General features: G+C 35.9%; 2 protein-coding genes across 3 annotated transcripts; one reads left to right on the top strand and one right to left on the bottom strand.

Moving 5' to 3' along the window:
• Positions 1–29487: 29487 nt before the first annotated feature.
• Positions 29488–37319, top strand: LOC131066824 (uncharacterized). The gene is made up of 3 exons (XM_058001683.2): positions 29488–29694; positions 33603–34668; positions 36991–37319. Exons 2-3 carry the CDS (start codon positions 33670–33672, stop codon positions 36994–36996), a joined length of 1005 nt encoding a protein of 334 aa, XP_057857666.1. The 5' UTR covers positions 29488–29694; positions 33603–33669; the 3' UTR covers positions 36997–37319.
• A 9268-nt stretch (positions 37320–46587) lies between these two features.
• Positions 46588–66311, bottom strand: LOC131066823 (protein CURVATURE THYLAKOID 1A, chloroplastic). Of its 2 annotated transcripts, none has more exons than XM_058001682.2 (6): positions 65854–66311; positions 47610–47713; positions 47405–47482; positions 47107–47178; positions 46900–47006; positions 46588–46813 (listed from the first exon to the last, which is right to left on the bottom strand). In XM_058001682.2, exons 1-5 carry the CDS (start codon positions 65990–65992, stop codon positions 46935–46937), a joined length of 465 nt encoding a protein of 154 aa, XP_057857665.1. In that variant the 5' UTR covers positions 65993–66311; the 3' UTR covers positions 46588–46813; positions 46900–46934. The 2 variants fall into 2 exon arrangements, with proteins under 2 accessions (XP_057857665.1, XP_057857663.1); XM_058001680.2 differs by having other exon boundaries at positions 47375–47482; positions 65854–66299.
• Between the last annotated feature and the right edge of the window lie 5778 nt (positions 66312–72089).

The following is a 72089-nucleotide window of genomic DNA, read 5'->3' as shown; positions in this document are numbered from 1 at the left end:
ACTTTGCTCATTCCCTAGACAATCGAACAAACGTGCCAAAACAATCTAAACTTATCTTCATACAATGACCACACATGTCACCATCATTACCACTCAAATCATAAACCAACATAACCATTTCAACAAACTTAATCGGTTAGGGTTTAACAAAAACAACTGGTAGGGTTTACCGGTTACATAACATAGAAAGGGTTTAACCTTATACACCGGTTACCGGTTCAACTCACATACATACATAAAGGTTTACAACATCTTCCACAAAGCTCCTTCCTACCGGTTACAAGACAATATCAATAACAACAATATCAGCAATATCATAAATACCATTACCGGTTCAATTGACATCAATGACAACATAACATATCATTAATGCAATCTTTATGCAAATGCTAACAAAAATATTTATAGTTCCTCTTATTATCATGCATTCTTATCTTATGGGTCCACTCATGAACTGGATGTGGAATACCATCAGTCTTATGGAATGTAATCTTGAGTTTGTTGCCCATTTCCATAATTTTTTGATTATATTTCTACAGAAATAAATAGCACAAGTAGGTTGTGAACTTGAATGTCTTAGTGGAACCTCCTTTTGTCATTGCAAATTGTTTCTGCATGGTTTTTGCAACATGCTCAATAAATCTATATTTAATAGGTGGACTAGTAAAATGGATATTATATAACATTTCAAGGAGGCTTGCACCTACTCCCTGTTACTATCCAATCCAAGGCAAAATGCTACCATCAAGAAAGCATCATGAGCCCATATTTTAAAAAAATTAATATCATAAGGAGGCCTATGATCCTATTGGAGTTTGACACCTTCTTGTTTTATTTTCTTAAGAAATACTTTCTTTTGATGCTAAGTGATTCCTTCAACTTGACTAGCCAGACTTTCAAGGTCAATGGGGATCACTCCAAAAATTGTGTGGTGCTAGTAAACGCTAACAGTTGACCAAGTCCTTCTATGGTAACGTGTAACACTACTTCCTGGCTATCTTTCCTAACAATTTCTTTTGCATTGTCATCATAATTTTGTATGCAAGCCATTATAAATTTTGGGGAAGGGAAGACCTCAGGCAACATCATGCAACCCAATCCACTAATCCCTGATGCCCCCCAATTAGGGTATTTTGGAGGTCCAGGTTGTACGTTGACATTGCCCTTACTCTCAAATGAATATCTAAATATTGATGTTAAATGACCATAGATTATAGGATCATAAATATCATGGTACTCATCAGTTAAACTTGGGTTTTTAATGAGTTTGACATAGTCTATTTTTTTGCCTTTCATATTCTTCCTAGGGTTACTGCTACCCTTGGTGGTAGACATTCTTGTCAACAAATAACCGCGAACCTTAATTAATTATAATTATAAACTATCTGGAAAGCCTGCACCTTACCCAAAATTTGAATAGGAGAAGAAGAAATTTGAAAACATGACTGTTAAGAAGAAATAGAAAACCTTGCTCCTGAGTGTTGAGTCCCCACTCTCTTGATTCAAGAAATGAACGTGTTTGTGATCAAACAATGGTCACTGACACTAGGATATATTATAATTTTTATTTAGTTTTACACATGTCAGACATTTATTTTAATGCAATGACACCCATGTTACACGTACTATGTAGTGACTAACACTTGTCTTTTTCCTTTTTAGTATTGTAATTTAAATATTGAATAGCATAGTAAAAAATATTATATTTAGTTATGGCATTAAATTAAAATAATAATTATATTTACACATTTGAGGCAATTATTTTAATGTAATGATACCCACGTAGTGACAAATATTTGCCTTTTTAATTTTTTTGTATTACTATTGAAATTTAGATATTGAATATCATAGTAAAAAAAATCTATTATATTAATTTTTGGCATAAATAATAAATGTATTTACACATTTTAGGAAATTAATCTCTTCTTCAAAAAGAACCCATAAACGATATTACACATTCACAAGAATAAAATTGTGTGCCAAGACCTTTCATAAGTCACCGCAATGAAGAATAAAAACTACTAGAAGTCTAACCACTTGAGTTGTGTCACCATCGCATTACTGGCCGAACTTGAAGATGCAAAACTAACTAGAAGAGGATATCCAAAAAGTTAGAGGAGCTCCACAACCACAAGGCTTGTAAAGCTAGAGGATGACCTCATCAAGCAATGTTGTAATGAGAACAAATATTCCAACTCAGACAAACAATTTGAATTTAACAGGATCTATGCTAGAACCGACTATCCCCTACCCTCATTGTTCTCCTTTCCTCTCCCATTTCCTCTTAGTCATCAGGTAAATAAGGGATGATGATTGGTATCTTTTGAAAGGTGTTTTGCAACTATAGTTGTCTTTTAATATCCCTTTAACTATCTTCTAAACTTTCAATATCCCTTTAACTACAAGGCAGTTCATTATAGCATCCTCCAGTTCCACCTGGTGTCATAGAATTTACATCTTGTGCATACACAGTCCATACCTGCATATGAGCACTCCATTTTTGAAATAAAAATTGAACAAGAACATAGAGAGATATTCGAAATAGCACCCAAACAATCTATTTATTATGAATTTTGGGAAAAGCATGAAATTCAAAAGCTCTAAAAATAGCCAAGCCGATTGTATTTCACATGTATAAGATTTTTTTGCCTCTATAATCACTTAATGGCCAGTTCAATTTTCTTCAATGACAATCCATTATTCGTACCTATGCAACTTTTAATGTCGTCGTTTTGATTTCATTGCATCTACCACACAGATTTTTCTAATTGTCCTATCTGGAGGTGATCTTGTGTGAACGATTTGTCGTGGTCTGCCTTCCTAATTTCCAGTCATAAAACTCACACAAAAGAAAAATGTGTCATGTTCTTGAATCTCAATGCATTTAGCATTCATATTGATGAGATGTTGATTGTACTTGACTGATCTTATCAATAATTTTTTGAGTGTGATTTCTGACATTTTAGATCTTCAAGGATTTGAAGACATCACATCTGATATTTTTCCAATACAAAACAACAGCCTTCATTTAATGATCAATGTTTTTTCAAGTGTGATTTCTGACATTTCAGATCTTCAAGGATTTGAACTTGAAGACATCACATCAGATATATTTTTTTATACAAAATCACCACCTTCATTTAGTTAACAATAACCATTGAAACTTTCTATAAACAAGGGGTGTGGAGTTAGATTGGAATCAACCACATAATGGTTTTCAATGCAGTATTGAGTGATTTTAGTTCTAATATGAGATTTTTGAGGTCAGTTAGGATGGACAAAATTGGAAAGAATTCAATGGGTAGAATAAGGAAAGAGAGAGGCAAAAAAATGGGTGATGCAATAGTAAGGCCACATTGCTCTCTTTAGAAGTATTGGTACATGTAGAAGCTAATGGTACCACATGTGGTATCACTAGAGCTACTTGTACTCCTGACAAATATATCCACAATAGAAGCCACTCTTATTGAAATAGGAACTATGGGGCTTATATGTTGCAGCACCCTATTTCATATCATTAGTCGAGGTCTTTGTGGCCTTATTCTATTGTTTTCAGAGGTGATTCAAAAGTAGAATACTTGTTTATACCAAAACCTTTGTGGTGCTGGTATTCGAAGCAAGTGAAGCTGAAGGTGAAGGTGTCAATTGAGGAGGTCCACTATGGGGCCTTTTATGCAATTTAGGAAGCTAAAGCTCTGTATTGAGCATCTTCTAAGGTCTGCTTAGGGTTATTGATATACACAATAAGAAAGGAGTTGTTTTGTTCTTATTTTCTTGGTAAGGGTAACTATTATTAGTGATGTGATTTTCATTGTAAACAACTTATCATGATAGTTGACTGTATTTTTTGAGGTGATTTTGATTTTTATTGTACATGACTGATCCTGAGTTTTTCTTTTCAAGTTGATTGTCGTCATTTCTAAGGATGGGTGGAATTGGAAAGTTTGGGATGGGTGGAATAAGGCATCAGAGGGGACCTCAAATAGGAACTTTGGAATTACAATCCACTTTCCAATGTTTCCTTTATCTTCTTCTTCCACTATAATTCCATTCTTTTCTATCATGATTGCTTGATTCTAATCGAAGATTGTGGAAGCAGTTAGCATGTTCCTTTATCTTCTTCGTCCACTATAATTCTATCCTTTTCTATCATGATTGCTTGATTCAAATCAAAGATGGTGGAAGCAGTTAGCAGATTTGTTATTAAAATGGGTTTCAATCTTCTATGAACTGGATCAAATCTGCTTCCAATATAACATTTGTAGTATATTGGTATCAATTGTGTCAATTTTTAATTCATCTATAACTTTAGGGATGTATTGCGTTAATTTACCATTTAACATTGCAATTTTAATCCATTATTAATACAAATACGATTATTTTTGTGCTATTGATGTCCTATGTTATTCATTTGCAGTAAATAGTTATGTTATGTTTATTTGTTGTAATTGTCAAGTGCTTACTTGGATCATTTATTTAATTATTTCATAGGACTTCAATCTTTGCATAACAATGAGTTGACAAGTCATACTTGTTATCTAGCATGGAATCCTTAATATTTGCATCTACTTTAAGCATTTTAATCAATAATCATCTACTTTACAAGAAGCAAAAATTAGACATGCATCACTCATCACTCATCAGCAATATAGTGCAAAGACATTGTAAAAAATACTTTATTATTGATTTCCTAAGATTTTGGAATACAACACTCGAGACTACTTGATAAGTTTTGTAATTTATTAAAAGTAAAAATTGAAAATAAGAGAGGAGAAAACAAATAAATTGGTTACAGGTAATAGTACTATCTCTCAGAACCTATGGTTACAGTACTATCTTGCTCCTTATAGATTCTACTTCAAAAATTTCAGAATTCTTTTTTACTGGCCCTGATTTCCCTTTTTATAAGACAATGGAGCAAAACAAGCTTCAGGCTGAGTAAGACACTTGTCGAAAAATGATTTCTATTTACAATAGAATATGTCACAAGCATCTTTTTTAGGTACATTCCAAAAAAATTCTTCGCGTTGGAGGCTGCATTGGGCTGGCTTGGGTACATGTTGAAAGTATGATCAAAATATAGTTCCAAAAATGAGAACCTGCAAAAAGATTATAGGAAACACAAAAAAGGCAAAAATAACGACTATTCCTCCTCCTTTGGTTGCTCCTCTTCAAGAGAGCAATACAACTTATGCCAATTGTCCAATTCATCCGCAGTAGGCTAGGTGAAGGCTTTTAGATCCTGCAACCTACTCATAGCTTCCTTCATTTTATTTGCAGGTACAGTGGTAGTCTCTACAATAAATGTATGGTGCAATGAGTCAATTTCAAGAATTTTGTTAAGGAATAAATGATATATGTCCTTTTGATTAGGGCCCCCCTTTACTAATGAACTCATAACTCCATTGACTAATTCTTCAAAATTCTGCTTTCCATCTGTCCAAATATTTAATTTGGTTATCATCAATCAGAATATTGGGGGTGTCTCACTTTTGTACACCACTGAAGGACTCCATCTTTTCCCTTATCTTTTTGTCCTCATCATCAACATGGGGTAGTTCCTTTATCAATGTATTATAGTTTTTCCACGTCACCCCTACAATTTTGGGTGTAGAAGGTACATTCTTAACTTCCAAAAGAATCTCCTTTAACATACTGGATTTTGGGAGTCACGTGACCCTCAATGGTTGAAAAAATGAAAGAATGTCACCCAATTGGGTGCACACTTGGAACATAATAGAATAACAGGTGTGCAACTATGTCAGCTTATTCAATATTTTACTACTAATTTGTAAAATTGTGGACCTCCTGATTTTTGAAAACATGTTTTCAGCGTCCTCTTTCATTTTTTGTACCTTTGCCCTCATCCTTTGCAGATTTTAAAAATCCCCTTTTGATATGCTAGTGGAGTCCCTTGCTGCTAGCCCCTTTTTCAATCTGACATTTTTAATATATAATACATTGTGGCTAGAATTAAGAGCAACATGCTTTTGTTTAATCTCTTCATGTTTCTTCTCTTCTCTTCTTCTTCTTCAGCAACTACCTTTGCAAAATGAACAGCATGGAATGACAATGTGGTCGCTTCTAAGGCAATGGTGTCAACAGGGGTTCTAACAATAGCATCCCCAATTTTGTGCTCTATACCATGCAATAAAATAGGCTTATTTGTATTGGGGGCCTTTGCCAATATTTTAAATGCCTTGATTCTTGGGTTGAATCCTGATCCTTGCTTCCCAAACTCCTGAGCATAAATGGGCTCCCTCTACCTCATTACCTGGTCCAATACAAAAAAATTCTCCATATCCCAACCAGAGATTAACATCATGTCGCTATTTTTGATCATTTCTCTTGCCTCCTGAGGAGTGCACTCAATATTGTCTTTATCAAAATTTTCAATCTCCTCATCTGATAAATTTTTTAATTTCTCCTTTAGCCAAAAAGCCTTGACTCTGGAGTTTTGACAAAATTGTTATTTGACAAAAATTGGATAGCAGCAATAATCCCTTCATCCTGAGCTTGCTCCTCTGGAATAAAACTAGGAATGATTGCCCTATCTTCATCATTTGGGACACATACAGATGTTTTTTCATCATCTCTAAATGTCTCCCTTGGAGGAGAAGGTGGTGGAACATTTTCATCAACTTCATCATCTATGAATGAAACAAAATCTAAAAGTTTTGCTTTCCCCTTCTCAACTTTTCAGAATACCCCTATTGTTGGTTGGCCTACTTGGGGAGCTTGCTATGAGTGGGCAGATTGGGAAGATTCCTCTACCAAAATTTCCTTCCCTTTCACCTTAGATACAACAAGGGAAGCATCTATGGGCCTTTCTTCAAACTTTATTGTTCATTGCTCTGCATCAGCCCATGCTAATTCATTGGTGACGATGACCTCAAAATTTCTTATTTTGTTTAGAATTATTGAAAAATCACTCTTAATGACTCAACAAAATCCCTAAAAACTAGGGTCCTTTTCTCTCCTTTCCCTCTCCAATTTGTTAAGGTATTCCCACTTCTTTCTTCTTTGGATAGCTTCTTTAGGGTCACAATTTCTAATTAGATCTTCATACTCATCATGCTGATGGGATATGCCCTTTACCTTCATCTTTTGAGTTCTCAGCTCATTAATGTACCCTTCTGGATCAAAGTCACGAGCTTTTCCTACTTGGAGTCGATAGGTACTCACCATGAAGTCTTGCACCTTCTCAAATGTTTCACTTCCCACACTGAAACCTCCATATATTGTGAGTCAGGGAAGGTGATTTCCTTTCTTTTCAATTCGCATCAAATCCTTCTCCATCCACATGAATTGCCACATGAATTCAATGAAGGAAAGACTCAGGGAGATAGTGATTGGCAAAATGTGAGGTGATTGGGGACACCCATATACCCTGATTAATATACAATCTGAGTAGTAGAATAAATCACCAAAATTATGAGCAAATGTACCCTTTGGAAATTCAACAGGTTTGGGCCTAGCATTCTTCACTCTCAGAACCTTTACCATATCAATTGGGAGTCTTGGAAGGTGGACTCCACACATTCCTAGGACCTTAACAACAAAATGATCAAAGAATTCCCTATAATTTGAGTACAGAGACCCCTTATCCCATAGTTGAGTCCATCTGTGGACTGGCCACCTATTTCCTGTTTGTGGGTCATACTTTGTCACCTTTAGTGCCTCATCCCAATCTATCATGTTTTGAAATAGAATGAGATGTCACAATAAGGAATAGCATTTAAATTCCAATTTGACTTTCTCATCCTATGCCTTTATCAACCCCTCATGCATCTTGTCCTAAATGTACGTGGCAAAGTCATATAATTCATTGGTTTGGGGGTGTTGAATCTTTATTGCCATCATCATATAATCTACATGCATCTTTGTTCTCCCATAATCCTCTCCCAATATTTGGAAAATGGCATAATAGGTCTTTACAAAATAATGTTCAAAAGCTATGAAATAGAAAGGTTCCATCTCTGAACTCAAAATGTAATTTTGTCCCCCTTTTTACATCTTTTTCCTATATTGAGGAATCACTTGCTCTCTATAGGTTTCTTTCCTCAAGGCATACTCTGTCCCCAACCTTTTCATGTCAATGGTCTTGAAGGTGCTTCTCTCCAAATCAAAACACTTAACTATGGCCTATTTTTCTATATTAACCAAAATATGACCACTTGCCATCCTTATTGTCATGCTCTTGAGGTGGTAATGTTTGCCAAGTTCTCTAATCAATAGTGGTTCTACAAACACATTAGGGACAACTAGCTTGGCCAAATTAAGATTTTAGGGGTTTGAAATTGGTGCTTCCTTATCCCTATTTTCATAAAAGTAATAAAAGATATCCCACCCCCTGTCTATGGTGATGCCATCTATGCAATTGGAGCTCCTATCATTGAAGGCATTTTTGAATCTTTCCTGCATGGTAGACCCCTTGAATAATTCTACAAGATCTTGGTGCAAACCCCTTGTGTCTCTCCTTTTCTTTTTCTCCATCTCTTATAGTTTTATCTCTACTTCCTTTGCTACTTCATCAACACTTTTAGCTAGAATTGATGAAGTAGGGGTTTGTGATGGTTGCTCTTGTTGGGTAGGTGGGGGGGTTTTGGCAACATTAAGGTTTTCCTCTACAATTGGGGTCTGCTCAGTAGATCAGGATGTAACTTTTTTAATAGGGGCCCCTCTTCTTTTAGGCTTTTTGGATTCCTCTTGCGAGTCCAATTCATCAATTTGAGGGCCCTCTTTAGTAGGCAAGGCTTGTGTAGAGAATGTGGCTGCTATTTTCTTAGTGGGAGCCGTTATTTTCTTTAGTTATGGGGCTTCAGATCGAGGGGATGGATTGGGTTCATCAGTGGATGGCTCTTCATCAGAAATTGTGGTGGCGACCCCTTTTTGTGCCCTACCCCTTTTCCTCTTTGGTTTAGATGGTTCCTCCTGGGATGGTTGACTAGACTCGACACTAGGAGGGATTTGCATGACAACAGGAGGATTTGATTCTATAGTTGGCTCATTTGAAATTGCAGGAGTCGGGTGAATAATAGCAAGTGGGGTGGCATGGGTTATCTCAGGCATAGCAAAGCTTTGTCCTTTCTTGGGAGTTTTCTCAGCAGCAGGGAAGGTGCTACCTTTTACTAGGGAAGTCATTCTTACAATCTAGGGTAACACATTTCTACTCTACCATGTGAGAATTAAACCTATTCAACTTCCAATTCCTTCACAAAAGCACAAAGATACGGGCTCTAACACCACTTGATTTCAGACGCAATTTGTAGCTTTGATGATCGATTAGAATCGCCTTGGCTTTCTCCTCAATCACTTCTTGGATTCTCTTTGAATGCAGGGTGTGTGACTATGCTTCAGAAATTGCCTTTACCATTCATAGACAAGATGCCATTAATTCATACGTGAAGGCTCGGCTTGGTGGCTTTGAGATTAACAATTTATCCTTCCATTAACTTCAATTTTCATTAAAGTCTAAAATTCTACCTTTGACAAAAAATTTGCCACCTTCATGCATTATTTTACCCCTTGCGGGATATTGGGGCCCTATATTTTTACCATAGTGGCTAGAGCCTAGTGGCTACCCCGTGGGGTCATCTTTCCATCGTTCTTCATGTTGTAGGGTAGCGAAGAAAAAATCTATTTCGTTCTTTCCTATGTTCTTCTATTCTTCTACCCTGCGGGACAACTCTTCCCTTTTCTTCCTTGCTGCAAGGTAGCGGGGTTACATTTTTCTTGTTATCCCCTTTGTCTTGCTATCCCGTGAAACAATCTTCCTCTTTGCATATAGTTTGTGGGGTAGTGGGGCAGATAGATTAGGCCCACATCTCCAATATATCATATGGCCTTGAATGTGTCAAAAGCTTAATGGTCCATGTGAGCAGTGTTAGTCTTTATCGGGGTCCATGTGCCATGTGTGCAGGTGGAGTTGCGGAGTTAAGGTGAACAAGCACTTTGAACTAATAGAGGAATCGCACGGTGATCTGGACTATTGATCTCAGGGAAGGTGCACGGTAAGATAGAAAGGCTTGTAGTCAAAGTGACCAGACGGCTAACACATGTGGCCGATCATGAAAATGATAGAATAGGCTCAAGTTACAACTAAAGTGACCGGGGACAGACTACGCGAAGTCAATGATTGAATCACATCCATCGTTAGATCATCAAATATCAATGACGAAGGTTCAATTTTGGCATAAGCTATGACAGAACAAAATTTGAACAATGCATGACCACAATTAAAACAAGTGTCACTTTTCTATTGTATCACAAGTACAGAGTAATGAATTATTATTAGTTGATCAAGGATTTAATGTTAATAAACCAAGCGCTTATGGTGGTTTATGGAAGTAAATGAATTCATTGACAAAAAATATTCTTTTTTCCATGCAAATTATTTTAACAAAAGGTCAAAACTAAAACTATTATATTAATAGTATAAAGTTTTACATAATTTGTAGAATGGTCGACCCAGAGATCTAGACCATCTATCCATAGTAGTATATTGCAAATTCTTTGATACCAAAATTTCCCTTATGGCATAACGACTGCATCATTGCCAGTCTGCCCATACCCAAAAAAACTAGATAATTACACAAAAAAAATTTGATCCACCAGAAATAGAGGTGTGACGATATGGACATAATTGAAAAATTACAATAGGTAGGCGAGTCTCTATGGTGTTTCTAGTTGCCCAAAGACAATGCTTTTCCCTTTGACATCCAAATTAGGAGTGTGGCTTCTTCCATCTTGAGTGCTACTATTGGGACCTAGATCTCCTTCTTTCATTATGTCCTCCAAACCCTCCAAACTCATGGGTTCCGTATCCTCTTCATCACTGGTGTCAATTCCATCATCTCACATGTAACCATAGATCCATTCACCCCCTTTGTTTTGCATGATATGGAAAAGTTTCAAGAGGAAGAAAGCATTCTACATAATACCAAATTTTCTAGCTCAAAAAATATTTAGGTCCTCGATAACCAAAATTGGAAGTCGAGGCACCTATTTCCCAATCCTAATGATGATGTTGTAGTCTTTAGGGTATGGGATAGTGAGGTCCTCGTAAGTGTTTTCCATAACCTTTTCAAGTTCCCCCAAAAAAGCTTCCTTGAACAATTTTCGACACAATATCACAGTGTTGTCCTTGGGGACATCTACATGCACTAGGGTGGCCATAAAAACCATTGGTATCTTTGTATTCACTCTATATTTATGCTTTGTGAAGAGGAACTCCTCTTTGAGTATCCTTCTTACTACCCTAATGATCAAACAATGAGAATAATTTAGATCCTCTGAGAGCCTTTTGTCTGTAATTTCACCTAAGAATGTTGTCTGCCTCTTGTTGGCAATAAGGCACATTGGGGACTCCATACCAACCAACTTATGACTCCTATTCTTCTCAAATTCTAAAATTCGTTAAACAGTGAAATACTGATGATTTGTAAATCCCCTGGACCCCTATCTTCCTTTGTATATAAGTTAAATACTTGGAAATGGAGGCTACTAGTTTGCAACTATACATTTGGGTGCTCTTTCCAGGCTGAGGAATGAGTATTGCCAGTCTGCCATGGGCCGCTTGAGCCTCAACTACCTAGCAGCTTGCACTCACCATCCTATCATCCGTTCCAATTTAGAAATGTGTGATAATGTTCATTATTATCCTGGCATCCTTTCTATTAACCATCCCAATTTGGCAACATGTGATGATAAAAAATTGCATACATAATCAAATCCAGAAGCAATTATTGAACAAGATTATCCTTTGATCCTTGTTTCTAACTTTTTGATAATCGTTTTAATGCCCAATACTACCTTTGTTCATTTATTTCCATCTATACCTTTGTATGCGTTGGGAGTGAGTTAGTCCTATCACTTGTGCCACATTAATTGTACATATTAACTACTCACTTTAAATGTGTGAATAATCGATATGATATCGATTTTCCAAGACATGCCATTGTGATGAAATGATGGATTTTTATAGTGACTAGCAAATCTATATTCATATTTTTTACTAAAACTATTTTGCATCCCACAAATCATAATACACATCCACTATCATATCTTCAAATATCAATGACAAAGATTCAATTTCGGGCTAAGATTTGACAAAACAATATTTGTTCAAAGCATGACCGAAATTGAGACAAGTGGCATTTTTTTTATTGTATTGCAAGTGCAATAGCGATGCCTTATTATTACTTAATCTCATTAAAAAGAAATTTATGTATTAAACTATAAAAAAATAATCTTTTTCCTCCTCCTGCTTCACATTCCCTTAACTTTAAGCCCTTTGATCGGAATTGAGGCAAGTGTCATTTTTGTATTGTATTGCGAGAGCAATAGAGATGACTTATTATTAGTTATTTTCATTAAAAAGGAATTTATGTATTTAATTATAAAAAACATTCTATATTGCCAAATATTTTTTTAATGATATATTAATTGTTAGCTAGGTCTAGCACCCATTGTATTAAAATAAAAAAATCTTTTACATCGAGATAGGCTGCTTCATAGCTACCAAAATGAAGCAAGCCAAACCTACCAACAAATCTCCTACATACTAATTTATACCAAATTCATACATAATTACATCACTACGTATACATATCGATTGTTCATCGATTGATTATCTATATAAAAAACAAAAGGCCCCATATCAAGCGGCCATGAAATTGCAAAGAAACTAGAACCTAATTATCTGAACCTAGTACCCACACACCTACCTATCGCTTCCTCCCTTGCTTTTTCCATCTTCAACAACCTACCACATTTGTCTTGTTGCTTAGCCCAACAGTCTCATTTGTAGTTGGCATGAACATATGTTTTGGTCATGTTCTCTGCATCTCGATCATTATTTGGAATCCACTCCTTGCCTTGACCGAGCACCAATAGGCTTACCATCTCTGTAGTGTCCTCACGCACAAAGTCATCCTCATCTAGAAACAATTCAATGGTTAAGTAGTCCCTATGCCAATCATCATCAGGGGCTTTGATACCAACCATGCACAGTAGGAAATTGATACATCGGTCCACAACATTCTTGCAAGCCTACAACATCTCTGGTTGCAGTGTGGTTTCAACTAGGAATCTACGTTCCTGGATTAGGTAGTATTCATGTGCGAGTGTAATATGCAAATATTCATCCACATTATCTAATGTCGCAACAATATTACCCAAAAATGAGTGTCTAGACAACATTTGGGTGAGCTTCTTTGTCCATTGCTTGGACACACCCGAATACAACAACATAGCCAAGAAAAAAGTAGGGATATCAGAAGATATCATGTATTTGTGTTGTGACCACAAGAATTCTTTACCTAGAACCTCCTTCATAGCATGCAGGATGTAATCATGGTTGTTCACCAGTACCCTGCCTAGTCGCTTATCCATTATATCACCCATGAATGCCATCTGTGGCATTGTGGCCAAAACGACAATAGGTGTTTCCATTGCAACATGCTCAATCACAACAAGAAACTCAAGCACAATGAATAGAAGGTTGAAATTAGAATACGTCTTGACCTTTCATCATGATTTAAGGATGGTTATGGCACCTAAATCCTCTCCACGTTAATTGGCATTAATGCATCTCTTACCATCACGCATGTGAATATCCACTCAAGGAGTTATGTTGTTTATTAGAAATATTTCCAAATCTTCTCGGAGAGCTCGTGTTATTACCTCACGCGTACTGAAACACACGCAACTCCCGCTATTACCTCACACTAATAGTTATATCTAAACATACCCATTGACCATTTGTACACTAAAGATTATGTTGACTAAGAAGTAGGAATTACATCCACCGTCGGATAATGAAATATCAATGACAAAGGATCAATTATGGGCCTAACATCTAACAAAACAATATTTGTTCAAAGCACAACCGAAATTTAAATTTGAGACAAGTGGCATTTTTTTATTGTATCATGAGTGCAATAGAGATGAATTATTATAAGTTAATGTCATTAAAATAAAATTTACGTATTTAATTCGCTGAACAAAAGTTAAAACCAAAAGGAAAGATATCTTGTCGCAAGGTGGGAAAACCAAAAAAATTATTCCCAAAGCAGAGCCGAATCTGTATACTGAGATGTTGCTAAAATTATTTGAGAAATGCCAAGTTGGAGGGGCAATAAAGACATAGGGAAAACAAAAAAGCATTTAATTCACCCAAGTTGTAGTTAATGTCAAAAAAATTATATAGAAGAATCAACAAAAAATTTAAGATTTTATATATGTCTATAAATTTATAAAACAATAGCATATTTTCCATTGTATTTTGTTTATTGGGGATCGAGGATTTCGTAATCTCTCCATCGATTTTTTATGAAACTTTCCTTGGCGAAGTTGATGTCATGTTGGATTTTTGTTAACAGAGAATAGTATTAGCCATTAAGCTTCTATCATTCATAAAAATTTAAAATGTCAATTATTTTTTTAGTATATGGCCAATCACATTTTTAGAGAATTGTAAAGCGGAAGCTTAGCCAACTTAGCGGCGGATGGTTGCGATAGTACCACTTATGGGAAAAGCATTTATTCAAATTGATGTTATGAGCAACCTACATTAATATTTCACATTTGCATGACATTAATAATTTAAGACGGGGAGCTGGCTACTCGTGTTGTGAACTTGTGTCATATTCTCATTCCATCTCTTGATAAAGATTTTTGGCCTTGGTGTGGAGTTGGTTGTTTCCTATCATGGACAATCCTATTAGGTTGAGGTGAAAAAGACATCAAATAGCTTTCTTGGGCACGATTTCAACCTTTAGAATAAAATGCATTACAAAAGGTCATCACATTCCTTTCATTCGGGAATTGGACATTTCTTCCAGATTTTTGGGTTCGCTTCTAGATTTTGGGGGTAGAAAAGTTGAAATTCTCCTTCTATTACGAGAGGTATTTGATGGGGATTTTCTGGTGGATGATTTGGATAAGGCACTTTGGGTAGAAATTGGTGTAGGTATCCCTTGGGCAAATGACATCCACAAACTAGAGTAAGGAATAGAGTCGATCGCTCACCAACCATTTATTCTGGGTTTGAACAACAAAGCACTTGGCCTCCATCGTCATTGGGCCACAATGGGTTGTGATTTCCTACAAAAGATAATGGCCCTAGAGGTGATCGACAATTTTGATTGGTTGTTTCGCTTTGCACAGCTCGTGCAGGATGGGGTTTACTAGTTTGGAGAATGAATTCTCCTTCTAATTCTATTTTTTATCTTTTTGTATTTCTATATACTCAGAGAATATGGATATGTCACCATTTTATTCTATGACTCCTTTTGTCTTTTTCGTTGGGGAAGTCGAGGCTTCCATTTTTGTTAATGGGGATATCTACTATGTTCATTCTTTTTCAATATTAATATAATTATAGTGATGCAATTCACCAGTAAAATTATTTTATCTATTTTATTTGAAGCATGATTCGCCAAGATAAGCTTTATAGTTCTATATATTTCAAAAAACTTGCCCGTAAATATTAATTTTTGGTTTATATCAAATGTTTCTTTCACCAAAATAATTATTTTATATTGGAAAAGAAAGATAAACATTTGTCATCTTTTTCTGCTGATTTTTCCCGATTCCAAGAAATTTGCCAACCATTTTCATGAAAAATGAAAAAATTGCCAACAATTTTTTTTCGATCTTCGACTAATGAAAAATTTGCCAATATTTTTCACCAATTTTCGAGAGGGGGGGGGTGATTCTTAAAGTTTTCGCTGGTTGTCAGGGTCCCACTAGATGCTTCCACCTCCTGTGGCTGGCAATGGATAAGCTTCTCTAATTATCGCACCAATTCTCCCAGATCCCAGGCCCCTCGCCACCATTCTGGTGGGGGGGGGGGGTGGTTTTTTTCGGCAACACTCTATTTCTCCCGTGGGGGCTTTACTTCTGCTTGGCCTTCAAGTGGGGCAAGGCTAACCCTTGGAGATGGCAACAGTTGGCCTTTTGGTAGTGGCAGTGATGGTTTTTTATGAGTGGCTCCCATGGCTGGATTTGACCATTTCTCCAGAAAGGGAAAAAGATAAAGAGGAAGGAGAAGCGATTGTTGATGAGGGGTGGTTTCTGCTTGATGCCTTGTTGGGTATGCGATGGCCTCTTAGTTGTGATTTTTGTTGTTTTATGGGTTGAGCACTTTGTTAGTTTATTTTTTCTTTCTACTTTATAGGCTATGCCTTGTTAGACTTTAGTTTTCGGGCTCTACCCGTGTGATATTGAGGGATGACCTTGTGTCCCTCTACCCATTTTTTTGTGGATATGTGTATTATATTTTCTTATTAATATATTTTGATGCAAATATTCATCAAAAAAATTATTAAATTATCACTTTCACAAAAATTGAAACTAATAACACTTTTATATAAACAAATATTTGTAATCCTTTACATACTTGTGAAGAGGGGAAAAACATTGGGCCTAATGGTTTGTGGATAATCAAATAAAACACAAAAAAATGCATTCAAATACACAAATAAACCATTATACCTTCATTTCTCATTTCTACCTCTGATTGAGCTTGATGAAGTAAAGGCACCCTTGTTGCTCCACTTGATTTGCTCCTTGGATGAATGATTGTGGATTGCTCTCCACTACACAACAAGATTGGATTGTATTGGATGATTGAGTGATAGATAGATATGGCTTAGATGGGATATGAATTTGGTATTATGAGGATGTGATGGATGGATTTGGATTGCAAATGGACAGCAAGACAATGCATGAAAGGTGGATATTGGATCAAATAGACAACATAAGAATATGATGGAAGTGGATGATCTGTGAGGAGAAGAGACTCCAATTTATAGATTGGAGGAGGTCCAAATCAAGGGCCAAGATTGATTTGGAATGAAGGGTTAAGATTGAAAGAAATAGTGGGAAAGGATTGAGAGGACAAGGTGTGGGAACCAAGAGATATATCATACGAGGCATTTCTTGTCTCCATGCCTCGCAAGGTACATGTGGAAGAGTTCCCCAAGTACATTGGAAAGAGAAAAGGGATATAAAATTCCTTGGGGGAAGGGAGGAGGAATTAAAAATTCCAAAATAAGAGATGTGTGGGAAGACTAAATGAAAAAAGGAATTAAAAATTCCTTGGGAAGAGGATACATAGGGAGATTCAAAGAATCTGATTTTTTTTGAAAGGATCAAAGTGGGTGGCATTTAAGGTTGGAGGATGAGATGGGAAAGCCATTTATGGCAAAGGTGATTAGGGATGTACAAATAATTAAGGGGATTGATTAGGTGGCTTAATGAGTGATTAGAGTGCAAGTGAGAAAGTTACGAGTATGTGACATGAGAAAGGATAATGAGTGGAAGAATAAAAAATTGGGGGATAATGGTAAGCATGATTATAGAAGAATTAATTAGGCTAAGTGAAGATTAGAAGAAGTGATTTGTAGAAATCATATGACTTAAGTTGATTAATTAGAATTAATTAACTAAGAGGAATTTAGAAGAATTAATGATTGAGATGACTTTAGAAGAATGGGGAATAATTAATTTATTGGCAAATTAATTATCGGACTATAGTGATGAAATTAATTAAAATTTGATTTAATTAATTTTAAGAGGAATAAGGATAAACATAATTAAATAAATTAATTATGTATAAAGGCTTAAATTCATTAAATATTTAATTTAATTAATTTTAGATGTCTACATTTTGCCCCTCTTTGATATAGCATCATGAAGTGATGTTATATCAAAGAAGAATAAAATATAGTGGATGGAAAGGATAAGGACTAGTAGCATGAAGCCCTAGTCATAGGTGAGACGATGAAGGATGAAGAGGAGGTAGTGGTATGCCCCCTCAAGAGGACATGTGGGTTCTAAGAACATGGGTGTTCTCTTACAATGAATTAGAGGACTAGAGGATCGAGGATGAAAGGATGTAAAAAGGATAAGGATGATGAAGGGGGAATGAATGAATTATAGTCTCCAAAATAAATGGATGAAATGAGATGAATGAACAAAGTGAAGTGGATGAGATTTCTTATTGTGTAGATGGGGAGAGAAAACCTAGTTTTGATTTTACAATGGACTATCTACACCACTAACTATAGAAGTCAGGATGTTGTGAATGTCTGATGCATGGACTAGAGTCTCAGACAATAGGTATCTCAGTGCACATAGGTTCACAAACACCGATGATGGTGTAGATGCGAGATTGTAGGATCGTACAAGAGAAACCATCAAACACGTCATACCACAAAAACTAAGCCCCATTATACACCAACCAAGACATAGGATGATCAAGGCAACCCTGAATAGGTATAGTCCTGGGACACGATAAAAATCAAAGTGAACATCTCAATTATGCAAAAAACATGCACATGAGCAACTGATATCTCTTTCCAAGAGTAGGACATGGATTTGGATAGTTTGTCAAACATGGGAATGATACATCCCAATGGGCAGGTGATGGATTTGGATAAACTGTTAGACAGGGGAAGGGTGCATCTCGATGGGCATGGTATGGATAGATTGATGAGAGGTAACAGATAAGAGGGTTGTGCAGGGTCTGCAGATGAAAGGATTGCCACTTGGATTTGGTTAACATGTTGCAGATGGGTGTTTGGATTGCGTGCAAGTCAATATAAGCTTAGATAGATGGGAAAACTTTAGTGTGATGGGGAAAACTCAGTGTAAATGAGATAAAGCTCAGTGTGATCAGGATCGTAAATGGATTGGATAATATGGGAGGGGGATTAATGATTGAATAGGATTGGATGGGATGGAAATATGATTGGATTGGATGAGATGGGGAATATGATTGAATACAATAGGATTTGATTGTGGATATAGGATAAATGGATTGTAACCAATGACAAGGGAGAACCAAAGCTTGGTAAAAGGATGAAATGGAGGAATAGATTGCTTGAATAGGAAATGGAGGGATTAAGTAGCTGGATAGAGATAGGATATGGAGGAGTAAAACATGAAAGATAGGTGGAATGGGGATCCAAAAACTATTATGAAAAGGAGGAAAATGCCCCACTAAAAGTAGTGCAATTAAGGATTGACAGATGGTGGATACTGATGTATGAGATGAGAGAATAATATGGAATGGATATGGATGGAGGAAAAATGTAGGCTTGTGTGTTCCAAAGAATTCATGGATATTATTTTTCTTCTACCTTGGTCAAGATCAGAGGTAGGAATGAAGGATGAATTTGGATAGGATGAGGGATATGAGATGGAGAATATGGATAGGATAGTCAAGATCCAAGATATGAAAGGAGGATGGACATAGATACGTTGCGGATAGTGGATAAGGGATATGAAAGATGTGGATGACAAGATGGCATAGATAAAGCTTGCTCCCAAGTTTAGAGTACAAGAGGATAAGGGGATTACACATGACACTTGTTTACCAAGTTTTCATCATGGTACTTACCCAAGGTGCCACAAGAAGTGGTTTTCACCATTGGATGGATTTTATTTCTCTTTTTTTTTTTGCTTCCTTTTTCTTTTCTTTTCTTTTTTTCTCTTTTTTAATTGTTTTGGAAACAGTTTGGATGGATACGAATTAGGATAAGGATGGTGGATAAGGGGATGTAAAAGGTAGTGGATGCATGAAAGGGAGATGGAGGGAGGACTCAAGCATCTAGTTTCATGGATAGTATCCCTTAAAGATGTGCTTCATTGAACCAAGATAACTGAAGGTATGTTCATAAATGTTGGTAGAAATAGATGGGGAGACGAAATGGATGGAAGATGAAGGGGGATAAGGATGTATGCAAAAGATTGAATTAAAGAGATGGGGTTATGGAAAATGGATGTTGGATGATGGATGGGGTTTTTGAAGACTTGTGGATAAATGGATGGGGATGTTGGGAAGATCAACATTGGCACACACCTTGAAGGGTGGTGGAGTTGTGGAGGAGAGGATTTTAAAGTATATGGAGGATCAAATATGGATTTTGGGACATGAGGACCCAAAATAGATGAAGGGGATGATGGACTTAAGATAGAGGATTTTGAGACGTAAGGGCCCAAAATGTATTTTGAAGATGGAGGATTTTTAAATGGAGGACTGGAGGAATTATAAGTGGAGGGAGCTTGTGGATTAACAAATTTGGATGCCAATTTGGATTTTTGTTTGAGATACACTTCTTCTATGAGTAGCTTGGGAATCTACATAGTTTTTTATTTTTTCTTTTTGGGCCTTTGTGGCCTTTTGGATTTTTCTTTCTTTTGGATCATTTTTTTTTCTTGAGCATGCTTGTTTGAGAGGACATGTTGATCCTTGGATTTTTGTGGATTTCTGGCTTTATGCATTTTACATTTGGCATCCAAATTTCTTCCAATAGCAATGGTGTAGGTGCATGAGGATGGATGACTTAGAGATTTTATGGATGGGATGATGAAGGGGGAATGTTGGAAGGAACTCAAGGATGTGTGCCTTTGTTGATCTTACTTAGGGATCATTTGAGGTGATGGAGTGGTGGATGGAGGGATGTAAGGACCCAAGATGGATGGAAGGGATGAAGGGTTTAGCATTGGAACATGAGGACCCAAACTGGACGCTGATGAGGAAGGAATGGACTTTAGGACATAAGGACCCAAAAAAGATGGGCGATGGATATGTTTGGATTTAGATGGAGGGATTTAAGATTCAGAAGAGATGGAAGGTATACCAACATCTTGAGCATGAGATTTGTAGCCAAGACCATATGAACTTGTATTTTCTTTGACTTGAAGGGGTTCCAATATGCCTTGTCCATGGAGGCCTGACCCTTTGCTTTGATAATTAAATTTTTGACAATTTCTTTTTCCAGTGGGATACTTATTATTTTGGAAACAAGATGCGAGTCCATTTTGAGGGGGATGGGATGTAGAAGGGATTTTAAGCTCTTGGAGGAAACTGGAGTGGATGAAGGTGGAAGAGCCAAGTTGATAGGTATGGGATTCATGGATAGCTTGGCTACGGGTAATGGGATCTTGTGTAGGATTGGGATCATGTGGGGGATTAGGAGGAATATTAGGATCATGAGATGGATTGGTATCATGACATGGAGATGGCAGAATACTTTGATCTTGACTTGGGATGGGATCATGTGGTGGAGTGGAAGGGATGGTTGGATTTTGAGGTGGAAGGGGATCATTAGATGGATTGGAGGGCAGACTTGAATTTTGAGATGGAGTGGTATCGTGTGATGGAGGGATTCTTTGATATTGAGATGGAGAGGAATCTGTGTTAGCATGCTTTAGAACAGACTCTTGACATGTTGGGGGTTGTAAGGATGGTGTGATGTTGGAGGATATGGATTTTTCAACAAGGGTAGACAGGGGGATGGTGGTATCGTGAAGATTAGGGAATTGAGGGTTGTCTTGATTCGGAGGGGATGGAGTTGGATGGAGGACTTGGGAAGATTGGACAACTTTGTTTTGAGGTGGGGATTTTGTCTCCTTTGCTCTTAATTCTTGGGCCAGTTTTTGGAACATAGCCTTCAAGGATGGGGATACTATAGATTTTGGAGGAGTAGGATTATGTGAAGGTTTAGAATTATATGGAAGATTGGGATTATGGATTGGGGGATTAGGATTAAGGCTTGGATAAATATGGCAAATGATTTGGATGGTGAGTGGATGTGATGGAGGTGTTATGGAAAGATGGGGATTGGGATGTGGATGGGGGGAAAGATGGAGGTATACATATTGGACCAGAGGGGTATGTGGATGAGGGATAATATAAAGGCATGGATGGGGAATAAGATGGATTTCCCTTGTCAAAGGTAGTGGAAGGATAATGGATATGAGATGGACTGGGATTGGATATAATGTGTTGAGGTGGAAAATTTGAAGATATGGTAGATGGATGGGAGGTTATGGGATTAACTTGGTAAGCGAGTTGGGGTGGGGGACATGAATAGGTGGAAGTTGGATAGTATTGAGGCATGCATGAGCTAGATGGGTATGATTGCTAGGGTGCTACTTGAAGTTCCATGATCGTTTGATCATACCTAGCTCCGATGTTTGGATTTTGGATTTGGGTCGGAGGTCTTTGATGAGGATTTAGATTGAGAAGTTCATCTCTTTGGGAAACCATCTTTTGCTTTTGTGAGCATGAGTCAAGACCATACATAGGCATCCTCAAGATGGAAAGAATGGGGTGACAAGTTGGAATTGGATGAGTGTGACTTGGTCAAGAAAGGTTATGAGATGATGCCAGATGGGGACAAGGACTTAGTAAGTTCTGATTGGGTTGAGGATTGATTGGATCGGGTTTGATTTGATGGAATTGGATTGGTCCTTGGATTAGGAAAACATTGATTTGGATTTATATGACACCTTGATCCTTTGATTAGGACTTAGATGAGGTGTAGGGCTTAATGAGGTGGGCCACAAAGCAAGGTAACAACCAAGCTAGGCTAAATTCAAATCTTTGGATTAGGATTTGATTTGGATTAAGTCTTCCCCTACTTAGGATAAGCTAAGTTTGTAAGAAAGATTAGACAAGGATTAGGGTTTGGATCAACCCAAATGATTGAGATTAATTGAGAAAAGTACTTGAGGTAGATTCTTTCTCAAGCACAAGGCAACACATCTTAAAGATCTAAATCAGACTTTGCAAAGTGTTGACCTTGGATTTTGGACTGACAATTGATTGATTGGGATTTTGGATTGGAAATTTGATTAAGTTGATGTGTAAAGTCCTTCAGGATGGAATTAAAATGATTATGGGAGAATAGATTGATGATAGGCAAAAGAAGGGGAAGGTTACCCAAGACTAGATCGATGATTGACTAGAGATATTAGTTGGGAATTGATGATTGTTTGGATGGATGAAAATTGATTGGGAATTTAGCTCGAACAAAGATGGTGAATAGGGGTTTGATAATGACAAAGTGGAAATTGAAGGGTTTGGTTAAATGTTCGGTCAAATTTGGGATTTTTTGGACTTTTTTGACCTGGCAAGAGATATCAAGCAATGAATACATGTTGGCCAAGGCAATGCTTTATGACAAACATAAAAGTGAGGAGGGTCTAAATTAGCCCAATGTAATAAAATTTCACTAGTTTGCACAATTAAGACCCTTAAAGACATACAACTTAGGCTTAGAGAAATTGGAAACCATTCAATGGGGCCTCTCACACATAGTGATACCTCAAACAAGCAGACAAATAGAGATTTTGGTAGCACTGGATCCACTCCATGACACTCACTTCTCGGGCATACTAGATTCTCTTACCCCAAAGATCTTTTAATAGAGGGACTCTTGTCTAATCTTGAGTGGGTACATGATAGGTTACTTCAAGGTATGATTTGCACTCCTTGCACCGTGAAATGTAAGGTTTTTGGCTATTACAATAGGGTTCTTAGTTATTTTGCGATGAGTCTAGTCCAACAATGAATATGCGAAGCAAGTCACTTAAGACTCTAACTGAGCTTATCAGTGTAGAGAAGACCTCCACATACGTTGAACTCACTCAACACTCTAGTCGATTGACCAGGTTTTTATATAGCGGCTCGAAAATACATTGCTTGAGATCGTGTCAGGAGAGTCGATATCCCCAATGTGTCCCAAATTGAGATACCCTTGTGGGGTGATGAAATCCCCAATCAAGAATAGCCCTCAACTACATATAAAATGGGTCCACCCTACACAAGTGAAAATGCACAAAACATGATAGATAATAGTTCTTTTTAGTCCCACATATAAAATGTTTTCTAATCTAATGCATGAAATAAATCTACTTTAGTGGAAAACCAAAAGCCTTCGACAAACGTCTTGCAAAAGATGATTAGTAGTTTGAGTTTTTATCTTGGACCAACAAAAAGGCTACAAAGGCAAGATGCTCAACCCAAATATATAAATATGAGGTTTCCTTATGATTTTCTAATCACAAAATTGGATTCATTATGGTTTTCTAAGAAATTTCAAAGATAAGTTTAATGAAAAACGATTTTATATGCTAAAGTTGTGTGCATTTAAAGTTAAAAAAGAAGGGTTCAATTTGAACATGTTAAACTAATTTTTGAAGGATGATATACAAAATCTATTGACAACCCATTTTAGATATTTGAATCCTCTTTCCAATGCATTTTGAATTTCAAAAATCTGACACCCAAGCAAAATGTTATGCCGTTTTACTATAAAACTATTTTTTTACTAAGCGTAGATGCCAAACATCTACGCAGATGCTAATTCAGACCTACACAGACACCGATTCACAATTTTTCATGAAAAAATAAAAAAAATAGTTAGGTGGGAAAAAAAAATTAATGGAGACACTGATTTGGAGTTGCGGAGATGCCAAAACAGAGATGCGGAAACGTTGATCTGTAGGCAAAGATGTTGATCTGTAGTTTTTGCACAAAATATTAGGTGAGAAAAATATATTTGGACGAAGATGCCAATTTTAGGATGCAGAATTGTCAAAACAAAGATATAGAGACATCGAAGTGCAGTCTCAAATGCTGATTTGCTAAACCTTTGAGAAAATTGCTAAAAACCCACAAAAATGATTAGTAGAAAGGGACGTGGGTCCCACTAGACGTGCCAGAATGAAGAGGGAAAAAAATTGGGCCTAATGGCTAGTGTATAATCAAACAAAACACAAAAAAAATCATTCAAATACACAAACAAACCATTATACCTTCATTTCTCATTTCTTCCTCTAATTGAGCTTGATGAAGTAGAGGCGCCCTTGTTTCTCCACTTGATTTTCTCCTTGGATGAAAGATTGTGGATTGCTCTCCACTACACAACAAGATTGGATTGGATGATTGAGTGATAGATAGATACGACTTAGGTGGGATATGAATTTGCTATTATGAGGGTGTGATAGATGGATTTTGATTGCAAATGGACAACAAGACAATGCATGAAAGGTGGATATGGGATCAAATGGACGACATAAGAATATGATGGAAGTGGATGATTTGTGAGGAGAAGAGACTCCAATTTATAGATTGGAGGAGGTCCAAATGAAGGGCCAAGATTGATTTGGAATGAAGAGTTAAGATTGAAAGAAAGAGTGGGAGAGGATTGAGATGACAAGGTGTGGGAACCAAGAGCTATGTCATAAAGGCATTTCTTGTCTCCACACCTGACAAGTTACATGGGGAAGAGAAAAGGAATATAAAATTCCTTGGGGTAAGGGAGAAGGATTTAAAATTTTCAAAATAAGAGATGTGTGGGAAGGCTAAATGAGAAAATAAATTAAAAATTCTAGTGCAGCCATAATCGGGTAGGCCCTCAAAGAGAATAGACCAGATCATGCAGCAAGAGTAACACAACGGAAGCAACAACAACACATTGAAAAATAATAGAATCATATTTCTGGACCATCATATATCCATCATAGATCATCCAGTAATCAATCGGTTACATGCAGGCTAACAAGCCATAATACAATCCATCCTAATCTCTGTGAGACCTCTGAATTATCAATCCTGTAACTAGGAACTCATAAACCTCTAACTACCTCCTAAGGATCTCATATAACAACATTTATACCCTTCGGAACATATCCAGGTCAGCCACAAAAGATTATATTTACCAAGACAGGAAAATGAAACGTGTAAATAGGTCGATCCCAAGAATGAAAGGAAATTCCTTTGAAAAAGAACAACCAAGGAACGCGGATCAATAGGAAGGTTAGCCAAGGACTCAGGATCATCGAGCAAGACCCCAAATAGATCCACACGCCAAGAGATCGCTATGCACGAGAAGAAATCAACAATTAGTCGTTAAGCTCAAAAACTGCTTTGGGAACCAAAACAGTCAAACCAGAAGCAATGTCTCACTGGAAAGGAATCCGAATGGATCGAGAATCTGGAATTAAGCACAAGAACATGCTTGGAAACTGAAAATCTGATCTGCAACGAAAAGCAACCAGCTACCAGAAGAACATAGAAACTAAAATATTGAGCTAGAATAGAACAAAACTGAAAGGAAATATTTTTGGTTGATGCAAGATTGCTCATTGACTGGGGATGCTCCTGCATCAGACACCCCAAGTAGAAAGAGATGTTCCATGAGAGGCAACTCATGAACATTGAAAAGGACTCAAGATATAGACTCCATGCTCATTTATGATCCAAACATCTTCTTTATCTGCAAACCTCTTTCTTAGCTCCTCCAGAACCTCAACTAGGTTCTCTAACTCCTAACTCTCTTTATTTCTTTTACCCTACTTCAGACCTACACACTATCTCTAACTGATGCTCCCTTTCTTCTGTAACTCTGATTTATTTCCGCCACAAGACTTCATCTGGTCTGCCACCATAACCTTATCGCCATCTAGTTTTTTCTTACTATCAGACTTATCTATCGAACCCTTCTGCAATTCTATGTCACCCTTCGGTATAACCTCAACAATCGGTTTCTCCTTATTTCAACTCTTTTCAAGACTCAGATTCCTCACTCCTTTCTCTTTCTCCTTCAAAGAAGCCAATGTGAACCTTTGCCCATCCTTCTCAATAGTGATAAGGTTTCTTCTACAGTCATAGATAGATTCTCTATCAAACTACCAAGGTCTTGCCAACAAGACATGACAAGAACTCATAGATAAAACATCACACAAGACCTCATCCCTAAAAGGTCCACTATTAAAACTCACGAAACACTTCTCTTTTACTTCTAACTTTTGATCATCTTGTAACCAACTTACCTTGTAAGGACAAGGGTGCTTAAGCCTCTTCAATCCAAGCTTCACTACCATCTCCTCATATACCAAATTATCAGTACTTCCACTATCCACAATAACCTTGCAACACTTACCACCTCATTTGCACACAGTCTATAAAAGACTCCTTCTCTGAGTAGGTTTGGTATCTTCACTTCTCTACTCTGTCATGACTCTTCTGAACATAAGAGATTCTCCTTGCTCCGACGCACATTCAATTCCAGTAACCTCAGCTTCTTGATCCTCATTTGCCACACAACTTCTTGCCATTCCCTGCTTACATTCATAAAATCTATGTCCGATTTCTCCAGACTTGAAACATCTTCCTGGAAATTCTCTATTGCTTCTGCCACTCCCTTTCCTCTATGTTTTTTGATCTGGTTCTTTATTCCACTTAGGTTTTGATTCTTCTTCAAAACTCTGCTTCTCTGTACTCATTTGCCCCCTGAATCTCTCCTTCCCTCTAGGGTTATTCTATTGTCTTCTTCTCACCTTCTCCCCGGCCTTCAAAGCATATTGGTAAGCTTCCTCAGCTGTGGAAATATTCAACATACTCATTTCATCTTGAATGTTAAATGCAAGTCCATTTATGTACCTTGCCACCTTTTCTCTATCCATCTCTCTGTGTCCATATTTGATCATTACTTTGTAGAACTCCTTGATATACTCTTTCACAGTCATGTTTCTCTACTTCAAGTTCTGCAACTTCTTGAACAACTCCAACTCATAGTCTCCCGGAATGAACTTAGCCTTCAATCCCACTACCATTTGTCTCCACCGGGTGATCTTCATTTCACCATTCTCCACTTTGTCTCTTTGCAAATCTTTCCACCATAAGACAACATGGTCTTTCAATTTAGTTTGTCCAAACCTAACCCTCTGCGGGTCCTTAAAATCCTCAAACTCAAAGTAGTCCTCCAATTCTCCAATCCAATCAATCAAATCCTCCGGATTCAAAGTCCCGGAAAAGTTTGGAATCTCCACTTTATGTATTTTACTTGCTTGTGTCACTACTCTCAATAATATTTCTTCTCTTCTGTCTTTCGGTCCTTCATCCTCTTCCGCCTCAAGCTCTTCTCCAGCTTCTTCATATTCATCCTCAGATTCTGGATTCGTCCACAAACCAGCCAATGTGTTCTGAATCTCATTCTTGAAATCCTCCATCATCTGCTCTACCCTCCGGGGGTTCATCTTTTAGGCAACATCTCCTCCTTTGCTCTGGTGAACTGCCTCAACTCGACGATTTGATTGCCAGTTTCAATTGTCGGAGATTCAAAGAATTTGAATTTCTTTGAAAAGATCAAAGTGGGTAGCATTTAAGGTTGGAGGATGAGATGGGAAAGCCATTTGTGACAAAGAGTTGACCCATCCCTAATCAAGGTGATTAGAGGCGTGCAAGTGATTAAGAGGATTGATTAGGTGGCTTAATGAGTGATTAGAGTGCAAGTGGGAAAGTTAGGAGGATGTGACATGAGGAGGGATAATGAGTGGAGGAATATAAAATTGGGGGATAATGATAAACATGATTATAGAAGAATTAATTAGGCTAAGTGAAGATTAGAAGCAGTGATTTGTAGGAATCACATGACTTAAGTTATTAATTAATTAAGAGGAATTCAGAAGAATTAATGACTGAGATGACTTTAGAAGCATGGGGAATAATTAATTTATAGACAAAATAATTATCGGACTATAGTGATGAAATTAATTAATTTTAAGAAGAAAAAAGATAAACATGATTATAATTAATTATGCAGAAAGGCCTAAATTAATTAAATATTTAATTTTATTAATTTTAGACGTCTACAACTTGAATTAATAAAATCTTTACATACTCTAACTAGTAAATTCAATTTTCCATATATATGTGTGTGTGTGTGTGTGTGTGTGTGTGTGTGTGTGTGTGTGTGTGTGTGTGTGTGTGTGTGTGTGTGTGTAATATTTAATCATTTGAATTATATGTAATATAACTATTATATTACAAATATTTACACTAATAACATTTTTTTTATATATTCTAGATCGTTTATAAATATTTTGCTCATACGAGCATCTGCTTGAAACCATTGCATGACACTAATACTAGCTCATTTCGAGCAACCACACTAGAATCAAACTTTGGAAGACCAAGACCAAGAGTCACAAATTAGAATCCACTTATTAGAAACCACCATTAGCTCATTTTGAGCAACCACACTAGAATCAACCTATGGAAGACCAAGACTAAGAGTCACAAATTAGAATCCACTTATTAGAGACCAACTAGAAGCCAACTGTGAAAGACTAAGAGTCACAACTTTGAATTCCATATTAGATGTCCCTTTGGGATTTAAACTTTGATCTCCATAATAAGAAATCAATGCTTTAACCAATAGAACAAAACCCCTTGGACACACTAATAACATTTTTTTTAAATGTCACTATCATATATATAATTAGAACTATAAACATTTGAATTAATAACATCTTTATATAATATGACTTATAAAATCAATTTTCAATTTATGTAATATTTAACCGTTGAGCTATAAATATTTGAATTAATAACACCTTCAAGTAATGTACCTAATAAATTCAATTTTGGATATATATCTATTTATACAATATTAATGGTTGAACATTTGAACTAATAACACAATAAAATAAAATAAAAAGATGTTCTCTGTCTCCGCACAAACCACAAACCACAAACCAGACTTTGAGCACGACACAAGATGTGTAATAAAAAATATTTAACATTTAATCTGCATCTCTCCAATAAATTGCTAACGCGTGTACACGGTTTTGGATTTTACTCGTACTCTGCGAGGTCAGTTGTCGATTGCTTTTCAATAACGTACATGCGCGTAACAGAAACTGCTTTCCTGTCAACTGGCGGAACGTTTCTTACGATTGCCTTAATTACAACCCAATCCAATGCCAAGCGAAGCTTCTCTACATATATATTTCCTGTTTGAAATCTGAAATTCTGCTAGATTTGTGAAAGATTTTTCGATTGTTAAGCTTGGGCTCAAAATAAAACTTGGATCAGATTTGCTGTAGGTATAGTACACTTCGATTATTTTAACTGTGGCCTGGGTTCAAATTTGTGTTCAAGATTATCTTAGATTTAAATTCCATATGTTTTTAATTGGAAATCTGTGAATATGCTGGGTCCTATATGTGTGGACATCATGCTTGTGGATATAATATGAGATGCATTTCATAAGAAAAATGTCTGGCTGTTCTAACTTTTACTGAATGGTGTTTTGCCGAATTTGATGAGGAGTTCAGTTTGGGAAGTGGGTAGTTGGGAGTCAGTAGAGATTGATCTTTGGAGAAGTTCATAGATTGAATACTAATGTGTTTTGGAAAGATCTAAAACTTACTTGGCTATTTTTGCAAGTGGGTAAGTGGGGTTCGGAAGGTAATCCGGGATCAACTCGATGAGTAATAGATCGGCAAGCTGAAAAACCAATGTGGCTTTTTTAATTATATGGGTTGGGTGTTTTATTTGTCTGAAAAATAGTGTTCTTTTTTTAGCCAATTTGCTGTATATTTGGTACATTCTGATTATATTCACTGTGATTTGAGTTTGAAATTTTGTTTGAGATTAATTTATATATGAATTCTATGTCATCTGTATTGGCAATCTATGAATAAATCAGGTCCCACTTGTGTCGATATCACGTTTCTGGATGTAAATTAGATGCAATGTATATTAAAAATGTCTCGATTTTTTATTATTTGAGATGGGGTTTCTATGAAATTGATCAGTAATGTCGTTTGGGAAGTTGGTAGTTGTGAGCCAATAGAGACTGATGTTTGGAAATGTTCAAAGATTGAATACTAGTGCATTTTGGAAAGATCTGGAAGTTACTGTTTTGGGAAGTAAGTATCTGAGGTTGGGATGTTAAGGAAGGGCTTTAAAAATCTGACTTCTTGTGGTTTTTATGGGTTGGGTGTTTTATTGGGTTGAAAATTAGTGTGGTTTGTGAAATAGGTAGCTGTGAATTTGTAGAGATTGATCTCTGGGAAAGTTGAAAGATTAAATACTATATACCAAACAGATCTGCTCTGTGAAATATGTTGAAAACTAAAGTAAAATAGAAATAGGGGATTTGGGGAATATCTGTTACTAGAATATTGGAGAACCAACTGATAGGCGGTGTCTGTTCATGGCAATTGTTTATAACTCATGACACTGAGGTACATAATATTGAATTTAGTGCTTCCTCGCTAGATTTGATTACAAATCTTACTGATTTGGAAAGTGGGTAGCTGAGTAATCAATAGTTGCTATTAGGCGATCACTGTAGAAGCTGAAAGATTGGATTAGATTAATTCCTGGTAGCATCTAATTAAACATTAACTGTCTTGGGAAGTGAGTAGGCCTGATTCAGTAAATATTGATTTCTGGAAAGATAAAGATTGAAATCATAGTACATCCTTGCAACATACAGGTAAGTGGAACTGAATTGTTGTGAGTCAATAACATTAACTTTGAAGAAACTCAAAGATTGGATTATAGTACTTCCTTGCAAGATATAAGTAAGCGTTGCTTGTTGTACTGCTTTCGGAATTGATCTGTACTCAAAGATTGGTTATAGTTCTTCCTCGCAAGATATAAATAAATTCTAACTTTTCGGGATATGTGTAGTTGCAGATCATTAAATCTTTGAAGAAGCTCAAAGATTGGATTATAGTACTTTAATGCAAGATCTGGTTAATCATTAACTATTTAGGGAAGTGGATAGTTGTAAAAAGTTAAAGATGATCTTTTATCAGTGATCGGATTATAGTTATTCCTTGCATTATACAATTGAATATTCACTACTGTGAGAAGTGATAGAAGTTCAGATTATAGTTCTTTGTTGCAAAATCAAATAAGTGTTTATGTTTGCGAAGTGAGTAGCTGTGATTCAGTGAGAACTGATCTTTATACAAAATTAGAACTTTATAATTTCCTTCCAAGTTATTAGTACTCAATCACTGTTTTGAGAAATTGATAACCGAGGATCAAAGTATGTATAGCCATAATGGTTACAAAACATGCTAATAGTAGAACTTTATAATTTCATTCCAAGTTATCAGTACTCAATCACTGTTTTGGGAAGTTGGTAACCAAGGATCAAAGGATGTATAGCCATAATGGTTACAAAACATGTATGTATAGCCAAAACATATCTTTTGTAACCATTATGGCTATACATCCTTTGATCTTCGGTTACCAACTTCCCAAAACAGTGATTGAGTACTGATAACTTGGAAGGAAATTAGCTTACACTTAGAAAAAGCCAATAGAGTTAGCTCAAATTTGAAATCTACATAATATTGAGAAATAAGAAACTGTATCAGTGAAACTTGAATACAGGGAAAGAAGCTGTATCAGTGAAACTTGAATACAGGGAAAGAAGCTGTATCGGTGAAACCTGAATACAGGTAAAGTGTAAAGATCGAAATTATATTAGTTAAAAAATTTAATTAAGCAGTCACAGCTTTTGGGAATGGGTAGCCATGGACTGTTTTATAATAGGTGTAAAAACTAAAAGGATGGTTTTGAAAGGGCCCCAAAACAAAGTTGCATGGACACTGATATGGATACGGTCATTTTTTAAGACCTCCAATATGGATATGCCATTCATAAAAAATATATACACATATATTTAACACAATTTTCCAAGTTATTAGAGGAGATTTTCATTACTTCAAAAGCAATACAGACACATAATTGCTACATAAATAATTTGAAGTTGATTTAACAATTTACAATATGCAAAATTGGAAGATCCTCATTAGATGTAGGTTTCATTTGTACCAAAAATAAATTAAAAAATTTGCATGATTGAAGTTTTTTTAAGTTAAGTTTAGGAAGATTTACATCAAATTTTAAAAAAATCAAATCACATAGTATTTGGCATAGTTGGAAAATCAAGGTTTTTTGGGCACGTGTGGGTATAGTATTCAATGTGTGTCCATGCCATATCCTATCTGTATCCATATCAGATTTGTGCGCCTGGGGAAGGCCAGAGGTGTAGTCGGTTACTCTACCCCAAAAACCTTTAACACAGAACATTAAAGATATACCAATGAAAGCCTAACTAAAAACAGATGATCACCAAAAAGGTACTAATAGCCCTAAGGATATAAACAAACAAACAACTGTAGAGCCATCCAAAAGACACCAAAGGCCAACTAGGCGCCAACAAAACAAGAAACTCACCAAACCATGGCATTTTGAAGCCAAAACAGAGGTTTGAATATGGCCACCAGGCCTAACCAATGAATCATAAATGTTTGTTTCCTCATTAACAACATACCCTGTTTTATTATCGCTCCTGAATCAAAAGACCTCTTGTCCAGAGGTGACAACCTTTGTTCCCTCCATTTCAAAAGTGACACTGGCAAAGTACCAACCATGTCCACATGCACCAAATTCTGTACTAGGAATTGGTATCTAGAGAAGCTGAAATATCAAATTTTTTTTCTTTCTTGCAATATCTAAAAAATGTGCTATTTTGGGAAATGGGTGAGTGGAGGTCAGTAGGAAATCCAGTAATTAAGCATAGACATACAAATTCAATATCTGCTTGTATTCAAATCCATGCAAGTGCTGTAGCTTTGGATTCATACGAATGATCTCTGGAGAAGCTCAATGCAATTTTTCATTCTTTCTTTAAAGGTTTAATTAAAAATTCACTGTTATGGGAATTGAATGGACATTAAAAGGAAATCAAGTCATCCTGTTTAAAATATGGTATCCCACAAACTTATATTTGATTCTAAATCACAATAATAAATTTTAGGGAAAGAAATAGAATTAACTAAAATTTGAAATTCATTCAATAATTGATTATAATTTTTTCTTGCTTACAGGAGTAATCAACTGTATTGAATGGCTGGTAAATAAATAAAGTTGCTCATTTTTTAAAACCATTTACTAAATAATGACAATTTTTTCTTGTTTACAGGAGAAATCAACTTTATTGAGTTGCTGGTTTCAAATCAGTTTTTAAAACTTATCTATTGCTCAGAGTAATGGCATCACCTGAAGAGTCCCCCGTGATTGAAAACAAGGAAGAAGTGGAGACATCGGTGAGAGAGAGAGGCTTATTTAACAAAGAAAAGAAGGAAAAAGAGGAAAAAGACGAAGACAAGGAAGAAGAGAAAGGGGGATTTATTGACAAGGTGAAGGACTTTATCCATGACATAGGTGAGAAGATTGAGCACGCCATAGGATTTGGAAAGCCCACAGCCGACATCTCAGGAATTCATATTCCAAGCATTAATCTGAAAAAGGCTGAACTTGTTGTCGATGTTCTTATAACCAATCCCAACCCTATTCCTATCCCTCTGGTAGATATTGATTATCTGGTGGAGAGTGATGGCAGGAAACTTATATCTGGATTAATCCCAGATGCAGGCACAATCAGTGTCCATGGGTCTGAAACAATAAAGATCCCTATAACATTGATTTATGATGACATCAAGGACACGTTTCATGATATTAAGCCTGGAAGCATTATTCCCTACAAAATTAAAATTGCGCTTATTGCAGATGTGCCTGTCTTTGGGAAGATAACCTTGCCTCTGGAAAAGGAGGGAGAGATTCCTGTGCCTTATAAGCCTGATGTTGATCTAGACAAAGTGGAGTTTGATAAATTTTCCTTCGAAGAAACTTCTGCAACACTGCATATGAAATTGGAGAATAAAAATGATTTCGATCTTGCACTGAATGCATTGGAGTATGATATTTGGCTTTCGGATGTGAACATTGGAAATGCCAAGATGACAAAATCTTCTAAGATTGAGAAGAATGGGATCAGTTATATTGAAGTGCCAATCTCCTTTAGGCCTAAGGATTTTGGATCTGCACTTTGGGATATGATTAGAGGAAAGGGTACTGGATATGCTATGAAGGGGAACTTGGAAGTGGACACTCCATTTGGACCTATGCAAATGCCATTCAACAGGGAAGGTGGATCTACCCGCCTAAAGAAGAAGAACAAAGAGGAAGGCGATGAGGATGATGACGAGGTAAATTCAATCAGATATCTTGTTTCTATCATCTTCTTTTCCTTCCCTAATGTCGATATTTGTTTTATTCTCATGCATTTTATTTCAAGAATATGTTTGTATGAAATTGCATAACTAATACTATGGATTTTGGTCTAGCTTTTTTTATTTTTCAGTTTTCCAACATCAATACTCAGAATATTTAATGACTGCCCGCAAATCTGAGATGTATCCCTTTGTGAACACTATTTGTTCTTTAAAACTCTGTTTAAATGTATGTCCATGTTTCTGTCATTACATATTCTTACTGTTGTATACTTGCAATCAGGCTTCAGATGTTAATGGGAGTAAATAAGGGGCCTTTTTGAGGAATTTACCATTATCTTTCGTAGGCGTCTAAAAATGGTCAATGCTTGTGGTGTCGTACTTTAACATGTCCGCGTGACCTTATTTTAGGGTTTCGCATTTTATTAACATTTTTCTATGTTGTACATTCAATCTTTATCATTTGTCGACATCTTGTCATTCTTCTGCATTATTTCCTATTTGATTCTGATTTACTCGCATTTCAATTGGGTCTTGTCAATTTTATTTTCGAATTGCAATCAGTGGTCGTAATCAACTTATCATGTCAATTGGGCATCGTCAATCCTAATTGCTGTCAAATTAGGGTTTTGTCTTAGATCTTTATCATTTTCAATCAATTATCAATCATCCTTGACCATTTATCAATCAATTTGGATCTCGTTCAATTGTCAGTTATCAGTCTCCTTGTGAATTTCGATCAATTCTTCATCGGTCTTTTGTCATTCAACCTGCATCAAATCAACCTTTTGTCAAACTTTGATCAATTCGTCATCGGTCTCAATCAATCATCAATTCTTGTCAACTTTGTGTTGATTAGCCATTGATCCTCGTCAATTGTCGCTTATCAAATCAATCTTTTTGTCATTCTTGACCAATTTGTCATATTTTGAAAGCCATTTTTATGCTCAATTTGTCATTATTTCATGAGCAAATTTTGAGGATAATTTATCATAATCAAGTGGCTATTTTTCCTCTCAATCATGTCATAATTGATGAGCACAATTTGCTCTCAATTTGTCATTATTTTGACATAGCAATTTGTCATCAAATTTGTCATTCAATCATGTCTAATTGTGCCAATTTTCGAATTTGTTGTCCTTTTCAATTGCTCATCAATTTTGGAGATTCTGGTCCTATATATTGAGCTGCCTTTCCAATCAAATCATAACCACAATTCGAGTACCCGTATGGTGTCGCTTTCAAATCACTCTTTGCACTCCAACTTGCTCTCATTTTTACTTGCATTTGTAGGTGACACCCACTTAATTTGAAGGAGAAAGAATGCCAATGGAGGAGCTATGAAGGAGATTCCAGCACTTTAGTTTGTGTTTCCATTTGAATTTCATCTTCATTTCCTTTATTGAGTGTATTAGGATTTGATTTCATAAGCTTGTTAGGTTTGTGGTTGCCTAATTTATATGCTTTTGATGCTTATTCCCAAATTCCTAGTTACATCTTCCACATTGTGTTTTGCATACAATCATTTTTCAGCTAATTGTTTTTGAAATAGAGATTCTATGTTCTCCCTTAATACTCGTTGCAATTCCTGTTTTTAATAGCTTGTTTATGTACTTATTCTAAGAGCTTGGGGATCCAGGAGCTTGTTTTTGGCCTCTGCTTTCCAAACTGCATCGTCAAATGTTACATTCTTCTCTGGGCAGATTGAACGTTAAGCAACAATAACCTAACTATTCTAGCACCAAATGCCTGCAATTTAAGCAAACTTAAGAAGTGGAAACTAATCATTCACTAGTTTTTAAAATACTCTTTTATTCGTTGTGTTTGATGCATCCTCTTACATTGATATTAATATCTGAGCTGGCCCTGTTTTAATAATGGATACTCCGTGTCATTTATTTCTATAACTTCATCAATGTCTAGTCTCCTGTATGGCTTGGGGACTGATCACAGGCCTTAAAAGTGATTAGAGAGATGAAATGATTCTTGATCATCAGAAACAGGTTGAATTGATACGTAAAATGACTTCTTGGACTGTTTTAAGAAATAGTACACATATTAGTGGCGGCATTGAATCGTTTAACAAAGGAGCTTCTATAAATATTACTTTAATACATACAAGTAGTAATGAAAATATCAATGCGGAATTTTAAAAAATTTATTGGAGTTTAGAACTTGTTTTAAAGACATCCTATGATAGCGTGTTTTATGTTAAGTACTGAAGGTTCACTTGGTTATTAGTAAATGTGCTTTTGATTTTTGACACTATTTTATTGGTGTATTGGTTGATACACGCAGGATTGAGCGAACTTGTGGAATGCCATTGCAGGATAAATAGGGATAGGCTTTTGCTTTGGCGATTGCAGTGTTATTGTGCTTTTCATACTATACAAAGAACTTGTGTTCATAAATCTCCTTTACTCAAGCCCAGTCAGTAATTTATAATTTTGGAATGGTTACATGCTACTTTTTTAACCGACTGAGCAACTTCTGTAGATGTTGTCCTTGGATGAAGTGGGAATTTTGCAGGCATTTATGCTACTGTATGGATTTTATATTATACAAGTAGAAAGATCCATGTATTTAATTACTTTTATAAATTGGCTGTATGAGACTTGATGCGTGAACATGTTGCCCTTGTGAATGCTCCTTCTTATTTAATTGATGATGACCTTATGGAGCTCATCGGAGCTTTTACTGAGTGTTTGGATTTGCTAGATTTGAAGTTTATATTTTATTGATTTACAATTGAAATTAGGGATGCATCTAAATTGTTAGCACAAGTATCTAGTTGATAAAGCTCAGAATTAACTATCCCAATTTTTGATAAAACGTATCACGATTCTGGCTATTAGCTTTATATCTGCATTTTTAAGTTTATAAATGTTGAATCTTTTAATTTCTGCTCTTGGAGCTGTATCATGATCTCATCTTCCATTTCTTCCTTTATTATGCATAGTCTTGCTTACTGTAATAGTTAGTAAATAATATCCTTTTTTAATTGTTGCTTGCTAATGAGAGATCTAGAATTTGTGATAATTGATCATATATCAAAATCTGTAAGAATTGGATGAGGTAACATAAGTTCACGTTGGATACCTTTTGATGGATGCACACTACAATCCTTTCACAAAGTAGTGGCGTATGTGAGCTGCATAACATCAAATCAAGGTATGCAGAAATAAATTGGAAAGGCCCATTTCCTTTTTCATATGGCCGCTCATCCCTATACCTCAATTGGGTCTCAATCCACTCTCGCCACTTGATCAAGGCTTGGATTTATAGATTTGTGCTTTCAATTCCAAACTAGACATCAAATTCAATCAACATCCTCGCCAGCTGTGGTTTAGAGTGTTAGAGCCCTATGTGTATGAATGTCTTCTACTGGAGGAGCTTGACCTGGCATCTCACCGTATATGGGAATAATTAAACAATATGTAGGTAAGGTTTGAGTGAAAAAGGTTTACTAGCCAGGTTGATACCTAAACAATTGTCTCTAGCATTTATAAATTTTATATTATGCAAAGGATTTAAAATTTTAAGTTTTGCTCTGAAGATCTCCTACAGCTGGGAAATTCGGATTAATTGGCATTAACTTTTTTCATTGGTAGAAGTTAATGAGATTGCAATGATAACTATAAACGCTCCCCAAAAAGGGGGCTAATCAGTTGGACAAATCAACCACAAAAATATAGAGCTGGAAATTTTTGATTAATTGGTATTATTTTTTTTGTCAATAGGAATTTATGAGATTGTATTGAAAACTACGAGGACTCTCCAAAAAGGGGGTTAATCAGTTGCATATATCAACCAACAAAAATATAATGTGATCTGAAATATTGATATACAAACTCTTACACAATTTTTTTTCAAAAGCTTTCTAATAAGTGGAACATATTTACTGCTACACATAAATTCTAGTCAATTTGACTTTTTGCCTTGATTTTGTGTTTTAAATTGGAAAAATCAAGCAACTACATAATGGTGTAGTGTCCCCATTTTGAAATAGGATTTAATACAAATAAAATTAAAACTAAGATATAAAAAATAAAATTAAAATGATTAAAATTTAGTTAAGTTTAATGAAAACACTTGAAATGAAAAGTTGTGACTCCCTCAAACATGAGATATAAAAGGGAAAAAAGAACTTCATTTGAAGGGGGATATGAAGAAAGGAAGAAAGGATGGAGCATGTTAATGGTGCAGGAGCACCTAGTTTTTGACTAGTTTTGTTGATGCATTTCCAAATTTTGGAGTGAATATTTAGGATCAATGTTTGAATAATGGACTGTTGATAGGTCCACAAGTGTGGTTGGAAGTCGTTTGAAGGGTGATTGTCACCAAGATGTGTTTGTTTTCTCAGTTTTGGCCAATGTGCTCTTGTAAGCCTAAAATGGCATTATTTTGCAAAATAGGCTAAAACTCATTGTAAGGCCTTATTAGGCATTTGCTCATGTTTTTTTGATGTTAAGGAACCATCATAAGAGGTTTGGAATGTAGAGAAATGCCTAAGTTGCAAAAATGCAAAATGGAGCAAAAGTTGTCATTGTTGCTTGACAACTTTTTGCAACTTTTTGAGCAACTTTGCAAAATTGAGCAAATCGGTGGTTAGGAAACCAATGAGTTGGTTATGACTAAAGAAGCATATAAAATGCTTTTTCAATGATTGTACATGGGTTGGAAGATCCAAGAGCAAGTTTGAATAAACTTTGAAGACAATTTCCAGATTTTTGCCTTATATTTTGTCATTTTGGTAGCTGCAGTCTGTACCAAATGGATTGATCTTGTTATTGTTCTTTCATGGTGGTTTAGTGGATGATATTGTGTTGCTCAAGAAGTGTTTGTATCTTTTCTTAGTGCAGGTTTGGTGTGTGTTTACAATTTGTCGTTTACTGCACTGCTCTCAGTTTGAGCAAGTGTTTAAGACCCTAGACATGTTTCCAACTTGAAATCCCATTGTGTTTGTTCAATGGCCCTTGGAATTCAAGTCATGGAACCTTTGTATAGTGTAAATATTCTTTGGAATGTCTTGGAAGTTGTTTGGAAGCCACTTGCTATCATATCCTAGGCGAGCTCTGCCATAGCCCGGCCAGGAATATGACTATCAATTTTGTCTTTACTTGCAGGGATGAACAAATGTGAATGTGCCAAGTGTTTGGCATGGAAGTATGATGCATAGCAGAGTCTCAGTGAAGTGATGGAGGTGTGATAGGGTGTAGAAACCAATAAACCCCATTGGAGAAGACTGTTAACTCTAAAACCCTCAAAAGTGCCATTTTTGGGATCCATACCGGTACGGACAGACCAGATAGCCTACCCTAGTGAATCCAAAAGTTTGTCCAAAAGGGTACTCGGATCACCAAAGCTTTTGGGGGGTCCTTTGAAGGTTTTCAGAGTAATTGCACAAAAACCGGTAAGGTGGGGCTAATAGGGGCTCTAGGGCTACTAGGCCTAGAAAATAGGAAGAAGAGGAAGCGATGGGAAAATGGAGAGAAACCAATTGAAGAACCACTTGAATGGAGTCGAAACACTTACTATACACCCCCTGAGACCCCTGCAAGTGTGTGTTGGAGGTTTGGATAATCTAATGGTTGGATTTACTCTAGTGAATCTCAGCCATGCTTGAGAGCAACTATAGAAAACAAAATGATAGGGAGCACTCCAAGGGAGTTTAATTTTTGGACTTGTTAATGGACAAGTGAAGAGTGATGGAAGCCCACTAAAACATCCTTTACCTACCTATTGAGCAAGGTGTAACTCTTTTGTGAGAATCTCCCCATCAATTAATCAAACAAGGATTAAGGGAAGAAGAAAGGAATGAGAAGTAAATAAGAAGTGACTCTTTAAAAAGGGTAGAAATTATGAAGGGTTGTACTCTTTCAAAGGGGGCTAATTGTGAAAGGTCGTGACACTTGTCAAAAGACATGTGATGAAGAGGTGTGACCTCTCCTTCACATTGAAAGATATAAAGGGGAAGAAAGAGTTATATCAAATTTGTACATAAAAGTAACAAAGGATCATCAAGAGAGATCCATCAAGTATAAATCTAAATAAATGAATAATATTCAACATACAATCCATGTGCATTATATAAGTGTTCAGGTTTGATGTGTAATGCATAGACCATGACATTATTGATTTGTTATTTTGTCATCCATGTAGAAATGAATGTAATTAACATATTATTGTTAATATATATTTATATATTATTATCATTAATAGAAGATTCCTTTAAAGCTATAGCCAATCCACTGTCCCATTATGGAGGGGAGGTGTGACATATGAGGAGGGCAAGTAGCAAAAAGGTTCATTCAAGTAGTGGTAACCTTGAGTAGGTTTGGGAGGTTGAATGACAGGTGCCATTAATGAGCTATTGGGCTTGATGGATAGACTCAATGTACCTTGTATGATATCCCATGTGCTTCATAGTGTGGATGGAATGTTGGGAAAAGACAAGGGAATCCCACATATACATTATGAATATTATAATGATTAAGATAATGTCTCTAGAATCCGGCTAATGCCCATAGACTCGGTCGGGGCAGCTGGTAGTTGGGAATTGCCCGTAGGCTTATAAGGGGCGCTTGCTAGAATACGGTAGGGAAAACCAAGAAAACCCTAGCTTTGCCAAAGATTCTCCACAAATAAGCATCAACATGAGCAAGACTCCTTAGAAAGATGTCTTCTCTTCTCTTCTTCAACTAGTAAAACCCTATGGTTTAACACCAAATCCTAATCTTTTGGCCTTCTTAGGGCCCTCTCAATCTAAAAGAATCCTCCAATAAACCCTAGCACTTCAAGACAAGAGAGATGGTACACATAAGAATACACAAAGAGATCATCATCTACAATGTCTATCTCACAATAATAAGCCCAAGCATTTCTCAAGAGCAAGCTTAAAACAAAGATATCCTCTCCAGATTTCATTACGTATCCTAGGGTTTCCACACGAACCCTAGCACCTTATTGCAAGAAGACAAGTCTAAATGAAAATAGTCTAATTATTAGAATCAAAAGACTCTCTCTCTCTCTCTCTCTCTCTCTCTCTCTCTCTCTCTCTCTCTCTCTCTCTCTCTCTCTCTCTCTCTCTCTCTCTCTCTCTATATATATATATATATATATATATATATATTACATGCCAACAATACATATGTCAGCCTCAAACCTTACAAGCAACCTATATAGTTACAAGCAGGCTCACACATGTGGGGCGCTTCACTCTAAGGGTACACATGTCAAGCTCCAAGGTGATGTCGTACACAAGAAAGTCTCCAATGCAATGGCACTCCACAAGATGTGTCCAATGCTCCTCCTCCAAGCCTCTAAGGACTCGAACGCTCCTCCTAAGCCATGTGCTCCACTGGGTCCACTCCCCCTACATGAACACTGTCAACCTAGGTGTCCCCAAGTCAGCTCCATGCCTCCATGCAAACATCCAAGCTACCCCATGTTGTCTAGTGCTCAACACTCTCCTCCTGAATACCAAATGCTCCTCCTCTAGTGAAAAGCGTTCTCCAAGCAAGAAACCTCCTCCTTTCTCGCATGAACAATGTCACCAAATTGTCTAAAGATTTCCAATTACCTAAAGAAGAATGCCATGTAAGCATCCAACTAAGATTAAGCAATCACTGAGTAATCCATCTCCAATGTGAAAATCCATCACGAAACATCTAGGAGATAATCATACACCGTGTACCCCAAATCTTATGAAGCACCCCCAAACATGGTGTAAATGCTTTCAGAGTAACCCAGAAAGCTAACACTCCCTCTTGACAAGGATGGTGTTCTCACCAACACCTATAGACTCCCTCTACAACTCCACCAAACCTGCCACTTGTCAATCTATACCTGCTACAATCTCGATCCCCATAGAATAGTAGGCCTTCTGGAGAACTAAACTAAACGTCGGAGAGATCTCAGTGACTATAGTTGAGAACTTAAGGAACGATTAGGTAAGTAAAGAACTCTACGAATCCAACCGGGAACTATACTTCTATTCTATTTGAAGGATTCGGCAGAGAGTTCATTGGGGCAAATCAACAATCACTCTTCCCACCCACCCGCTCCATCATAGTTGTTGAGGGATAGTTGCAAACATCGAGGACGGGCTCACTCCCGAATAATATTTGAGGGGCGGGCGGCGTTTTATTTAGAAGTTCTCCTCCCACTCCCCAACAACTATTATTAAAGTTCTAAAGTTCCCCAGCCAGCGCCGGTTGAATTATAGATAGTTCTGAATTCTGGCATGTGACGTATAGAACTCGACGATCCGTCTCAACGGCCCAGATAATGTTAAGGGCGACGGATAGACGGATACAGATTAGGATAGATGGATAAAGATTAGGATAGACGGAACTCGACGATCCGTCTCTTCCGTGTTTCGACGATCCGTCGATCGAACGAAATTGTTATTCATGCGCGAGTGTTCCTACTTCTGAGTGCCTTTGGGATGGTGCTTAATTGGGGCTGGTATTTTGACTTACTATGGGTGCGTTTTCGACAAGCTCTTTAGGCGGCTATAGATGCCTTTTTTACAGGCGAATTGGTGGGATATAGGCAGTCCAGCACCGCGCTTTCTTTCTCATGACGAGGGGTCTAAGGGAGCAATATGAAGCTATATTGTAGTGGAATTAACTAGCCGCCTCGGAAATAGATTGCAGAATTGTGTTCTAGACTCTGGAGCTTCACATAATGTTATGCCTGAAGTAGTGATGGAAGCTCTAGGACTGTCCATTACTAATTCATACAAGGATGTGTATGCTTTAGATCCAAGAGCTGTTAGCGTGGTAGGCATGATTCGACAATTTAGTGGTCAGATTGTATACCTTCCCGCAAAGAAGTATTGTCATGGATGTTGTGGTAACTTATATCCCTCATAGTTTTGTTTGGAATGCTTTTCTGTCGCAAGTGGTCAGCCTCGGCCATTCAAATGGATTGGAGTTATGCCATGATACCAGTGGGAGATAAACAGGTAATACTTTCTTAAAAAAAAGGAAAAAGTCGATCAGAAAGGTTCAATAGACAACCATAGGCTACAATAGCCTATCAACAATAGGTTTGTCTTGAATAGAAGGAAACTAAATGCCCTCCCTCAGTTGTTGTTCTGGGAGAACGAAATTTTGGAGTTTACACCATCATGGCAGAACCTGAAATGGACAAGGCTCCAGAAACCCGAGGGGTTCAATACATAAAAGATTTGGACTATGTTCTTCGATGGGGCTGGAGCTCAGACCGGTAATGGAGCAGGAGTGGTTTTTGCTAGTCCCACTCTGCATGCAGAGAAACAACTTCTTTACCCTAGTGGGAATGATTGAATTTATATCTAACATGATTGAGGGGTCTTAGTTAGGATCTAATTGGTAAATGATATCTCTATTTCTTTCCTTAGTTTACTTGGAATTGTGATTTTAAGGCAAAAACGAGGCATTTAAAAAATGGGACATTACAGATGGTATCAAAGCCATGATCCTACCATCCTGCAAGGTAAAGATGAAATATTGAATGCATTCTATTCAATAAGAAGGATCTAATAACGTGCATTTGCGTGTATGCTTCGTGTTTGCACATATCCATGTGTATGATGTGTGTTTTTATGTGTAAGCTTCGTGTTTGGCTCATCCTTGATGTGTTTTCAACAAGTTTATTCCATGTGTGATTCCAAAGCCATTTCATATTGGGAATCATTTTGAGCATTCTATGATCATTACTTGTGGACAAGCAATCTTGGGTAAGGCGGACTCTAACATCTTCATTTTGAAATAGTTTAATAATAAATTAAAAAATAATAGGAAAAAATTAAAAATAAAACTAAGATATAAAGAATGAAATTAAAATAATTAAAATGCAATTAAGTTTAATAAATTGTCAAAAGACATGAAATGAAAAGTTGTCTCCCTAAAAAATGAGACATAAAAGGTAGAATAGAACTTTATTTGAAGGGGGCATGTGGAGAAAGGGAAAAAGAATGAAGGATTAAGGCAAGAAGAAAGGAATGGGAAGTAAATAAGTAACTCTTTCACCATGGTAGAAATCATGAATGGTTGTACTCTTTCAAAGGGGGCTAACTATGAAAGGTTGTGACTCTTGCCAAATGGCAGACATGAAGAGGTGTAGCCTCCCCTTTACATTGAAAGACATAAAGGGAAAGAGAGAGTTATATCAAATCTGCACATTCAAATCTGTACATAAAAGTAATAGAGGATCATCAAGAGAGATCCATAAGTAGAAATTTGAATAAATGAGCAATATTCAACATACAATCCCTATGCATTATATAAGTGTTTTGGTTTGATGCATAGACCATGATATTACTGATTTTTTATTTTGTCATCCAAGTAGAAATGGATGTAATTAACATATTATTGTTAATATATATTTTTATATCTCTCTCTCTCTCTCTCTCTCTCTCTCTCTCTCTAGGGAGGTAAGACATATGAGGGCAAGTAGTAAAAAGGTCTATTCAAGTAGTGGTAACCCCAAGTGGGGCTATGAGGTAAAATGGCAGGTACCATTAACAAGCTCTTGGACTTGATCGATAGATTCATTGCACCTTGTATGATCTCCCAAGTGCTTCATAGTGTGGATTGAATATTGGAAAAAGATTTAAAGGAATCCCACATGTACATTATGAATATTATACATTATGAATATTATAATGATTAAGATAATGCCCCTAACTCTAGTAGGAATGATCGAATTTATATCTAATATGATTGAGGGGTCTCAATCAAAATCTAATTGGTAAATGATATCTCTATTTCATTCCTTACTTCAATTGGAATTGTGATATTGAAGCAAAAAACAGGGCATTTATAAAAGATGTCATTACATGTTGTCTTAAACCTTTGTGCTTTAGTGTCAAGTAAGTGTGTCGTATGGGCTTATCTAGGCATTACTCTCTATCATAAGCTTTTACATATTTTTTTATTAAAAGCTTTTACATAAGGTTTTTATCAAAAGCTTTTATGTAGGATTTTTATCAAAAGCTTTTATATAGGAATTTTATCAAACACTTTAATATAAGATTGATTAACTCTGATTATGACACAAATTCTAGTCAATTTGACTTTGTTTTTATTTTGTGATTTATATTGGAAAGATCAAGTGATTGCATAAAGTCGTTTAAAAAAGGCTGAAAATAAACAACTCCATATTGAAAAAAATAAAAAGATGTCACATGACGCTACATTTTTTTCTCCCTTTTAACATTTACCTCCAATTTACCTACACAATTTGTTATTAATATTATTAATACAAATTTACGATGATTGCTTAAAAATAAGCAAAAAAATTTAAAAAATTGTTTTCATGGACCACTAATTCCATAAATAACTCCTTAAAAAGTTAAAAGTGGCTGCTGGCCAAAACAAGCTGAGCAACCCATAGGGCTCTCCTAGGTATGTTGTATGAGCTTGTCTAGGCATCACCTTCTCTTTCCTAGTTGTGGCTGCATGCATGCATAAGCATTTGGCTGGTGGCAGTAGCAGATAGCAAGATTCTCAGGTTGCGCAGTACAACACAAACATGTGAAGGATTTATAACTCTTCTTACTTTTTTCTACCTTCCAAAGGTTACGTATTCATTGCTTTTCCATTGGCTTCCTCTTTCAAAATATCTACAAATTTTAGTAAGACTACCTATTCAACATTTTGCATATTAGCCCACTAAATCAAATCTTCAGAAGGCTACATTCTTCTGCCTCTTTTTCGAATTGATAAAACTTTTAATCAAATTCAGTGTAACAAGCTAGCAAGAAAATTTATCAATAAAAGATTTGAGTGATGCAGTTCATCAGTTTATCAAAATTGATCGCAAAGGAACACACGAGTCAAGAATGCAAAAAAAGTGTTTTACTCTTCAATAGATCTATCCATTGTATCAAAAGAATCATTTGCATAAAAAGAAAACACGCCAAGAAAATTCTATCATTGCAAAATTTGATTACAGTTAACATATCGTCAAAGAAGGCATTATTGTTTTAATGCTAAAGGTAGCGGCCAGGGTGACGTATGCAGCTGCACATTATCTGAGAGCAGTACTGATTAATGCTAAAAGTAGCTGCCAAGGTGGTGTATGTAGCTGCACGATATCTTGGAGCAGCATTGCAACTAATAGATGTTAGCTGTAACCAATAAGTTACTAATTAGCAGTAAAAATATACATGATAAGAATATTGCAAGATACTTCCTTTCAAAGTAGAAATATTACATTGATGGAAAAAATTGAACTGCTCGATGTCAGCATTAATCATCTTCTGTTCCAGTAACTTTTTGTTTAAGCTCCTCAATGTTTGCTGCTAGTTCCTTCCTGCTTTCCTGTGGTCCACAACCAGATGGCCCTATCAGTTTGATGCAAAAGCAACTTACAGTGTAGAGTCAAAATAGCTGTTCTCATTCAACCACACAAGGCAATAACCTTGAAAAGAAGGTAGCGGTAGGTAAACCACAATGAATAGCTGAGGCCAATGAGCTCCATTACTTTCGGAAGCTGTTTATTGATGATATAACCAAAAAGAACAGAACAGGAACCCATTAGCAATCTTAACATCTTCCCAAAGAAAATATTTTATTTGGTTTGTCAATTGGTATTAGATGTCTGAAATGTAAATTTAGAAATTTCCCATTTATATATATATATATATACAACTCTGCTTGAAAAATATGCACTGGTCAGTGGCAGATACCAAAGGAACAGAGTTGATTGCACTAATTACAGTTGATGAAATCCACAAAGCTGCCACAGCACCAGCTCCAAAGACAAACACTGTTGACTTATTTTCAATTGAATCCCACTGGAAAAACAAACCAGAAAACAAATTTGTCATGAAAATTAAAAATATGTGAATAGATTATGATTTATTCATCAAATCCTGCACTGCAAATATCACAAAAATCACAATTTTCCTATATTTCAATTACCGTTTCTTTCCAGTCACCCAGGACTTCACCAATAGATTTTAAGACATCATTGGAAGTTTCTTCTGAAGTTGCCCTGATAGGCTGAAGAACCAACCGCATTTTCCCTACAAAAGAGTACATCATCTTTTTTCTTGAGCTCCATTGAATATCCCTACTAGTCTTCACTACTTCCAGTTTATCAATGAAATATAGCATGACTAGGATTTGTAGAGACATGAGGTCAGAGATGACCACCTTTGGATGTAAAGCAATTGCACAACTAGGTTCTAAAATATTTTTCAGCAAGCATTCTTATCTTTCAAATTCTAATTATATGTTATAATGAAAAACAGTTGTAAAAAAATTTGGTGAGGCGTGGTATAGTATAAGGCATAGTGACGCCATGGATGGTGACCCAGTTTACTGCCCAAACAGTATACTAGGCTTGAGAGTAACATCGCTCAGTGAATTGAATGTTCATTGATTCATGGAACAAAAAACACAAATATCAAAATGCAAAAACAAATTATATGGGTGCCAAGTAAAAGACATCTAAATTACAAGTGGTGCTTGGACCCTTCTTTTACTCGTTTCTAGAACTTGATGTTCATTACATTTCAATTAAATTTGGACTCTTGGTACCTTGTCAATCCATCAGCCACAACTATGTCGTGGATTCAGGGATTCTGTTTTGATAGCACATTCACAGTGATGCCATGGCTTTGTGGATTACCTTTTGCCTCATATAGCCTACCATATTTCACAATGAGTATTAGCACTTCCATCACTTGAGGATGCCACCAGTTCTCGGTGATCTTATGTTGTAATTAATATTTTTGTTTTTTCCTTAATCTCATAGATTTGCTTTTTTTTTGTTTTGATATGGTACAAAACTGCCCTGCTAAGCATCATTGTTCAGTTAAGAGATGTTTATGTTTCATGTGTAGCAAAAAACACTTCTCTTGTTTTTGAAACAAATACTTGGTAATTCTTATGTACATAAGATTTCCAAGAAATTGAGACACATTATGCAGCATGTCCTTTAAATCTCAAGGGATATAAGGAATAGAATTAAAAAATAAATATATCATGAATAAATGACAAAAGTGTTGAAATGTGGTGACTGATCAGCAAAGTACTGTACACTTAGCACGTATCCTCGCCGGGGTCTGGGGCCGGGCAGGGGTTCGGGGGCGGCAGCCCCCGAGAAAAAAATTTTGGGGTTTTTTTTTTTTGATAAAAACTGACATTGGGGTTTTTTTTTGTTGATAAAAACTAACATTGTAACAAAACCCTAAAGGCCGACTTTGCTTTTGCCCTAAAAACGCATGTTATAAGTGGCTAGGATGCTTAAGGCATTGTAATATTGATGTACTGTTTTTGCTGGATAATAAGAAAGATTGGACGACTGTGTATGGTGGACGTAACCCATTCTGGGTGAACCACGTTAAATCTCTGTGTTATCTGTGTCCTGTTTTATTTCTTTATCTTTTGTATTTAAATCTGCATATAATTGTTAGTTCATATTTGCTTCAGATCTGCTTGAAACCCTAACAACTGGTATCAGAGCGAGGTTTTCTGTAAATTGGCAGTACTTTCAGATTTGAGTGGGAGCAATGGAAGATTCCAAATTCAAGGTCGAAAAGTTTAACAGCCAGAATTATCAGTTATGGAAAATGTAGATGGAGGATTACCTGTATCAAAAGGATTTGTAGCGGCCATTGGAAGGAAAGGCAAAGAAAGCGACCACAATGTCAGATGAAGAGTGAGACATTTTAGATAGAAAGGCACTGGGATCCATTCGATTGTGCCTTACACTGTCTGTAGCATTCAATATAATAGAAGCAAAAACGGCTGTAGATTTGATGGCGACATTGGCTAAGCTGTATGAGAAACCCTCGGCTTCGAATAAGGTATTTCTTATGAAGCGTTTGTTTAATTTGAAAATGAGTGAGGGAGGATCTGTAGCGGAGCACTTAAATGAATTTAATACAATTACCAGTCAATTGTCTTCGATAAAAATTACCTTTGCAAAAGAGGTTAGGGCTCTCTTGATTTTATGTTCTTTGCCAGAAAGCTGGAATAGCTTGGTTATGGCTATAAGTAACTCTATCTCTGGTAAAAATACTTTGGTATTTGATGATATTGTTGGTGTTATCCTAAGCAAGGAAATGTGAAAAAAAAGCACAGGTGAGACTCCAACATCATCGGGTAGTGTTTTGAATGTGGAGAACAGAGGAAGATCAAAGGAAAGAGGAAAAGGCCCTTGGAATGAGAAGTCACGAGGGAAGTCAAAGAAAGGACGCTCTCAATCTAGAGGAAAGAAAGATTGTTGGTACTGCGGAAAGCCTGGTCATCTAAAGAAAGACTGTTGGTCTCGGAAAAACAAAGAAAGAGACAAAAATGAAAATGACAGTAAAAAAGCTAATATTGCAAGTAATACTTTACAAGATGTTTTAATCTTATGTTTGGATAATGTTAATGATTCCTGGGTAATGGATTCTGGGGCTTCATTTCATACTACAGCCCATAGAAAATATTTTCTAGATTATGTTCAAGGTGATTTTGGACAGGTATATTTGGGTGATGATGAGCCCTGTCAAATTGTTGGAAAAGAAAAGATAAAGATCAAGTTGCAGAATGGAAATGACTGGTTTCTGCAGGAGGTAAAACATGTTCCTAATTTAAGAAGAAATTTAATTTTTGCAGGGCAACTAGGTAGTGAAGGTTGCATAGTTACCCTCTCAGACAGTATGTGGAAGGTCGCTAAAGGATCATTAGTAATAGCTAAAGGTGCGAAGGTAGGCACATTATATCTGTGTACAGGTAACACTTACTCTACCCTAGCTGCTACAGATAAAGTTACTGCAGGGACAACAACAATAAATGTTGTAAGAACAGATTCGATAATGTCGCACCATAGGCTTGGGCAAATGAGTGAGAAAGGGATGAAAACCCTTCACTCCAAAAATCTATTGCCAGGACTAAAGAAGATTGATTTAGAGTTCTGTGAAAACTGTGTTTATGGCAAACAGAAAATAGTCAGATTTGTCAAGGTTGGGAAAGAAAAGAAGAGTGAGAAGTTAGAGCTTGTGCATTCAGATGTATGGCGACCGGCTCAGGTATCATCTCTTGGTGGCTCTTGTTATTATGTTATTTTTATTGATGACTCAACCAGAAAAACATGGGTATATTTCTTAAAGCAAAAATCAGATGTTTTTGAAACTTTTAAGAAATGGAAAGCTTTGGTTGAGAATGAGACAGAAAAAAGATTGAAGTGTCTCAAATCGAATAATGGAGGTGAGTATTGCAGCAAGGCATTTGAAGATTATTGCTCCTTAAATGGGATTAGAAAGCAGAAGACAATTCCAGGAACTCCACAGGGAAATGGTGTGTCGAAGAGAATGAATACGACTATCATGGAACGCGCGAGGAGCATGAGATTGCATGTTGGATTGCCCTTACATTTTTGGGCAAATGTTGTACATACTGCTGTCTATTTGATAAATAAAGGACCTTCAACCCCTTTGGATGGTGGTATTCCAGAGGAGGCATGGACTGGTAAAAAGGTAAATTATTCTTTTCTAAAAACCTTTGGTTGTGAAGCTTTTGTCCATGTTGATAAAGAAAACAGAACCAAGCTTGATGCTAAATCTCAGAAATGTACCTTCATTGGATATGGGATAGATGAATATGGCTATCGGTTATGGGATTTTGAAAATAAGAAAATAATTAAAAGTAGAAATGTTATATTCAATGAGAAGGTTATGTATAAAGAACAGATGCAGGAAAAGAAGCATGAACAGGACAAACAAGAATATGTGGTGTTGGATGAAATTCCTGAAAATGAAAACCCACAGGTACCTGATGCTTAACAACAACAGATTGTCCTACAAACTCCTGTAAGTGTTAGATGTTCTACGAGGATAAGTAGACCCCCTGAAAGATTTTCTCCTTCTTTGTATTCTATTTTATTAACGGATTTTGGTGAACCAGAAGAATATGAAGAAGCAATGCAGGTAGATGCCAAACAACAGTGGGAGCTAGGCATGAAAGAGGAGATGGACTCCTTGATGAAAAATAAGACTTGAGACTTAGTCCCTTTACCTGCAGAAAAAAGAGCCTTGCCTAACAAATGGGTTTATCGGCTAAAGGAGGAGGAAGTAGGTCAGAAAAGATATAAGGCCAGACTTGTGGTAAAAGGTCTTGCACAGAAAAAAGGTATAGATTATGATGAAATATTTTCTCTAGTTGTAAAAATGACTTCAATTAGAACTGTACTTAGTCTTGTGGCTGCAGATGATTTACATCTTGAACAATTAGATGTCAAAACAGCTTTTCTCCATGGAGATTTGGAGGAGGAAATTTACATGTTGCAACCACAGGGATATGAAGTCAAAGGTAAGGAGAACTTGGTGTGCAGGTTGAAGAAAAATCTGTATGGCCTAAAGCAAGCACCCCGACAATGGTATTTAAAATTTGATAGTTTCATGGCTGAACACGGTTATCATAGATGTCATTCTAATCATTGTGTATATTTTAAGAGATTTGATAATGGCAGTTATATTATCCTGTTGCTTTATGTTGATGACATGCTTGTTGCTGGGTCTAACATGCAACATATAAATGATCTTAAACAGAAATTAGCCAGGTCATTTGCTATGAAGGATTTGGGTGCAGCTAAGAAAATTCTCGGTATGATGATTACACGGGATAGGAAAAATAGAACCTTGAATTTGTCCCAAAGTGAGTATGTAAAGGTGTTGAAAATATTTAACATGCAGAATGCAAAAGTAGTTAGTACACCTTTGGCTAGTCATTTCAAATTGACTAAGGAGATGTGCCCCAAAGCACAGGAAGAGGTTAATAAAATGTCTAACATCCCGTATTCATTAGCTGTTGGCAGTCTGATGTATGCAATGGTATGCACAAGGCTAGATATTGCACATGCAGTGGGAGTTGTGAGCAGATTTATGAGTAATCCGAGTATGGAACATTGGAATGCTGTGAAATGGATTCTTCGGTATTTGAAAGGAACTACTATGAAGGCATTATGTTTCAAAGGATCTAATGCTGCTCTGAGTAGATTTGTTGACTCTGATCTGGCAAGTGATATTGATTCACGGAGAAGTACTACAGGGTATGTTTTTACTATAGGGGGAACTGCAATCAGTTGGATTTCTAGGGTGCAAAAGGTTGTTGCACTTTCAACAACTGAAGCTGAGTATGTTGCTGCTACAGAAGCCAACAAGGAGATGATTTGGTTACAATGTTTTCTGGAGGAATTGGGTAAAATACAGGAGGATCGCCCATTGTATACTGATAGCCAAAGTGCCATTCATCTTGCGAAGAACTCTGCTTTTCATTCAAGGACAAAGCACATTCAGCTCAGGTACCACTTCATCTAGACTATTTTGGAGGAGGGTCAGTTACGGCTTGAGAAGATTCACACAAGTGAGAATCCTGCCGATATGTTCACAAAGGCAGTTCCACAGGAGAAGCTAATTTCTTCATCAGTTTCTGTTGGTCTTCTTGATTGATAATTGTGGAATGTATACCAGTTGATTCCTAGTGTTTTTTATCCAGCGGATATTGCATGTACAGTGGTGTCGTGTAGTATCAGTCCCCAAGTGGGAGATTGTTTGGTGTGGAGCCTAATCGGTCTCCAAGTGGGAGATTGTTGAAATGTGGCGACTGATCAGCAAAGTACTATACACTCAGCATGTATCCTCGCGGGGGTCCGGGGTTGGGTTGGGCCTCGGGCAGGGATTCAAGGGCGGCAGCCCCCGAGAAAAGCAGGGGTTCGGGGGCGAGAGCCCCCGAAAAAAAAAATTGGGGTTTTTTTTTTTTATGAAAACTGACATTGTAATAAAACCTTAAAAAGGCCGACTTTGTTTTTGCCCTAAAAACACATGTTATAAGCGGTTGGGATGCTTAAGGCATTGTAATGTTGATGTACTGTTTTTGCTGGATAATAAGAAAGATTGGACGACTGTGTATGGTGGACGTAACCCATTCTGGATGAACCACGTTAAATCTTTATGTTATCTGTGTTTATGGCAAACAGAAAAGAGTCAGATTTCTCAAGGTTGGGAAAGAAAAGAAGAGTGAGAAGTTAGAGCTTGTGCATTCAGATGTATGGGGACCGGCTCAGGTATCATCTCTTGGTGGCTCTTGTTATTATGTTATTTTTATTGATGACTCAACTAGAAAAACATGGGTATATTTCCTAAAGCAAAAATCAGATGTTTTTGAAACTTTTAAGAAATGGAAAGCTTTGGTTGAAAATGAGACAGGAAAAATGTTGAAGTGTCTCAAATCGGATAATGGAGGTGAGTATTGCAGCAAGGCATTTGAAGATTACTGCTCCTTAAATGAGATTAGAAAGCAGAAGACAGTTCCTAACAAAAAGCAAGATCACAAACATATTTTATCTATTTACTTCTAAAGTCTTTTGAATTCAGCTGAAAATTTTTCCCAAAACACGAACTATTTGAGTATTTCTTCTTTCTGGTATAAATCTCTGAAAGAGAGCACTGCCATCGATAAGTGTTTCTAGCATTATAGATGTATATGCATTTACATTTTGGCATGAAACATATATCTCTAACTTTTATCTAATACTCAAAGTTAGCACACTTGTCCTTTGTTGTAAATTAGTCTACAAGCTTCATTCGGCTTCTAGATACACTTAAAGTTACAGTTTATCATGTAAATGAACTTGTCTCAAATTTTTATCTAAAACTGAAAAATTAGCACCAGTCCTCTTTGTTGTAACTTTGTCTAAAGAATTCGTTCAGTTCTAGATAATGATTCAGGGGTTCTGCTTTGACTGCTCATTTGCAGTGATGCTGTGGATTTGTGGATTATGTTCAACCATATTTCTCAATGACTGTTAGCACTTCCGTCACTTGAAGATGCCAACAGTTCTGTTATTTTATGTTGTTATTAAGATTTTGATTTTTTAATCAATCTTAAAGATATTCTTTGTGTTGTTTTGGTATAGTACAAATCTGCCCTGCCAGCCATCGTTGTTCTCAGAGATGTTGTATGTTTCATGTGTACCACAGAGTGTTTCTCTTTTTTAGGTAAAACTACTTGGTAATATTCTTATGTACATAGAAACTCGTGATGATTTCCAACATATTGAAGCACTTTATGCAGCATGTCCTTAAATCTCAAGGGATCTAGTAAGGAATAAAATTTAAAAATTAAAGATATCATGAATAAATGACTAAAGGCTATTTCAAAAATTGTAAAGATATTTCAACTGTTTATTTCTAATGTCTTCTAAATTCTTCCAAAAGATTTTCGCAAACCACAAATCATTCAAGCATTTCTTCTTTCTGGTATGGTTGTCTGAAAGAGCCAGTACTGCTATTATTAAGTGATTCTAGCATTGTAGATTTATATCTGTTTACATTTTACGTTTTAGCATGTAAACGTACTTATCTTAAACTTTTATCTAATACTCAAGAGTTAGCATGTTTCCACTCGTTGTAAGGTATTCTAAAAGCTTCAATCAGCTTATAGATACATTTACAGTTTACAGCTTATCATTTAAATGAACTTGTCTCAAAATTTGAAGTAAAACTCAAAAATTAGCATTATTCCTCTTTGTTGTAAGTTAGTTTAGAACCTTCATTCAGTTCACGATATTAGTTCAGGGGTTCTGCTTTGACTGCACATTAGCAGTGATGCCATGGATTTGTGGATTATGTTCTGCCTCATATAGGCTACCATATTTCTCAATGACTGGAAGCACTTCCATCAAGTGAGGATGCCACCAGTTCTAAGTGACCTTATGTTGTAATTACAATTTTATTTTTTAATCAATCTCCAATATTTGTTTTGTGCTGTTCTGGTATAGTACAAAACTGAGCTGCCAAGCATTACTGTTCAGTTAAGAGATGAATTTTTTGTGTGTACTGACGAATGTTTCTCTTTCTTTTTGAAAAAAAAATACTTGGTAATTCTTGTGTACATAAAAAATCATAATGATTTCCAAGATACTGAAGCACATTATGCACCATGTCCTTAAAATCTCAGGGGGTCTAAGGAATAGAATTAATTGGTAAAACTATCAAGAATAAATGACTGAAGGCTGTTTCAAGATTTAAAGAGATATTTTAACTAATTATTTCTAATGTCTTTGAATTCTTCTGAAAGACTTTCCCAAAACACAAACCATTTAAGTCTTTCTTCTTTCTAGTATAATTCTCCGAACGAGACAGTGCTGTTGCTATTAATTGTTTTGACCACTATACATGTATATACATTTACGTGTAGCTCAAACTTATATCTAATACTCAAAAGTTAGCATGTTTCGTTCTTGTTGTAAGTAAGTCTAAAAGCTTCGTTCAGCTTTTAGATACATTTAGTGTTTACAGTTTGTCAAATAAAAGAACTTGTCTCGAACTCTAATCTAACACTGAAAGTTGGCATTATTCCTCTTTGTGGTGATTAGTCTAAAAGCTTCAGGCAGTTCTAGTTATTGACTCGGGTTATTAACATCTTCTCTGTCTAGTCAATTAAAAGAATTACGGCGACCCACATATCACAACTGTTGCAGGAATAAATCAAGCTCTCATGTTTGTGGTGCATATAATGTGTTATGAACTATGCACCAGAGTTGCATGAAAATGGATATAAAATCAGATACCGATACACCAAAGTTTCATGATTCCCTGATACAAGTTTAGATACAACAATTGTAAAAATATATATAATTTCAATTACTTATATATCTAAGGGTATAAAGGATAACTTTAAAAATATTACTTTATATATATTCTTTGGTTTTTCTTTTTATATTTTAGTTTATATATTTCTTTTCTTTTCTTCTATCATGTTTGAGTCTGTAGTGATTTAAATATGTATGTTTATATTATGTGTGTGTAATACATGTGTGCAAGTTTTTACGTTTTTATTTCAAATTTTTAATTTTTTTACATGAACTGAAAACTGGATACTACACCTGACAGAGTGGTGCAGTGATGTGTCATATCCACATGTATCAGATATGGCCCAAATGTAAAATTGTTTATGGATATGTCTGGATATAGAACTCATGCCATATCCAGAAGTTTTATATCTGATACTTGGATGTGTGTATCCAGATGGCAGAGGACAAGTATTTGGCAACTCTGCTGTACACTAATCACATGAATATTTGTAATCTAAGTTGCCAGTTCTAGTATGGGATCGGGTATGGGTACGAGGTTCTGGTACACTGGTATGACAAATTATATATATATATATATATATATATGCAAAAAAAATTAAAACTATACAGAATTGCAAATGCATTTGATATATCATATGATATTATATTTTATAATAATGATGACATTTGAATCTTTGATGGTATGACACTTCATTGATCAACGATATTATGATAATCATAAAGATAATTATCTAAGTAGTCAGTTTTGGTCTCCACTCCCAGATCCTCTTATTGTAATTAAGTTATTATGCAACAAGAGATCCCAATAACAAGTAGGGGCTGGGAGTGGAGACCCTAATGGAGCTGAAGGGCAACAACCCTCATGGGAATCTGGAGGCAATGCCCCCAATGGGGTCGAGGGCAGCGCCCCTCTTGGGGGTCTAGAGGCAACGCCCCTAGCAGGGTCAAGGAGCAGTGCCCCTCATAGGGTCCGGGAGCAATGCCCCTGGTGCATTCCATGTCGTGATATAGGGTGGGGTCAAGGGGCAAAGCTCCCACCTCCAAGCCCAAATTAAGGCCTTTGAAACCACACAAACCTTCATGGCACACACCATTTCTTCACAATTTTATCACTTAACGGCAAAATTAAGTAGTTTGCAATTGTTCTACTTAATAAAAAACCAGCTACCATTCAAAATGCAAAAATGGCATAAGAAGAATGAGTATGTGTGAAATGGAGCTGTGCCTGTCAAATAACAAACATAAGAGTGTGTTTAGACTTTAGGGTGCTTTTTGAGTTTTTTATTTTTAAAAAGTGTACAATAATTCACTTTTTAATAGTTTTTTGAGCATTTTAATTATTTTCTACCCATTGGAGCGTTTGGGAGTGCTTGGGAGCGGGCGGTGCTTTTTGAGTTGTTTTTTAAATAGTGTACAATATTCACTTTTTAATAGTTTTTGGAGCATTTTAATTATTTTCTACCCATTGGAGCGGGCAGGGAGTGCCCTTGCCGCCCCAGGCTCGCTGTGGGTACACATATGCAGGGACACTCCCAACCCACTCCTAGGACACACCTGTTGCCACTCCTGAAGCCAAAGCCATTTTGGTATGAGAACAAGAACTGGTTCAAGAGAACCTGGCAACACGATTTGTGCTATGTATGATGTTTTATATACAGAGCAATGTAGAGTCTAGACTAATCATGTGATTATCGAACATATATTTATTTCTTCTGTGGTAGTTGATAGTAGGAAACAACAACCTCCCTATTTATATGGGTTTCTCCATATATTATTTTGAATGCTGGACATTGAAATGCCTCATATATCATTTTGTAAATTTGTGACACAAATTTTCCTAAAACTTTCTCTATTATCAACTATCATGGTCTGTGGAAGTCTCCAATCTCTGATATATCTGCAATATTGTGGCTGTTAAATTTCCAAATCATAAAATAAAATTAAGTACTCTTTTCAAGATTTCATAAGAGTGTTTTTTTGATCAAGATAAAAATATCCATACAAATAATTTAATAAAAAATTTAAAATCAATTGGTATGTTGTTAGGGCCTTCAAGGTTCGAGCAGTAGCATATATCTTTATTTACTATATCGGCAAATCTCGGCGGCTATTGAATTATTGGCAGGGAAAAATCTTCATTTGTTTCTTTTGCTGTGGGTACTGATTCTTATGAGTTTACACTGTTACTTACTACACAACAAGTAAAAGATGCCAATAGCTTTAATAAGGACCAACAACAAACATCTTTCCATCTCACATGTTTGTTGATCCTCATTAAAGCTTGTTCAAGGAGTTAGGCACCACCAAATGATTATGTATATGGAAATTACCTGAGCATTAAAAATACTCCCTGTTGCTTACACAAAAATGTTGGATTGTGATAATTCCACATTGATAATAACTACGTTACCAGGTTCACACATTTTACTTGGCGCACCCACACCAAGTTCGCTTGGGAATAGGTTTGCCCGAGTGCGCCCAATCTACACTTGGGGTGCTTGGGGCGTACCCTGGGCACACCCAAACGTACATGGGGCAAATCCATGGGAAAAAAGGCCCAACAACTTTTAAAAAACAATTTTGTTTTACTTTTTTTTTTGCCTAAAACCCTAATATGCCCCTTAAGGCATCATTTTGTCCTAGACAAAGCACATTTTGTCTCTTCACTCTCTCTTTTCTCATTTTGGCATTTTGAAGGGAGGCTGATTTTTTTTGAAGGGGATCGATCGAGGAGTATCAAGGGAGGGAAGATAGCATGCACAAAGGAGATTTAATCATCTGAGGTAAGCATTCAACCTTTTTCTCTATTTTTTTTATAAAAAAAATTCAAAATTTTGATGAAATTTTTCAAGCTTTTTTTTAAATTTCCTTTTTGAAAAAAAAGAAACAAGTTTCATTGTTTGTTATAATATTTTTTGATCTTTGTTTTGAACTTTTGTTAGCTTGTACATATTGTAGGCTTGCATTTATTTTATTTTTTTCCAATTTAAAATTGTGTAATTTCTTATAATAGCAAAATCAGATTGCAAGAATGGCCAATAGTTCAAGTTCAATGGGTGCAAACCAAAAATATAAAATTGATAAAGGATCTCCTTTATGGATACATACTACAATGCTTGAACAACTTCCAAGAGGTGGGGGATATCTTTGGAATTGTAATGAGTGTAGAACCAATTTTAAGAGCTTGTATTATCGAGTGAGATTTCACTTTTGTGGCCCTCTTGGGAAAGGGAGTGGAATGTGTCCAATAGTTCAAGTTCAATGGGTGCAAACCAAAAATATAAAATTGATAAAGGATCTCCTTTAGGGATACATACTACAATGCTTGAACAACTTCCAAGAGGTGGGGGATATCTTTGTAATTGTAATGTGTAGAACCAATTTTAAGAGCTTGTATTATCAAGTGAGATTTCACTTTTGTGGCCCTCTTGGGAAAGGGAGTAAAATGTGTGAAGGGCCAGATAAGAAGCGGTTGTTTGCCGAAAAAATAGTGGCACCCATTAGAGAACAAGCATAAGCTAATGCTATGGTTGAAAGAGCAAAACTAAGATCTCATCCTTTCGCAAAGAAAAAAACAATGACTTTACCTATAGATTCTCAACTAGTAATGGCCTCCAAACAATCTATCTTGGAGACACCTTCTATGCAAGTAGAAGATCCCAATCTTTCCCGCAATAGAGTCCCATTGGACAAGGAATTCAAAATGGAAGCAAGAGACGTTGCAAAGGAAAATATCGCATGTGCATCTTTTCCAATGGTCTTCCTTTCAACTTGGTGAGATCACCATATTGGTGGTAAATGGTGGCGGCAATCAATAGTGCACTTTCTACTTTCCCAAGTCCTAGGTATCAAAAGTGTGCACCATCTTATTGGGAAGAGAGAAGAAACTTGTAGAGACATCAATCAAACCAATTAGAGATTCTTGGGTTGAATCGAGAGTTTCTATTGTTTTTGATGGATGGAAGGATTGCAAAAACTGTCCCTTAATAAATGTCATTGCAGTGTCCCCCAAAGGGGCAATGTTTTTAAGGGTGGTTGATTATGAGGGGCAAATCAAAGATAGAGAATTAATTTCTAAAATCCTCATTAAGTCCATAGAGATGATGGATCATAAAAAAATTGTCCAAATCATTACAGACAATGCAAAAAATTGCAGGGCTGCAAGTGCTTTGGTTGGACAAAGATATGAGCACAATTTTTGGACACCCTGCACCGTACACTCCCTTCACTTGGTGATGCAAGCAATTGGCACCCAAATAGAGTGGGTAAAATAGATATACCAAGAGGGTGAGGAGATCAAAATGTTTGTGACAAACCACCATATGTCACAAGGCATTTTAAGGACTTTCACAAGGTTGGAATTGTTAAAAGGTAAATTTAATTTATTTCTTTAAATTTATCTATGCCATGTTTAATATGCATATAACATTTTTCAATGTGTTATTAACATATTTTTTACATGATCCTAGGTTACTGAGACCCAATTTGCATCACATGCAATCCTTTTGACATGACTTTTGAAGGTGCGAGAGGCATTGGGTGCCATGATTATTAGCAACCAATGGAGTGTTTGGAAGCAATCAAATTCAGAGAGGGCCCAAAATGTCAAGTCATTGATCTTGGATGACGATTGATGGACTCATGTGGAATGTCTTGAATTTCACTGAGTCTATCATGAGTATGATCAAGTTTGCTGATACAGATACACCATGTTTGGGGTAAATCTATGATGGCATGGACTCCCAGATAGAAAAAATAAAGGTCATAATAGAACAAAAAGAGAATGACCTCAAAGAAACATTTTTTAAAAGGATGAAAAAAATCATTCATCATTGTTGGAACAAGATGAACATGCCATTGCACCTCCTTGCAAATGCATTATGTCCCAAATACTATAGCACTATCGTACTTGCCTTGCCAGGGAGAACTCCACCATATAGAGATAGTGAAGTTGCTATTGGGTACAAGTGGGCATTCACTAGACTCTTCTCAAATCCAAAAAAGGTGGAACATGTTAGGAGAGAGTTTGGCATGTTCATCTCAATTAAAAAATCATAGTCCTTATGCTATTAATGACCGATTCAAAGTAGATGCTCATACATGGTAGTATCTCCATGGTCAAGATTATTTGTTCCTCCAACTCCTTGCAATCAAGATTCTATCACGAATTTTTTTTAATTTTGAACATTTGTATTGTAGACTTTAGTACTTAACATTCTTTAATTTATTTTGCATTTTTTATTTTTAAGTTTTGTTGGTTTTCTCTCCAATTTTAAAAGGTTGCAAGTTATTCCACTAACCGGAAGTGGAGTACATACTCCTTTATCCACTCAATAAAGCGTAACCAGTTGGCCGCAAAAAAATAAATTGAAGAAGACTTGGTTTTGTGTTCATTCCAATTTGTGTCTTCCATCACATAAGCAACACCACCAAACGGATGGGTCAACGAAAGCACTAGGATGTAACCCTTGGGTGTACCAACTTGGATACATATATTGGAGAGCTTGCTAGAATCACAATGAATGATGATGATGATGATGATGATGAGATACTTACATATGATGCATCTAGTGGGAGTGGCACTATTTTTGGGTTCAAATGATGTTGAACTTGAAGCAAACAATGATGATCTTGATCTAGAGCCTTTTGATGATTGATGAAGATAGAAGGCAATTACTATTTTTTATTGTCAATTTTTTAATTTTGATGATTTTCATTTGAATTGTGAACCTAGACATATATGATATATGTTATATGGCATATGACATAATATTGAAATTCTGAACTATCAATTAGCATTTAAAATTTATCTTGTGTGTGTGTGTGTGTGTGTAAAAATGCCCATACCAAAAAACCTGTACCAGCGACTTAGGATCATATTTGTGAGACAAGGAAGTTTTATAATGCACACCTTCACTCTAAAGCTTTGTTAATGGTGAAAATTGCTAGACGATGAGGAGCTAAAAATAGTAGTTCATATTCACTACTACTTGCCCCTTCTAAAAAATGCATATAGGTTGCATGCGTGCTTTGTGGGCCTCCTTGCCTTGTGATTATTTGCCAATTCACATCATGAATTAAAAGGTGACAGAGATATTACTGCTCATGGAAGATTCTTATTATGTTGATGACTTGAGCATGAAAGTACTCAATAGTGCAGATTACACAAAAAACAAATACCTAATTACTTATTTAGTACTAAAAAATTTAAAGCTGAGATTTCGTGAAGAAAAAGGGCTGATGTCAGTCAATATGTTGACCAGATGTTGGCAAAATTTGAAGTTTAGGGAAAATTCTTGAGACTTAATTGAACTTTGTAACTATCATTGGAATAAGCATGATTAACAGATATGTAACCCAAGCCATCGCAACAACAAATGACTTCAGTAGATTAGTTATGAAATGGCCTTTTTCTATATGTTGCATTGCTAGATAAATATCATATGCTAATGTTTGACGAAAATGCATTAGGTTTCTGTTTATTCTTTCAAACTTTGGCCAAAGTGGTAAACTCAGTCACATGTTGTATAAAATGTTGGCTAATAGCTTTGGGAAATCAACCTACTCGATGAATTAATTTTTGGAAAAAAAAAACCAAAAATTTTATGGCTGATAAAATGTAATATTCAGCTGGCATGCATGCACATATGTCCTACACTCATAAATATCAAAAATTCTCAGGATCCACTTGATACGGAATAAAAATGCTTGGTCAATTTTAATAAGGCACTTGATACACCCAAAAGAGAACTTTTGGATCAAGATGCAAGAACCTGGGATAATGATGAGTATAAAGCAGCAGTCCATGCGCGTTATTGATATGCCAAATACAAAAAATTAAACAGATGCAGGATTGTCAAAATGTCTGGAAGTGACACTCAGATCTAACAAGGCTGCCTTTTGTCTCTTGACATTTTTGGGCCTGTTTGTATAAAAGTTGTAGAAGTGATAACAAATATGGAAGCAAAGTGTACGCTTGGATATAGTTATGTGACACAGTTAATTTTATAAACATAATATATCATCTTGATTGCAGAAACAGCCCCATAGCTTGGCAGAATGCTTGATAGCCCTAGTGTTTTTCTCTAAAGATGTAGGGAAGCCAGTAAAGATAACCAAAACAAAGATCTTGGTCTTCTCTTTTCAAAAAAAGAAGATGCAAATAAACTTTCCCCTTTGACAGGTAGAGTAGTGACAAAATACAAATATTGCAGTCTTGTATTTCACAACCACCTTACTCAAGAGTCATGCAGAATGACTAGAATGTAAGTACGTTGGAAAGCACTCAACTCGCAACAAAATATATGCACAAAAGCATAATGGTGGGATTAATAGATGAAATAAACCTAGGGTTTTTACAACTTCTAAATCACCAAGTTAAGGTTAGGGATTTAAAAATAACTCAGATTTGCAACACAGCAGTAAATTCCAGAGACTAACAATGAGCAGAGTTAAACATTAGATCATACTCAATCATTAAAATAATGAACAGAACAAATATGATTATAAATTTTTGATATAGATGTCAGGCTCACACTCCAGATTGACTGCTCAGCAGAATTTGATGGCACTGTTGCCCTAGATCTGCAAGATATCTCACCAAGTCCTTTCTACAGGCATAAAGTTCTTCCAAACAGCGACGTCTTATCAAACCCTAATCATGGCATGGGGTTTCACTTCCTGATTTGAGTGCTGTTTTATCCCTGCGCCATTCTCTTGGTAGCTGCCAACGAAATGTGTAAGCTTCACGACTCCGCAAAGCGACAACCTCCACCAGTCAAGGTCTTAAAAGTCCCTAACAGCTGCAGGCTGTGTCACAATGACATGAAATCTGCTGATATAGGCGCCCAGCAGGCGGTCCAGTAACCAGCTGCCTGATAAACTTGTCCAATCCCTTCACTCCAGCAATGGTGCTCAGCCTGGTAGCACAAGTTAGGTTGAAATTGCATTTTTCTGATCATAAAACAGCAAGGAATGAGAGGATTAAGCAAGATTCCAAAATCAGGGTTTTCATCCTGACCTGGGTAGGTAGCTAGGGTTTATGTCCTAGCTGGCTTGCTTGAGGATAACCTCAAAAATCATGCCAAATCCCAATACTACACCCAGCCAGCAAGACATATATTTATACCTGTTTGAAAAATGGTGCTAAGAGCCCAAACTAGGCCGACCAAAAGAAGAAGAAACAGGTGAACATGTTTGTTTTGTACTTTAGAAGTGATGAAAATTGGATAAAAAATGATTTTATATCATTTAATGCTCACATGGCATTCAAGCCAGGTACATCTACAGCTTACGAGTTGAGCCTTGGCCATCTACCTTTGTAGAGAAATTTGACCAGAATTAAAAACATAAGACCCACCCTCTAGAAAGAAGCTGTGAATTCTCAAATTAGACTAATTGCTCGTGTGTAATTTCTTATTTACTCTCGCACTCTTATAAAAAATGTATCAAAATGTAGTTTATGATATTTGGTCCCATAGAATATGTAGATCTCCTGGAGTTTACAAGAAAACTTCATTTTTATGATATTGCTATCAAGATTCAACTGTGTAGATTTCGAGTCAAACTCATTGATCCATCAAAACTAGCTAAAAAAAATAAATTGAGAAGGTGAATTATCTATTTCCTCAGTTAATTTATCCAGTCTTCTAAGTTTTGGGAAGATTCTAAATATCTTGTGTTTGGAGGCATGCAAGCTTTCTTATAGCATTTCTAGATTACTTTTCTAGTCATTGCTATATGGCAGCTACTATTTAACAGTCTTTACAAAACAAATGATCACATTTGATGTCTTCGAAACACAAATTTCACTTCATTCTGAGAAGGGTGCAACTTAACATCAGCAAAACGCCTGGATAAAATTCAGATTATATGAAAATATGAATGATATTAAGTTACTAACACAAAAACGAACCCCAAAAATCCTTGCACTTCCAAAGATAGGAATTTGCTGACGTCCACAAGCAGACATTTTTAGCTTTCTATTTTTCTAGGTTTCACCGTGTCATTCCTTTATATTTTAGGGAATAACTAAGATTATCGATACAATAATGAATAAAAACCCTGCCAAAGCTGGGATTGCCTAAAACCTACTCCTCACACCGATGCATCGGAAAACACTGCTCGAATCCTGCATAATGAATCCCAGAAATATAAATACATTAAATTAACCCACATTTGGCTCGGCAGAAATTCAGAACACAAGCTGGGTATCTTAGGCTGCTTATTTATAGCAGAATGATAATAATAAGACGACTTGCTTCTCAAGCTCTGAATAAGCACAAGAAGAATGAATCCAAAAAATCTGAATACGTTATGAATTTTTTAATTAAGATAAGAAAAAAAACATATTTACATAAAGTTCTCTAAATATAAAATGGGGGCATCTTAGGCAATAAAAAGTGGTGCTTGTTTGTAGCTTAAAACTTTTTCGGCGAGATCAAATAGTGCATAGAGTGCTTCAGAAATTAAGCTGCAAAGAAGCATCTGAACATTACTCATCTGTCTCTTGGCTGTTCAGAGTTATCGTTTAATGTTTAAAAAATCTGCTGCAAAAAGAAGACTACACTTCATACATACCTGTTTTTTGAGCAGATGATCTTGTGTGTGTTCGATGAAACAATGCTTTAATGGGCAGAAGGGGCCTGGAAGGTGCCACAACTGAATGTAGTGTGGTTTGGACAAAGGATTTAGACGCTGCTACTGTGTATAGAGCCATTAATGCTAAATGTTAAAAGGAAAGGAATGGAAGACTCGTTTTCCGAGTAGCATCTGAGAGTAAGGGCGAAAAGGTGTACTTATAGTTTTTTCCTATGAACACCAAACCCTTAATTAATAATGATCATGCAATGCGTCTTCACATTTGTTATGCCATTTTTCCTGCTTGCAATATTCAGATGAAGTTTCGCTTTTATTAAAATACTCCGTGATTTTTTTTAATCGTTTATACTATAAAGGGCAACGGCGTGATTTATAGTTGGCGAGGCCGGTTCGTTGTTCCAAACTTCTGTCGGAAGGTTTCCAAAAATGAAATATGAATTTGAGCTTTTAAGTAGGTTATTTTGGAGGGTATAACAGGAATGATGCCTCACTAAAAAGGGTTTTGGCGCTCGAAAGAAATTGGTTCTACCTAAATAGACCGAGGAACAAGGAAAAATGTCATCAACAAGTGGTATAAGAGGATAGGGAAAACAAATGATGTGCATTAATATTCACATAAATGATATGAAGATTGATTAATTAATGCATCATTTTATTGTAATAAAATCAAATCTTCTTTCTAGAGTTAGGGTCCACTTCAATTAGTGAGAGCTTTTTGTGGTACGTACAAGGTTAGGAGATTCAATCTTCTACAAGCTCATGTGGCATCAATGGGCATGTCGTGCCAACATCTCTAGTCACGTTGATAAATTTACCCGACATATTGCAGTTTATAGGGAATTACCCAATTCCCACAATCTTAAAAAAAAATCAAAATCAAAATCAAATCCTAGAGGTTAATTTCTTTTACTCGTGATTGACCCCAAGCCACTCATAATTAACCCACAAAAAATTCAAAGTTTGCAAAAATTCTAAGATGGTGTGCAATCCAAGAGCATCAATTTCTAGAGGTTGCCAAATTCATTTTATACATCGTCAACATTCATATTTCATCTTTGGTTCAAGTGTTACAAGCACTTTAATCCTCTTGCATTTAATTAATGAAAATAACACAAACCATAATATAAAAGGTAAAATGAGAATAGGAGGTGTAACAAACATGACATAATCAAAGGGCTTAAAATGTAAGAAAGAACAAGGTAAATAGATGAATAAGCAAGAAAATCTTAACATACATGACATAAGCAAAAGACCTACGTAGAAATAATCCAAAATGGAATGAAGAAATATTAACTTTTCAATCTTGTTAGCTTGTGTTCTCATTAGTGCTTCATTATCATTTATATTCTTGTAGGGTTTTTGTTTCATTGTGAGAGTGTTTTTCATCATCCTACCCACCCTTGATTCCATCAAGTTTCATTTTCATATTCGCTATATCATTTATTTATCTATTTTTTCAAGTTGAGAATGATTTATATTGCCTCATCTTCCTATTTCTCATTGTCATATTGTTTTATTTATGTCTTGAAATAGTTGGGACCTCAATCTTCTTTTAAGGAAGAGTTTTCATATAAAACCTTGTATCTTTGTCCACTCTAATAATAATGAAATATTTTCATATGCTCATGTTAAGGAACCTTTAGAACCTTTAGATGAGCATACAAAAATATTTCATATTATTATCCCATCCCATCCTATAGCATTACTCTTGCATCCATTGTTGATATGCATATTGGAAAAAGTGATCCAAATACATAATTAAAATCATTTACTACGCTATGTTGTTTTGTTATACGAGGGTAGATTTTTTGAAAGTTATTCCTAAATACTTAAAAATATTAGGGTAGATTTTTTTGCAAGTTATTCCTAAGTAATTAAAAATATTATGATATTGAATGGTTCTTCTCGTTACGTCGCAGATCCATGTATAAATTTGGTGGTTTGACTAAGGTATCCTTGAAATAATTCAAAGTCAATATGGTCCTTGATTTACATTTTCTATTTATTTAATTGTGCATAAGGATCAAATAAGCATATAAATGATTATGTCTTAAGATTTTAGTCCATGTGTTTTAAATTTCTTATTCTCTTACATAATCTTGAGTTGTAAAATATATTTGTTATGTGATTGTTTGAGCCAACTATCAATAATGTGTATCTTAACAATTTTAAATCTTTTATAAATCTTTATGCACGTGTAAAAATGGTTGAATCTAAATTACTAGCACAAAGTATATTTAAATATGGTTCATCATCCCAATCCTCTTATCCTTGCAAATTTTAGAATTTAAATAAATTTTTAAAGGGTAATGATTCAAAAGAAAATGTTAAACAAGTTGCTACTACTTATGCACACTAAAAATGGTTGAATCTAAATTACTAGCACAATGTATATTTAAATATGGTTCATCATCCCAATCCTCTTATCCTTGCAAATTTTAGAATTTAAATAAATTTTTAAAGGGTAATGATTCAAAAGAAAATGTTAAACAAGTTGCTACTACTTATATTTGATCTTCCTTTAAACTAGAAAGTTCATAAAGATACAATAATTCTTACATGGCAGGCATAAAATCTATTTGATTAATATTCCTCTTATCCATTCATTAGATACCAACAAATTATCTCCAAAAAGTTATAATGAAAAAGCCTTTTATAGTTATTAGAATTAAAGGACATAACACACAAGCACATATGGGATTAAAACACAAATTACAAGATTTTATTGAGAACAACATGATTTATATTAAAGGAGCTAATGATGATGGGAACCATCATTTGTACCCCAAATAGGTGCTTGAAAATTTGCACTAATTCGTTATCCTCTTATATAAACAATAAATTTGAAGTAGACGATACTATTACTATGGATGATATTTATTAAAATAATGATATTTTTTATTATTACCATGTTGAATCACAAGATATGTCATATTCACATGCTTTTGTGGGTGCAATTAAAATCAAAGCTTCAAATATTCTTCTTCTCCTTCACTAATTTTATTTTCTAATGACAATATCCCACAAGATACCTACTATGGTCTATTACCCATACCTAGTAGTCTCAAATGTTCATCACCTACCCAATTTCTTATTGATTTTGTAAAGGCAATATTATGTGTATTAAAGAGTTCTCATTCACTACTCACACTAGAGGTAGATCAACAAAATGCAGATTTTTAAATTTATTAAAGATTCTTAATGGAATATTTTTGTTGGAAGTATGTGTTGTTGTGGTTGACATCAATGTCAAATTTGTCATTTCAGATGGTTGTTGGTTTGGAAAGTCTGCGATGCAAAGATATCTTCTTGTATTGATGTTGCAGTTATTTTATTGGTTGTTTCGGAAGTGTCTTGACTGAATTGTTTGCCTAGTCAAAAAAGGTGATTAGCAGTTGAATTCAGAGTTAGTGCCAATTGGGAATTTATGCATGTGCTATAGGAAATTAGCATGAAATTGCATTTTATTTAAATTTTGATTTTCGAAATCATGAAATGTCATGCACATTTATTTGAAATTAACTGAAATTAAAATTTGGGGAATATTTGAATTAGAAAAGAATAAGCTAGATAATTAAATAATTTAATTAATTTTAAAGAGAGGGAGGTTGCATGGTTAAATAACTAGAAAGAAATTGAATAATTAATTATGATGAAATGTGATGATTAAATTAATTTAGAAGAAACATAATTAGATTAATTAAATAATTTTAAACTTATTTAATTAATTAAGATGAGTAATTAGTGTTGTTAGTGTGATGCTAAAAATGTGGTATATAAGAGGCATACACATATAATGAGACAATATAATGTAATTGAAAAGCTTAATTTCAAAACTAGATTAGAAATGCAAACCAAAAGCCTTCCTTGAAATGTCCCATTTTCCTCTATTCTTGAGGACCTTGAAGGTGTTGGATTGATGGGCTCTCAGCGGAGCAATGGCCTCCAAAGTGACAACTCGAGAGTTGAGTAGCTATTTGATCATGATTGACTATGGAGATGATATGAAATGCATGATTTAAGAAACTAGATTAACATGCTATGATAAATCTAAAAGCTAAATGCTAGATAATTGAAATGCAAATTGCCTATAGTAATGATGCCTAAATTGATATGAGATGGGATCCTTATTGCTCCAAAATGGGGGATATTTATAGGAATTCCAAGGCTAAAGCTGAGGTGGTAGGAATCGATGGTCCAGATTTGATCTGAAGATATCAAGGGCCAAGATTGAGGAAGTTGGAGAAGAGGTTGAAGGAAGGGACACTTGTCATCTCTGTGGTGACAAGTGTCAAGGAGCCTTGCTCATGAGAGGGCAAGTGTCAAAGGGAGGAGACGTGGCAAAAGTGTCATGTGTCTCAAGGAGAGAATATCAACACCATGGGAGGTTAGGATAAGGAGGTTAGGATGTGCAAGATAGGATAGGGTTAGTTAGACCCAAGATTAGATTGAATGGGTTAAGTTAGGGGATGGTTAGGTTAGGTGGTTAAAATTAGGAGCCATGTGCTCATTTGAATTTAGAAATTCAAAAAATTGGAAAATGAAAATTAATCTCAACAAACTTGAGTTTGTTAATCTTAATTAGGGATTAGAAGAATTGATTAATATGGGGAGACATTAATTAATCAAAGGGGGATGTGAAATGAACTATGTAAATAAATCATTTACTTAGTAGATGAATAGAGAAATTAATTAAATTTCTTGTGAATTCAATTAATTGGGAAGGGGAATTAATCAAATAACTGCGTATTTAATTAACTATCTTCAGACCATTTTTAGGTGTATACATTTTGCCCCTCTTTGAAGCGATGTGTGACGACGTGTTGGTTCAAAGAAAATTTGATTGATGATGTTGTTGATTCGATAGAATGTAGATTTGAACTTGATTTGATGCAGATTTGGTTTCAATGTGATACTGATTTGATTTGGAGATGATAAATCTTGATATGATGCGGTTTCGATCTTGGAGATGATAAATCTCGATATGATGTGGTTTTGATTTTGGAGATGATAAATCTCGATATGATGTGGTTTTTATTTTGGTGATGATAAATCTCGATATGATGCGGTTTCAATTTTGGAGATGATAAATCTCGATATGATGCCCCGGACGCTGATTGATAGATATCGATGCGAGGATGTCCCCTCGAGAGATGAATCGGATAATTTTCGAATGTTTGTGAATTTTTCGCAATTTTTTTTATTTTTTATTTTTTTGAAATTTTTTGAAATTATTTCGATTTTTAGACTTTTAATGATTTTCTGATGTTTAGAGATTTTTAGAGTCAATCCGATTCATTTCCCGATAAGAAATTTGAAAATGCTGCCCTGCCAGACTGATTAGTTGATTAAATGATTAAATATCTGTGGAATAAAAATCTCACTTAAATGCCCCATTATGAGTTTAAAAAGGTGAATTCTTTTTTACCACTCCTCATTTGTGCACTGCAGTTGTTTGAGAAAAATTGCTCTGGAGGAAGTAATGGCAATCCCATACCATCAGCATAGGTTCAAGCGAGTTTGGCGATATGAGCGTCCTCCGGCATACGGTCCACCGATACGTACTTCGAGAAAATTCAACTTTCTTAATTTTTGAAAATTTTAGCTACTTGCATAAAAAAATCGCTTTTTAGCTTTTTTGCTAGATGGGTTGGGGAGAAAATTGCATTTTTGAGATGGGTTTTTTTATTTCCGAAATGGGTTTTTCAGATTTAAATAAAAAAATTTTGAGATGGGAGAAAATTGCATTTTTGAGATGGGGTTTTTTATTTCCGAAATGGGTTTTTCGGATTTAAATAAAAAATTCATTTTAACCCCAACAATAAAATTTAATTATCTCATGCATTTTTATTTTTTTTGTTTTTGAAACTTTTCAAAAATTTTGGGCGGGAGAGGGAAAGGATGGGGCGGTGGAGGAGGAGCCCCACTAGCGGTCGCCACCGGCGCCGCGGGCACTACCGCTAGCGTCGTGAGCGCCGTGGGCGGTGCCGCGGGCGCCACCACCATCGCGAGCGGAGGGAATAGGAATTTTTTTTTTTCGATTTTGACGATTTTTCAATTTTTTTGGTTTTTGACAATTTTTCAATTTTTTCGGTTTTGATGATTTTTCGATTTTTTCGGTTTTGACGATTTTTTGATTTTTCTGATTTTGATGAGTTGATTTGATTTTTCAATTTTGATGATTTGATTTGATTTTTCAATTTTGATGAGTTGAT

The sequence above is a fragment of the Cryptomeria japonica genome, chromosome 3 (genome assembly GCF_030272615.1).
Source record: "Cryptomeria japonica chromosome 3, Sugi_1.0, whole genome shotgun sequence".
NCBI classification, from domain to species: domain Eukaryota; kingdom Viridiplantae; phylum Streptophyta; class Pinopsida; order Cupressales; family Cupressaceae; genus Cryptomeria; species Cryptomeria japonica.
Note: the sequence above shows the minus strand (reverse complement) of the source record. Positions and strands in the feature narration are given on the sequence as shown.

Coding starts and splice junctions, on each gene's coding strand:
- LOC131066824 (XM_058001683.2), top strand. CDS start 33,670: ATGGCATCACCTGAAGAGTCCCCCGTGATTGAAAACAAGGAAGAAGTG.
- LOC131066823 (XM_058001680.2), bottom strand. CDS start 65,992: ATGGCTCTATACACAGTAGCAGCGTCTAAATCCTTTGTCCAAACCACA. Junction 47,714..65,853: donor ATCATCTGCTCAAAAAACAG/GTATGTATGAAG, acceptor ACTCTTTTGTAG/GGAAAATGCGGTTGGTTCTT. Junction 47,007..47,106: donor ACCGCTACCTTCTTTTCAAG/GTTATTGCCTTG, acceptor TGTGGACCACAG/GAAAGCAGGAAGGAACTAGC.